The sequence below is a fragment of the Theropithecus gelada genome, chromosome 7b, assembly GCF_003255815.1.
Source record: "Theropithecus gelada isolate Dixy chromosome 7b, Tgel_1.0, whole genome shotgun sequence".
Taxonomy (NCBI): domain Eukaryota; kingdom Metazoa; phylum Chordata; class Mammalia; order Primates; family Cercopithecidae; genus Theropithecus; species Theropithecus gelada.
In genome coordinates, this window is record NC_037675.1 from 2,555,224 (window position 1) to 2,625,140 (window position 69,917).

A 69,917-nucleotide genomic window follows, 5' to 3' on the forward strand; every position below is an offset into this window, starting at 1 on the left:
CAGGCCAGGTGCTCCAGGGGTGGGAGTCTCTGTTCCCTGGGCTCTTACAGCTCCTGGGCCTTGCCCCCTTTTCTTTCTTACAAAGAAGATGGTGGCTTGACTCAGCGAAAACTAAAGAGAAAGGTAGCTGTTTCTCCAGGTCAGGGAGGATATGGGGGTCAGCACTTCCTGGCAGTTGGGTCTGGGGAAGGGGGATCTCACACGCCAGCAGCATGAGAAAGATGATACTGTACAGTGGTGAAGGACACAGGCACTGGAGCCAGACCACTTGGCCTGAATACTGGTTGTGCCACTTACTAACTTGTAACCTCTCCAAACTTCAGTTTCCCCATCTGTAAAATGGGAAGTATAACATCATCTACTTCAAGTCATTATTGTTAGGGCTAAATGATGCTTTAGCACAGCTTTTGGCAACAAATCATTATGGATGGAGCACCATGTGGGGACCTATATCCCCTATCTGAAGGGGCATGTCCTCATCAGATCTTGACTCAAAGTCTAGTGCCCAGCTGATGGTGGCCGAAGTGCCTCCTCACCCCCACCAGCACTGGGAAACTTTCAGAGGGAGAGTCAGGGTGGGGCCCTGCTCCCCAGGGCCTTTCCATCTGGGCGATTCCCTGAAAGCTCTGGGACAGGAGTCGCAGGGAGGCCACCAGCCTCTGAGGGCCCATTGTTCTTCTCCTCTGAGCTGGGAAAGATGTATTGTCCCCACCCTTCCTCTCCACACCCACATCTGCATGCTTAGGGCAGACTTTAGATGAACAAACCTTGCCGGCTAGCCTTGCCCAGCTCACAGAGAGCTCTTACTGCCTCAAAATGGCCCTGTTATGTCCAGCCCCTCAAGCTTATTGTCCCTAGTTCACAAGAAGTTGAGGCCCAGAGAGAGGAAGGGGCTGGTTTGATGTCCCATATAGATAGGAGGCACAGCCAGGGATGGGTATCCCAGTCCCGTGTTCAGCATTTTAGTGCAGACTCACTTGCACATCAAATGCACAACCATGCACTGACAGACAAACAGCTCCACAGGTGGAGTGCACAACCAGAAGGGGAAAGGAGAGAGGCTGGACAGCCTCTGTCCTCACCTCCTCAGTGGCCCCGTGGTGACGGCTGGGTTTTTTTTTTTTCCTTAGATAAGCTTCATATCTCAGGTAACTGGAGAAGCCTTCAGCTCTTCTTGTTTTCTCCACAGGTGGGGTGCCCACTGCCTCAACAGGGGCCAGAACAGTGTACCCTCCTCCATAGCTGTTAACATCTGCTTGGCTCAGCAGGAGTGAGGGTAGAAGGGAGTAGGGTTCAAGGTTCCCTCACTACCTGGTAGATGGTAGGAGAGCATGACCAAAAGCCAAAGAACCGTTTACATGACTGGGTTCTCCCTGTGGCCTTCTGAAATTACGGGAGATGGAAAGGGGGAGACCGGATCCTAGGGGAACCCAATATTCAGGTTTTCCTGGGTTCCTGGGATGCAAGGTTTCAATTTTAACACATGGGAAGTTGCAGGCAGACTGGGATGAGTTGGCCACCTGAGTCTTCCACAGCTCCCAGTCTGAGAAAATGAGACTCAACCAGTAATAAGCAGAAGATTTGGCTGGGTGAGGGGGCTCATGCCTGTAATCCCAGCACTTTGGGAGGCCAAGGCAGGCAGATCACAAGGTCAGGAGTTTGAGACCAGCCTGGCCAAGATGGTGAAACCCCATCTCTACTAAAGATAGCTGGGCATGGTTGTGGGTGCCTGTAGTCCCAGCTACTCAGGAGGCTGAGGCAGGAGAATCACTTGAACCCGGGAGGCGTAGGTTGCAGTGAGCCGAGATCATGCCACTGCACCCCAGCCTGAAGACAGAGCAATACTCCATCCAAAAAAAAAGAAAAAGAAAAAGAAAAAAAAAGCAGAAGATACTATGGAATGGGCCAGGAGAAAAAGGAAGGATCAGGGATGGGAGACACACAGTGAGCCACACAGTAGCTGGCATTCTGCATGGTGGGCCTGGGCAGCCTGGCTCTTCAATTGCATATGGGTCTTTCCCACCCCAGTGAAATCTGTTGGAGCCAATTCTGCTCCCTTCCAAGAAAGATGCCCAGACACCTGGCGGTAGTGTGTCACTTCCTGCTCCCAGCTCCTCTAACACCCCTGGAGAGTTCCATGCCCACAGGTCTTAACTTGACCCACTTTCCCAGGCTCTGAGATGAAACCTCAGGCACAGTGCAGGCAATGGGGCCATCCTCCCAAGTCCCAAAAGCCTTCTGTTTCCAGTAGAGATGGGAGAAGCCTGAACTAAGCAGGTTTCTCACTTCCTTATGGAAGAAGAAGAACTAAGAGAGGTGACTGATTTTAGTACAAAGGGCACAGGGCATAGAGTCATGCAGGAATACATTAGCTGCGTGCACTCGTGATGTATAGCCTCTGTAAACCTGTTTCCTTATCCTGAAAATGGGGACGTTGTTCCTATGTTGTGATTGTATTATGGATCAAATGAGCAGCTGCTCAACAGAGGTTGCTGGAGAGGTCCTTCTCCACACAGACTTGGGAGGAGATGCTTGTCCTAGGTCCACATCTCATCCAGGTTTCCCGATTTTTTCAGGTTTTCTGCTCAACCCAGGTACCAGTTGACACCCACCCAGTCCTTGGTGTTGCCTTCAGGAGCAGTGGCAAGATGGGAGCTGGTTGGGGAAGGGGATCCTAGAGCAGTGGAGAGGAGGAGAGAATGGAATGGCTGGACTTTGAGATGTGAAGACAGTTGGATGGGGAGGAGGTACCTTTTGCTGGAACTGAAGGGTTCTCAGTAGGGGCTAGAGGCAGGATGTATCTGTGATATCTGGACCTCTGGAGTCCCTTAAGCACAAGGAGACAAGTGTGTGGCAGTGAAGACATTCTGCCTTGGGCCCAAGCCCAAGACAGGTATCCCTGAGCCCTGGGCAGACCATCTGACCTATGGTCAGTGGAAGGACCCACCTCCTCCGTATTCCGGGCCCGTGTAAACGACAGGATACATGCAGGCCTTGACTGGGGCAGTCAGCACCATTAAGTTCTTCCTCTCTGAGGCTTTCCTGAGTTAACACTTCGAGGCTGTGAAGTTGGAGGGCAGGGAGCCTGAGCCAGGAGACCTCTTCCTGTTCAGGCTGATGTACCCCACTGGACGCTGGCGCGGGGCCCAGGTGGGCAGTACTGCGGCCATGGAGAGATCATCCACTTTGAGGGTGAGTGCCTTCAGCAGAAACACAGGCCCAGGTCTGCAGAGAGGCTGCCCAGCCAAGCCACGCCCCACCAGTGAGCTGGCTACTGGGGATAAAGACCGAAGTTCCAGGCAGGGGGTACGTGTCTCTGAAAATAGGGTTTGGGCACTCAGGGTCCCTGGGGTCTCGGGAAATGGGGGTGCGGGATCACAGGGCATAGGACCTAAGCCTGGCTCTGATCCGCACCCCTCTGGCGATCCCCGCAGGCAAGAACTCAGGAGGCTGTGGGCCGTTTCTGGTCTCCTGGTAAGGCAACGTATCCAAACAGGTGCAGCGCCCGCTGCTGTGCGTGCTGCTGCTGTGCGTGCTGCTGCGTAGAAGCAGCGGAGTTGACGGAGCGGTGCTGGAGCGCAGAGTGCGCAAAGCCATGGACGCGAACCCACCACCCTATCACGCCACATGCAGCAACTGTGTGCACTTTGCACTGCATCTGCTCGCCCCAGGTCCCAGCCTGGACCCCCGGCAAAGAGAGGGGAGCTCCAGCAGCTCGGTGAGCATGGCCCAGCTACCTACACAGGACTCATCCCACCTTCTGAGCAGACTAGCCAAAGAGGCTTACAAACGCGCAACTGCAAAATTCAGGCCCTTCCGTCCCCACTCCCTACCCACATCAGTTTTCTCCAAACTCAAGATCCACTTTTCTCTGGCAGGCACAAAGCCACCAGAACCAAGCAGACCCACCCACTTGTCTAGGTTATCCCAATAGAACCTTCCCATTACTCCAACAGAATCTTACCCCAATAGAATGACCTCCAATAGAACTTTTCTACTGAGTCAAGCTCCACGTTTTTGGGCCCCACTCCTTCCCAGGCAGGCCCGCCAATTCTGCCCATGGATACTTCGGGATGCTAGTCTACAGACCAGGATTCAGGCCTTAGGAACTCCTCCAGTCCCCATGCCTAGCTAAGAGACTCCAGCCACCTAAACTGATGCCCCAAATTCGGGCCCAACTGAATCCTCCCTCTTCCCCCAGCCCATCTGATCCAAGCCCTCCTTCCTTGGGCCTAGGGGTACCTCGGTCTAGGGAGGTACTCACTGGAGGTCTCACATGACTCAGGAGTCCTGGTGGTCACACCAGACCCTCTCTCTTCCTTTTCAAGTGTCAGTGGATGTGGACGTGTCCCCGGATTAAGCATGACCTTGGGCCCTCCTGGGTGGACGTGGAGGCTTCAGAAAGATTCATTAAACTACTTTCCGAAGCTTAATTAGATGTTCACCGTCCTCTGTATCCTGTTCCCCATCTCTCTAAGCCCGCAAGGGCTCCTCGGAGCTCCCTGACCTTAATTCCTTAAATTCCGCCACCTCCAGGAAGCCGAAGAGCTTCCTGCTGCCAAGCCAGATTTTGTAGGAAAGGTGAGGCGGGAAAGAGAGCGTCCTTAGGTATCTGAAGCCGGTCCTCGGGTGCGGTGATCCCTTCCCGCTCTAGAACTCCCAGCCTGCGGGCACAGCCTTCTCTCCAGATCTCCGCTTTCCCCCCACGGCGTGGGGGAGCATCCGCTCGCGCGTCTGGGGAGAACGGAGCCCCAGAAGCCCGTTCCGCCGAGGCCAGGTGGTCGGGGGTGGGGGCAGGTGTTCCGCATCCCCTGGAAGACGGTCCCAGCGTCCGTCCAGCTGCCTCGCCCACTTTCAGACCTGGAGATGAGCCAAGTCGCTTTAAAGGGCAGAAGACGCCCTGAAGCGAGGGCATTTCCGAGGGATGGGCGGGGCCAGGCCCTGCTGCACCGCCCCTGTCGCCTCCTCGCGGACTCGCCCTCCGCTCGGCTGGCGCTGGTGCCTTTAAGACCTCAGCGCGCGGCCCTGATTGAGAAATCCGCGCGCAGCCTCCGCCGCCGCACACTGTGGTCTCTGCTGAACCCCTGCCGCGCCGCCGGCCTCGCCAGCCCGGCCCGTACCGGCCTGCGTTCCGTTCCTCGGCTTCAACCGGCCTCCGGCCCCGCAACCTCCTCCTCGGCGAAGTCTTCTCCCTGGCCGCCCCATGTCTGCCGCCCCCGCCTACAGCGAAGACAAGGGCGGCTCCGCTGGCCCCGGGGAGCCCGAGTACGGCCACGACCCCGCGAGCGGCGGCATCTTCTCCTCCGACTACAAGCGGTGAGGGAGCCCGCGAGGAGGCTCGCGGGAGGGCTGGGGCCGGGGCCAGGGCCGGGGCCGGGGCCGGGGCCGGTGCGAGGCGCGCGGGCACCATGGACAGCGCCCGGACCCAGCGCCGCCCCGGCCGCGCCGACCGGAAGCCCGCCGAGCCCCCTCTTGCGGCCTGGAGCCCCGGCCCAGCGCGGGTATCGCTGGCACCCCGGCCCCTAGGACGCGGCGCGGGGTGGATAGGGGCTGGCGGGGGATGGGCCAGCTCGGTTTGGGGAGGAGAAACCCACCGGTTCCAGGTGTTTCTCTGGTTTGCAGCGTTGCGTTACGGGTTCCCTTCCTTTTTCGTGCTAGGCGGGTTGGCTTCCCAAAAATGTGGGGGAGGAGTCTGAGTCAGCGAACTTGAGTTTGAGCCTGGGGCCTCTCCAGGAAGGCAGGCCCTAGATGTGCTTGCACAGCCTCCCAGCCTGGCCCCTGCTGCAAATTCATTTCCCCTCCCGCTGGTCCCCATCTCCATCCGACCGTCACATTCCTGCTCCCGGCATTGCCCCTATAGTTCAACTCCACCTTCACACCCTCCCCCACCTTTGATTCTTTCGTTTGTTTCTTCATTTGTTTATTCATAAATTCTGCTACAAGCATTTATGAAAAGCCAGCTGTGTCGAGTCCTGAACCAGTCACGGAATACAACTGTGAACATGAGACCCTTCTTGTCCTCAGGTTGCTCTAGAGGGGAGCACAGATAAAAAAGCAGTCAGGGACAGTTGAGTGTAATGGGGGCTGTGGAAGCAGGGAGAGGACCTGGTCTCTGGTGCCAGAGAGAAGGGAGACAGGAGCCTGAGGTATGTTCCAGGCAGAGGAAAGGGCTTTCAGGAAGGTTGAGAGCCATCTGTGTGAGCCACTGGACTGACCAGAAAAGAGGGTGGGGAGGACTCCTGAAGGGTTTTAAGCAGGCGACATAATCAGATTTATATTTTAGAAGGAACTCAGGCTGCTGCATTGTGGAGAAGAGATTGGAGGTGGGTCAGATTGAGCAAGAGACAAGCGAGGTGGGTCTTGAAGTTCACAGGCCGGGCATGATGGTGACCTAGACCAGGGGAGAGGCAGAAAATTTGAGGCTGTGGAAGAGGAGGAAGCCTCAGACCTGATGATTAATTGGATATTGGGTGGGGGTTTGAGGGACAGGGGGAGAAGATGAGGATTTTCATGCACATCTGTGTGAAGAGACCACCAAACAGGTTTTGTGTGAGCAATAAAACTTTTTAATCACCTGGGTGCAGGCAGGCTGAGTCTGAAAAAAGAGTCAGCAAAGGGAGATAGGGGTGGGGCCGTTTTATAGGATTTGGGTAGTCAAATTATAGTCAAAGGGGGTTGTTCTCTGGCGGGCAGGGGCAGGAGACACAAGGTGCTCAGTGGGGGAGTTTTTGAGCCAGGATGAGCCAGGAGAAGAAATTTCACAAGGTAGTGTCATCAGTTAAGGCAGGAACAAGCCATTTTCACTTCTTTTGTGATTCTTCAGTTCCTTCAGGCCATCTGGATGTATATGTGTAGGTCACAAGGGATATGATGGCTTAGCTTGGGCTCAGAGGCCTGACATTCCTGTCTTTTTATTAATAAGAAAAATAACATAAAATAGTGTTGACGTGTTGGCAGCAAAAATTTTGAGGGGGGTGGTATGGAGAGATACTGCTTCTCCAGAGCCTCAAAGGGCTGCTTCGAGCGGGATTAGGGGCAGCGTGGGAACCTAGAGTGGGAGAGATTAAGCTGAAGGAAGATTTTGTGGTAAGGGGTGATATTGTGAGGTTGTTAGAAGAAACGTTTGTCTTATAGAATTATTGGTGATGGCCTGGATACAGTTTTGTATGAATTGAAAAACTAAATGGAATTTAGAGAAGGAGAAAAACAGGTATTAAAGGACTAAGAATTGGGAGGACCCAGGACATCCAATTAGAGTGCCCAAGGAGGTTCAGCATAGCCCTGCCAGCAAAGATTATTTATTTACTTTAAGAGGGAGTTAAGAGTGGCGGTTTGAGGATAACACCAGGAGACATCAGTTGTGATGGCTTGGAGAAGCAATGTAAACCGGCAGTGTAAACAAGAGCAGGGCATTTATGAGTAGTTGAGAACGGTGAATAGGAGTATGACTAGTCAGAAGATAGTAGGGATGACAAATTTTTTGGGGCACAGCCAAGTTGATCTGGTGTCTGGAATGAGACTGGGGCCTAATAAAAAGGAGTGTCCATACAGGAGCTCAAATGGGCTGTACCCTGTAGCATTCCGAGACAGCCCCGAATTCTGAGAGGGGCAAGTGGTAAAAGTATTGTCCAGTCCTTTTTAAGTTGGGGGCTGAGCTTGGTGACGTGTATTTTTAAAAGACCATTAGTCTGTTCTACCTTTTCTGAAGATTGAGGACAGTAAGTGGTATGAAGGTTTCACTGAATACCAAGAGCCTGAGAAACTGCTTGGGTGATTTGACTAGTAAAGGCTGGTGTGTTATTGGACTGTATAGAGGTGGCAAGGCCAAACTGAGGAATTATGTCTGACGGAAGGGAAGAAATGACTGCAGTATCCTTCTCAGACCCTGTGGGAAAGGCATCTACCCGTCCAGTGAAAGTGTCTGCCCAGACCAAGAGGTATTTTAGTTTCCTGACTTGGGGCATGTGAGTAAAGTCAATTTGCCTGTCCTGGGAAGGGGTAAATCTCTGAGCTTGAGGTGTAGGGAAGGGAGGGGGCTTGAACAATCCCTGAGGAGTAGTAGAATAGCAGATGGAACACTGAGAAGTGATTTCCTTCAGAATAGATTTCCACAATGGAAAGGAAATGTGAGGTTCTAAGAGGCAGGCTAGTGGCTTGCAACCTACATGGAAGAGGTTATGAAATGACAACAGAATAGAATGGGCCTGTGAGGCTAGAAGGAGATATTTTCCTTGGGCTAAGAACCATTTGCCTTGTGTGGGAAGAGACTCATAAGTGGAAGTTTCAGTGGGGCGGTAGGTGGGAGTGACTGAAGAGGAGAAAAACTGGCCATGAGGGACAGAAGTTGGAGCTACCTGCTTTTTTAGCTACGTTATCAGCATAAACATTGCCCTGACTGACGGGATCTTTTGACGGCCCTTGCAGTGAATGACTCCAGCTTCCTTTGGAAGTAAATCTGCCTTGAGGAGAGTTTTTATTAAAGAGGAATTAATGATGGAGGACCCTTGCATAGTGAGGAAACCTCTTTTCGCCCATATAACAGCATGGTGGTGCATGGTATGGAAGGCATATTTAGAGTCAGTATAAATATTGATGCATAGTCCCTTTGCAAGAGTGAGGGCCCGAGTTAAGGCAATGAGTTTGGCTTTCTGAGAGGTAGTGGAGGGGGGCAGAAAGTATATGTGTCAGGTGTGAGGAAGAAAATAGATTTTGGAAGTTATGAGAACTGTCGAGAGTGAGTTGAGCATAGTTTGTGATTTTGAGGGCCTCTAAAAGTATTAAAGCAGTGGCAGCTGCCACACGCAGACATGCGGACTAGGCTAAAACAGTAAGGTCAAGTTGTTTGGACAGAAAGGCTACAGGGTGCGGTCCTGGCTGTTGTGTAAGAATTCTGACTGCACAGCCCTGCACTTTGGCTGTGTGTGATGAAAAAGGGTTGGGATGAGTTAGGGAGAGCTAGTGTGGGAGCAGCTTCTAGGGCTGTTTTTAAGGAACGGAAAGGAGTGGTGAAAGGATTTAGGATCTGTGGAATCAGCTAGGTTTGCTTTTGTGAGTTTATATGATGGTTTAGTCAGGATGGTAAAACTAGGTATCCAAAGGCAGAAGTATCTAACTATGCCTAGGAAGGAAAGGAGCTGTTATTTCGTAGAAGGGATTGGGGTTTGGGAGATTAGCTGGACATGATCAGCAGGGAGAGCACGTGTGTTTTCATGAGAATTATGCTGAGATAGGTAGCAGATGAGGAAGAAATTTGGGCTTGACTGAAGTAATGGGGGCTGTCCGTGAAGCCTTGCGGCAGTACAGCCCAGGTAGTTTGCTGAGCCTGATGGGTGTCAGGGTCAGTCCAAGTGAAAGCGAAGAAAGGCTGGGATGAAGGGTGCAAATGAATAGTAAAGAAAGCATGTTTGAGATCCAGAACAGAATAATGGGTTGTGGAGGGAGGTTTTGAGGATAAGAGAGTATATGGGTTTGGCACCATGGGGTGGATAGGCAAAACAATTTGGTTGATAAGATGCAGATCCTGAACTAACTTGTAAGACTTGTCCGACTTTTGGACAGGTAAAATGGGGGAATTGTAAGGAGAGTTTATAGGCTTTAAAAGGCCATGCTGTAACAGGCGAGTGATACCAGGCTTTAATCCTTTTAAAGCCTGCTGTGGGATGGGATATTGGCGTTGAGCAGGGTAAGGGTGATTAGGTTTTAATGGGATGGTGAGGGGTACATGATCGGTTGCCAAGGAGGGAATAGAGGTGTCCTATGCTTGAGGATTAAGGTGGGGAGATACAAGGGGAGGATGCGAAGGAGGCTTTGAACTGGGGAAAAGGGCAGCAATGAGGTGTGGCTGTAGCCTAGGAATAGTCAGGGAAGCATATAATTTAGTTAAAATGTCTCAACCTAATAAGGGAACTGGGCAGGTGGGGATAAGTGAAAAGGAGTGCGTAAAAGAACTATTGTCCAAGTTGGCACCAGAGTTGGGGAGTTTTAAGAGGTTTAGAAGCCTGGCCATCAATACCCACAACAGTTATGGAGGCAAAGGAAATAGGCCTTTGAAAAGAAGGTAATGTGGAGTTGGTAGCCTCCATTGATTAAGAAGGGGACAGACTTACCCTCCACTGTAAGAGTTACCCAAAGCATCTGTGATGGTCCAGGAAGCTTCCGAGGTGATTGGGCACCATCAGTCTTCAGCCGCTAAGCCGAGAAGATTTGGGAAGGAATCAGTCAGAGAGCATTGGGCCAGAGGTCCAGGGGTTCTGGGAGTGGCTGCCGGGTGAGTTGGACAGTCCGATTTCCAGTGGGGTCCCGCACAGATGGGACAAGGCTTAGGAGGAATCCCAGGCTGCGGGCATTCCTTGGCCCAGTGGCCAGATTTCTGGTACTTGAAGCAAGATCCTGATGGAGAAGGTCCTATAGGAATGTTTGACTGCTGCAGCTTAGGCATTTTGAAGTTCTTGTGTGCTGGAGATGTGGCTAGGGTTTCTCTCACAGTGGAGGCAAGGAATTGCAACTCAGAAATACACTGTTACTTGGCTGCCTCTATTCTATTATTGTACACCTTGAAGGTGAGGTTAATGAAGTCCTGTTGTGGGGTTTGAGGGTCGGAATTTAAATTTTGGAGTTTTATGTAGTGTTGGGAGCAGATTGGGTAATAAAATGTATATTGAGAATAAGATAGCCTTTTGACCTTTTAGGATTTAGGGCTGTAAAGCATCTCAGGGTTGCTGCCAAACGAGCCATGAACTGGGCTGGGTTTTTATATTTGATGAAAAAGAACCTAAATGCTAACTGATTTGGGAGAGGTCGGATAAAGAAAAAGGAGCATTAACCTTGACTATGCCTTTAGCTCCAGCCACCTCTTTAAGAGGAAATTGTTGGGCAGGTCGGGGAGGGCTAGTCGTGGAACAAAACTGTAAGCTGGACTGGGTGTGGGGAGAGGAGGTGATAGAAGGATTATAGGGCGGAGGAGCAGAAGCTGAGGAAGAACTGGAGTCTGATTCAGCCTGGTGGGGAGCCACCTGAGGAGTATTCTGGGGATGAGGTGAGAGGTCAGATGGGTTGGTAGAAAAGGAAGATTGAAAAGACTCAGCAATGCTTGGGGTTGGGACTGAGGGGACAGGCAGGAGGGAAAGAAGGAGGATTTGGGACGAGTCGCACTGGGAACAGAGACTAGGGAGGGACAGATGTGTAAAAGAATGCCTGGACATCAGGCACCACAGACCGTTTGCCCATTTTACGACAAGAATTACCTAGATCTTGTAGGATGGAAAAATCGAAAGTGCCATTTTCTGGCTATTTGGAATCATTGTCGAGTTTCTATTGGGGTTAAGCGGCATTGCAGAAGAAAATAAGGCATTTAGGTTTTAGGTCAGGTGTGAATTGAAGAGGTTTTAAGTTCTTGAGAACACAGGCTAAGGGAGAAGAAGGAGGAATGGAGGGTGGAATGTTGCCCATAGTGATGGAGGCAAGCTCAGAGAAAAGAGAGGGTAGAGACATGGAGAGAAGGGGTGGGTGGTGCTTGCCCCCCAGGAAAGTGGAGAGAAAAGAGAGGGTAGAGACACAGAGAGAAGGGATCAGGGGTGCTTGCCCCCCAGGAAAGTGGAGAAGGGGTGGGGGGCGCTTGGCCCCCAAAAAGTGGTGCTTGCCACAAAGGGTGAAGGATCAAGGCAGTCATCCCCGTGGTGATCAGACACCTCCAAAACGTGGGTGAATAATCAAGCAGGCGTCCCCACAGTGATTAAACACCAAGGGAAGACTGTCTTCCTGAGTCCGTGACCGGTGATGGAGTTTTGGGTTCATGGATAAAACGCATCTCCTCTGTCTCTACCAGAAAACGAAAGGAACTGAAATTAAGAGAAGGGAGAGACTGAAAGATGGCGCCAAGATTGAAAGGAGAAAGAGGTTGAGGGATAGTGAGAGAGGCTGGAGAAGAGAGTAAAAAGAGGCCGCTTATCCTATTTAAAATTGGTGAGATACTCCTTGGGCTGGTTTGTCTGAGGACCCGAGGTTGTAGGTTGATCTTTCTTTTCAGAGCAAAGAGCAGGAGGACAGGAGATTGATCTCCCAAGGGAGGTCCCCCGATCCAAGTCATGGCACCAAATTTCATGCACGTCCATGTGAAGAGACCACCAAACAGGCTTTGTGTGAGCAATAAAGCTTTTTAATCACCTGGGTGCAGGCTGGCTGAGTCTGAAAAAAGAGTCAGCAAAGGGAGATAGGGGTGGGGCCGTTTTATAGGATTTGGGTAGTCAAATTATAGTCAAAGGGGGTTGTTCTCTGGTGGGCAGGGGCCGGAGACACAAGGTGCTCAGTGGGGGAGCTTTTGAGCCAGAATGAGCCAGGAGAAGGAATTTCACAAGGTAGTGTCATCAGTTAAGACAGGAACAAGTCATTTTCACTTCTTTTGTGACTCTTCAGTTACTTCAGGCCCTCTGGATGTATAGTGCAGGTCACAGGGGATATGATGGCTTAGCTTGTGCTCAGAGGGCTGACAAGAATGTTACTCAGGTTACTAGTTCCTGCAACTGGATGGATGATGGTGTAATTGGAAATAAAGATGTTACAAGTAAATTTGTGGAAAATTAATGTTGAGCCCAGCTTTGGACATACTGAGATTGTAAACTCTGAGGGACATATTACCCTATTAGGTAGCTGGATATTACGATTTTGGTTCCAGGAGAGAGATTAGGGAATTATTAACATATATATGTTAATTAAAGCCACAGAAGTGAAGATAACTCAGGGAGAAGGTATAAAATGAGTTCAGACACTGCATAAGTCAGAACCCTGAAGATACCAACATCAGAGGTGACCAAAGAACAGTGGAAAGTGTTTCAAGGTACCCAAGAAGTGAACTAAAGGCTGAAAGAAAACAGTGTAATTTCAAGGAGGGAGTGGTCAGTAGTTTCAATGCCCATTAAGGTCAAATCAAACAAGGAAAAAAAATTATGACCATTGGTTGACAAAGAAGAGCTCAATTCCTTTCTACTCTATTCCCCACCTTCTGCCCTGGGAGACAAATTCTGGCAAAATGTGGAGAACAGGAGCTAGATTATTTATTTCCCAACATTCTGTTGTACATGATTTAAAACATATAGAAAAATGAAATTAATAGTACAATGAACACATGTATATCATACATCTAGATTCAACTGTCATTGACATCGTGCCATATTTGCTTTATGTAACCATCTATTCGTATATTTTTTTTGGTTGAACCATTTTAAGTTGCAGAGATCATGACCCTTCAACTCCAAATTCTAAATCGGCATCTAAAGCCAGATTTAAATGAATAAAGGATCACATAGGAGGTGAATAGATAAAACAGTGGATGGGAATTTTGCTTTCAAGAAATTTGACTGTAAAAGAGAAAGCTGCTGGAGGAGAACCTCAGTTCAAGGAATTTTGTCTATTTTGTTATTTTGGGTTTTTTTTGTTTGTTTGTTTCCTAAAATGTATGACTCTACGTTTTTGTTTATTGTTAATATTAGACTGGGAGAGCCTCGAGCAAGTTTAACTGCTGATGGGAAGGAGCAATTGGTGAGAAAGAGGCTGAAGGGAAGAAAGGAAGTACAGAACGCTGAGTGATGGGAGGGGAGGCTTACTGAGCTGGGTGGGAGGTCTAGCCTGGAAGCAGGGAGGACCAGCTCTGCCTAGAGGGAAGAGGGCAGGAGGAGAGGAGAGTATAATGCAGATGGAGACTGGGTACAGTGGCTCATGCCTGTAATTCTAGCACTTTGGGAAGCCGAGGCGGGCAGAGCACTTGAGATCAAAAGTTTGAGACTAGCCTGGCCAACATGTCGAAACCCCCTCTCTACTAAAAATACAAAAATTAGCCAGTTGTGGTAACGAATGCCTGTAATCCCAGCTACTCAGGAGGCTGAAGCAGGAGAATCACTTGAACCGGGGAGGCGGAGATTACAGTGAGCTGAGATGGCACCACTGCACTCCAGCCTGGGCAACAGAGTGAGACTCCATCTCTAAATAAATAAATAAGTAAATAAATGCAGATGGATGGGAGTCTGGGGCAGGGAGATGCAGGGGATTTCATCTAAAGCCTTTCCCTTTTTTGGGAACCAGGTAGTGAAGCCATAAGGGCAAGGCTGGGAATGGGGACTTGAGGGTCAAAGGGGTTTCAAATACAGTGAATAAAGCCAGCCAGGCCAGGTGCAGTGACTCACACCTGTAATCCCAGCACTTTGGGAGGCTGAGTTGGGCAGATCACCTAAGGTTGGGAGTTTCAGACCAGCCTGACCAACATGGAGAAACCTCGTCTCTACTAAAAATACGAAAGTTAGCCAGGCGTGGTGGCGTATGCCTGTAATCCCACCTACTTGGGAGGCTGAGGCAGGAGAATCGCTTGAACCCAGGAGACGGAGGTTGCAGTGAGCCGAGATCATGCCATTGTACTCCAGCCTGGGCAACAAGAGTGAAACTTGATCTCAAAAAAAAAAAAAAAAAGCCACCCACCACTGGCAGGCCAGTGGCATTAGAGACTAGTGGGACAAGAGGGCCAAGGATGTGAGCCAGTTGGAGGGATGGACACAGGGGTTGTGGGGGAGGGTGCTAGGAGGAAGTAGAGATAAAAGAAGGTTGATGGGAAGGAATAAATCAAGTATTGGTTCTGGAAAGGCAGGTGAGGATTAAGATGCCTAGGGTCAGTGAGAAGAGGGTATATAAGATTTCTCAGGAGGCTGCAGTCTAATTGTGGTGGTGGGATTGGAGCTGAAGAGGGCATCTCTCACCTCTCTATCAACTCCACTGACCCTCTAGTCCCTTGCCCAGAGACTGGGGGTAGGCTTGGTCCCCCGTCCCTGCCCTTCTGTCCCTCCAGAGGCCTTGTCTCTGAGCAGTGAAAAGGAAACCGGAGCCTCCCTCCCTGCCAGTATCTGGTTACCAAGTTTTGGGGGCGGGCCGTCTGGCAACTATGACAGGAGCCCCAGTGCCCTGGCCAGCTCAGTCCTATCCTGGAGAAGGACCTGATGCAGCGATTCCTTCAACTCCCGGGGGCGGTGGTGAGGCCCAGGGTCAGAGGGGCCTGCGGAGCTGATCGAGAGGCTGCTAGCCCTGTGCTGGCTCCCGAAGGTGGGCCACCGCCCTGGTACCAGGCCTTAGAGCCTGAGGAGCTTCGGTGGCTGCAGGCCCAGGAGGAAGACACGACCCCAGAAGCATCTCTGGAAGGACCTTGCCCAGAGGCTGGCCAGAGCCAGAGCCAGCCACTACGGTATAGAGGAACCCACAGGAACCCCCTACTCACACAGCCAGGAAGGCTAGGGATGGGCAGCTGCACTCAGCCCAGATATCTTCAGGACCCACCTCCTCAGACAGAGGCTTAGGCTGGCATTTAGGGTCCAGGCTGGGCAGAGAAGGTGGTCAGGGGCACAGTATGGGGGCTGAGGGTATGAGTGAGGAGAGGAGGATAGTAAAATATTTGAGGGTTGAGGTCCCACCTTGACCTTTTTCTCCCCATAGGCCCCTACTGGAGTGGGCTCTGGATGAGGTTTGGGGACAGGATAAAGCACAGACAGGGTTTGGCCAGCCACTGCCTGCCAGTAGACTGGAACTTAGGTGATAAGAGGTGGCAGGGAGGTGTATATCAAGGGAGGTGAGCATGACTGACCTCCAGTGCCATGCTGGACCCCCTGGCTGGCTCCAGCCACCCCCAGAAGAGTCCCTCAGGCTAGGTCAGACTAGGGGTCAGGTCAGAGTGAGCCCAGTGTAAGGGGATCTGACTATGGGAGATAATGTTTCATGGCCTTAGGGTGTTGTTGTGCCTTAGTCCCTGTGTCTGCCTCTTGGGAATGGAAGCTGGTGGGAGTGAGGATGAGAGGCCCAGGGCGGTCTCACCGTAGGTGGTTGCTGTGGTCTGTGTCAGTGCATAGGTCTGTGTCAGTGCATATTCACAGTCAATCTTGCCTGTGCTGGCTGCTTTAGGCCCAGTGGTCCTGCCCTCTCTCATTCCCCTTCTCCTTCAGGGGCCTGGAATGTACTCACTAGGCTGGGTGGGGAGGATGCCTTGGAGTGTGTGCATTTGACAGGCACATGTGGCATTTTTGGGTGTGGTGAGGAAGGGAATACCCAGAGTTAAAGGAGATTGGGCAAACTTGGCCCTCCTTCCACGGAAGCCCAGGGAAAAGCTGTCCCAGGGTGACCCCTCAGAAGGGGATCAGGGGACTCCTGGGGCTGGATATATTTGATCTTAGAAGCCTACATTTATCATCAAAAATCTCAACTAGGAGTCCACTGGACCATTTTGGTGAATGAGACTGGAGAGACCAAGTTTGGTCCAAGTTGTCTGTGTATTAGATGTGACTGTGGCGTGTGTATTGGGGGGGAAACATGTGTGGTGTGTGTGTCTCTATGGGGGTGTAAGGAAGCAGGGAGAGGTCTCGTGGTGGTTTATGTCTGTAGGGGGCATGTGTGGGGTGTGTGTGTCTCTATGAGGGTGTGGGGCAGCAGGGAGAGATCTTGTGATATGTGTCTGTGGGGTACATGTATGGGATATGTGTGTCTCTATGAGGGTGTGGGAGAGTGGGGAGAGGTCTCGTGGTGGTATATGTCTGGGGGGTTTGTAGGTGTGTAGGTGAGTTGTGTGGGTGTCCAAGTGTGGGGGTTTGTGTATGTAGAGTTTTTCTATGGTAGGTGTCTATATGTGGGGGAGTGTGTTTCTCCGGGTGTTGTGTAGGCAGGATTTTGTGGGTTTATGTATGGATTCTACGAGTGTCTGTGGGGCCTGTAGGTATGTTTGTATGAGCTGTCCGTGAGGTGTAGGTATGTCTGTCAGGGGACATGGGAGTGTCTGTGGTATATGTGGGTGGTATCAATGTGTAGTTGTCTGTGGGGTGTGCGTACGGAGGATCCTGGGGTGCAGTGTTGTGCATTTGTATCTCAGGGAAGCTGGTGCCCAGCTCTGTCATTGTTCCTAGGCCCTCGGTGCTGCCCAGGCCTACCCAGCTCAATGGTCTGTACCTATGTCCATGCCCCAGGTGTCCTGAGCTCAGCCTCCTACCCACTAAGAAACTCACAGTCTCATCTGTGTTTGGGAGGGTAAGAGGGTGATTATCTTTGGGCCCTGGCCTGACCCTGGGAGAGTAGAAGATGTCCTCGGATTTGGGGGACATTCTCCCAGGTGGGGGAGTTTCAGATAACAAGATGGGGCTCGATATTTTCTTCTGTCCTCACATGACAGATAGTGAGGGCCTCAGATAATGCTGGAAGGCATCATCTTTCTATTTTGCTTTCCATAAAAAATCTCTTTAGGAAAGACAGTTTCTAAAATTCTTGGGATAGTGACTTCTTAGTGCTTCTCTTCTCATTTGACATTAGGTACTCACGCATTTCTGCAGCCCTGTGACTAAGGCGCGTGTTGTATCGGGTTCTCTTCCTCTCAGCATTTGTCACTCATTTCTTAGCATTAGCAGCAGTCATTTGCCTCTTTATGGCTGTTATCATGTTCTTTCCTCTCCTAACAGAAAACATTTCTGATTTTCCATCATTTCTAAATGTTGCATGTCTGTGACTAACTTTGCACACAATGATTTTTTTTTTTTTTAGACGGAGTCTCAATCTGTTGCCCAGGCAGGAGTGCAGTGGTGCGATGTTGACTCACTGCAAGCTCCGCCTCCTGGGTTCATGCCTTTCTCCTGCCTCAGCCTACCGAGTAGCTAGGACTACAGGCACCCACCACCACGCCTGGCTAATTTTTTTTGTATGTTTAGTAGAGACGGGGTTTCACCATGTTAGCGGGATGGTCTTGATCTCCTGGCCTTGTGATCCGCCCGCCTCGGCCTCCCAAAGTGCTGGGATTACAGGCGTTAGTCACTGTGCCCAGCCTGATTTTTAATTTTTATCACTGGTGATATTTCTCAAGCTGAATTCTTGTGCCTGGGTCAAAGCTGTGGGTTACCAGAGTGTCATCTGCGAAATTAGTTTGTGCGAGTCCCCACACACAGCTGCTCACCACATTTTGGAATTGTCTTGGCAACATATGAGTGCATCAGTTTCACACAACTCTATCAGCTGTATATAGACACATTCTTTTTTCATGGGTTTATTCACAATTCTCTGATCACTTCTTGATCATCCTCTGAGTATGGTTAGGCACATTGTTCACGTGCACAAGGGCATCTGGCCAAGGAATACCAGCCCATGATCCACACATGGAACAGGGAGCAACAGCTCAGGGCTGTGTCTACCTGGAGGGGCATGCAGATGGCAGATGGGCTTGTAGCAGCCCTGACAGTGAATGCTGGAGAGAGACCTTATACATGTATATCAGTTCCTTTTTTTCTTTTTTTGAGATGGAGTATCCCTCTGTCGCCCAGGCTGGAGTGTAGTGGCATGATCTCGGCTCACTGCAACCTCCGCCTCCTGGGTTCAAGTGATTCTTGTGCTTCAGCCTTCTGAGTAGCTGGGATTACAGGTGTGTACCACCATACCCGGCTAATTTTTGTATTTTTAGTAGAGATGGGGTTTCACCATCTTGGCCAGGCTAATCTCAAACTCCTGACCTTAAGTGATCTGCCCACCTTGGCCTCCAAAAATGCTGGAATTACAAGCGTGAGCCACCACGCGTGGCCTCTATTTTGAATATTAAACTTTCATTTACCATATCCCAAATATTTTTCCTTTTGTTGCTATTATGGGCTGATTTGTGTCCCTCCAAAATGCATATGTTGAAGTCCTAGCCCCCAGTACCTCAGAATGTTACCTTTGAGGTGATTAAGTTAAAACGAGGTTATTAAGGGGGGTCCTAATCCAGTATGACTGACTTCTTTATAAGAAGAGGAAATTTGGATATAGGCATGCAGAAGGAAGACCATGTGAAGACACAGAAGATGGTTGTAAGAGACAGAAAAACCCAAAGTGTGTTTCTCCTACTCTCATACACACCACTCACCAGAGAGTGCTTCACCTCTGGCCACAAAAATGGGTGGAGATTTCTCCCCACCAACAACCTATTCTCCAGCGGACACTAACTGGGTGTTCTGTAATTCAAGTCAATCTAGTTTTAGATTTTTTAGGTTAAGGGCTCAGTGCCACAAGACTGCCTTCTGCTTCAGATGCCAATTGCAAGTGGTAAGTTGTCACCTATACTTCTGACCAACTGGCTATAAATCAGGGGTTCCCATGCCCTCCTCCTTGGGTTCAACTCTGTGAGTGGCTCACAGAACTCAGGGAAACTTTATTTATATTTACCCATTTATTATAAAGGATACAGACAAAAACCAGATGAAGAGATGCATAGGGGGAGGTATGGAAGCGGGGGCGCAGAGCGCCCATGCCCTCTCCAGGCACTCCACCCTCCAGGCACCTTCACATGTTCCACAATCTGGAAGCTCTCCAAACCCTGTCCTCTTGGGTTTTCATGAAGGCTTCATGATTGATCGCATCTTTGGCCATGTGATCAATTCAACGATCAGCCCCACTCCCCATTCCCCAAAGGTCAAATAGTGGGATTGAAAGTTTCAACCCTCGGCTGGGCACAGCGGCTCATGCCTATAATCCTAGCATGTTGAGAGGCCAAGGCAGGTGGATTACTTGAGGTCAGGAGTTCAGGACCAGCCTGGCCAACATGATGAAACCCTATCTCCATTAAAAATACAAAAATTTGCCAGGAGTGGTGGTAGGTGCCTGTAGCTACCCCAGCTACTTGGGAGGCTGAGGCAGGAGAATTGCTTCAACCCAGAAGGCAGAGGTTGCAGTGAGCCGAGATTGCACCACTGCACTACTGCACCACTCCAGCCTTGGCAACAGAGCAAGACTCAGTGTCAAAAAAAAAAAGAAAAAAGAAAAAAGTTCCAACCATCTAATAACAAAAGATGCTTCTATCACCCAGGAAATTCCAAGGGATTTCCATGTCAGATGTTCCTATCACTCAGGAAGTTATAAAGGTCTTAGGATTGCTGCGTGAGGAACTGGGTGGAAGACCAAATATTAGGACAAAAGTTATCCTAGCATCGCTATCGTCAAGAGTTTTAGGAGCTCTGTCTCAGAAATGGGGTATAGAGACCAAATATATATATTTCTTTACAATATCACAAGAGCCATCTACAAGCCAAAGAGAGAGGCTGTAGAAGAAACTAATCCTGTTGACATTTTAATCTCAGCCTTCCAGCCTCCAGAACTGTGAGCAAATAAATTTATGTTGTTCAAGCCACCATCTGTAGTACTTTCTGGTTTTTTTTTTAGAGATAGGTTCTTGCTCTGTTGCTTAGGCTGGAGTGCAGTAGAACGATCATAGCTCACTGTAGCCTCCAACATCTTGGTGGAAGTGTTCCTCCCACCTCAGCCTCCTGAGTAGCTGGGACTATGGGCACGTGCCACCATGCCTGGCTAATTTTTTTTATTTTTGTAGAATTAGGATCTGACTGTGTTGCCCAGGCTGGTCCCAACTCCTGAGCTCAAGCAATCAATCCTTCTGCCTCAGTCTCCCAAAGTGCTGGGGTTACAAGTGTGAGCCCTGGCCTGTGGTTCTTTGTTATGGTGGTTCTAGGAAGCTAGTATAGTTGCCTTATTCTTCTCATAAATTTAGCTTTTAGATTCCAAAGTTTAAAAATTAAACCTAGGCCCGGCACAGTGGCTCACACTCGTAATCCCAGCACTTTGGGAGGCCGAAGCAGGCAAATCACTAGAGTCCAGGAGTTTGAGACCAGCTTGGTCAACATGGCGAAACATCATCTCTACTAAAATACAAAAAATTTGCCAGGCATGGTGGTGTACGCCTGTAATCTCAGCTATTTAGGAGGTTGTGGCATGAGAATCACTTGAACCCAGGAGGCCGAGGCTGCAGTGAGCCAAGATTGCGCCACTGCACTCCAGCCTGGGCAGCAGAGTGAGACTTTGTCTCAAAAAAAAAAAAAAAAAAAAAAGGGCTGGGCGCAGTGGCTCACGCCTGTAATCCCAGCACTTTGGGAGGCTGGGGTGGGCGGATTACCTGAGGTTGGGAGTTCGAGACCAACCTGACCAACATGGAGAAACCTCGTCTCTACTAAAAATACAAAAATTAGCTGGGAATGGTGGCACACGCCTGTAATCCCAGCTATTCGGAAGGCTGAGGCAGGAGAATCGCTTGAACCTGGGAGGCGGAGGTTGCCGTGAGCCGAGATTGCGCCATTGCACTCCAGCCTAGGCAACAAGAACGAAACTCCGTCTCAAAGAAACAAAAACAAATACAAATTAAACCTAGCCATATTGTTGCTAATAATTTTATGACCTTAATAAAATCTTCCCTTCTTTTGTATTTAAAAATAATTTAACTGTTAAGCAAATGTGGGATTTATTTTGGGGTGAAATATGTATACAAGTTAAATTATTTGCTGCTGGCCAGATGTGGTGGTTCATGCCTGTAATCTCAGGGCTTTGGGAGGCTGAAGCGGGTAGATCACTTGAGGTCAGGAGTTTGAGACCAGCCTGAACAACACATGGTGAAACCCTGTCTCTACTAAAAATACAAAAATTACCCGAGCGTAGTGGCGCATGCCTGTAATCCCAACTACTTGGGAGGCTGAGGCAGGAGAATCACTTGAACCCAGGAGGCAGAGGTTCCAGTGACCCGAGATTGAGCCATTTTACCCCAGCCTGGGCAATGAGAGCAAAATTCCATCTCAAAAAAAAAAAAAAAAGTGCTGCAAAGCAGTTGTCTCAATAGCATTTATTTAAGTGGGGGTGGGGGGGCGAGGTTCTTTCTTCCTTAGATAAGTTATTGGTTCCTAATTTATCAAGTTAGACCTTTTATGAAATTCCCTCCATGACCTTTGACCTTCTGGTTTTAACTTGGTACCAAACAGCTTTTATCATTGTCTTGTGGTTTTATATTTTGAAGTCCAATAGGGTGAGTTGTCTATCATTACTCCCTTCTTTTCTCAAAAACATTCTTTGGAGTTCTTACCTACTGATTTTTTTTTCCAGATGAATTTTGCTGTCACTTCAAAAAGTTTGACAAAATGTTCCCTTTGAAATTTCAATTTTTTGAAATGAAGTATGAGATCCAAAAAAAGAAAGAAACCTGTGTATTGGCTCAGCACTACCCTTATTCCTCTCAGCCAAGCGCAAGGGATCACTTATTCAAATCTTTATTCATCCCACTAGAGTTTAATAACTTCCTTGAATGGCTGTTCAGTGGTTCAGTGACAGGTCTGGCTTTTGTTGTGAGGCAATCTATGGAGTCTCTGGGACCCTTCCAGTCCCTGGAATCAGTTTGGTCTGAGAGGTTAGGCCTTGGAAACATACTGGAGGCAGGGCAAGGGCACCCTGCTCTTGTTTTGGCATCTACCTCTTTTCGGCTGGTCCTTCTCATCCATCCAACTGGTCCTTTTCCCTGAGCCGGGTCCATACTTTCCCACCCCAAACCCTTCCTCTTGTCTCTTTTCTCTCTGTTCCTGGCTACATTCATTTCCTACACTGCTGTATCAGGAGTACCACAATTGCGCCTCGTTCCCACAATGCAGTGCGACTGAGCGCCTCAGAGCCCGCGGGGACACTGCCGGGGGCGGGGGCGGGGGCGGGTCGTGCTGAGGCAGCGGCCCGCGGGCCCCGCGGCGTCCAGCGGTGCGGATGTTGGGCTGGGCGGATAAGCGAGAATGAGTGAGGGTGACGGGTGCATCTACGTGGTGGGCCTTCCGACCGACGTGCGCGAGAAGGACCTGGAAGACTTTTTCTACAAGTACGACCGCATCCACGAAATCGAGCTCAAGAACTGGCAGGGCCTTGTGCCCTTTGCCTTCGTGCACTTTGAGGACCCCCGAGATGCAGAGGCTGCTATTTATGGAAGAAATGGTTATGATTATGGCCAGTGTTGGCTTCGTGTGGAGTTCCCCAGGACTTATGGAGGTCGGGGTGGGTGGCCCCGTGGTGGGAGGAATTGACCTTCTACAAGAAGATCTGATTTCCGAGTTCTTGTTTCAGGACTTCCTCCATCAGGCAGCTGGCAGGACCTGAAGGATCACATGCGAGCAGTTTGGGATGTCTGTTATGCCCACGTGCAGAAGGATGGTGTGGGGATGGTTGAGTGTCTCAGAAAAGAAGACATGGAATATGCCCTGCGTAAACTGGATGACATCAAATTCTGCTCTCATGATAGTGAAACTTCCTACATCCGAGTTTATCCTGAGAGAAGGACCAGCTATGGCTACTCACGGTCTCGGTCTGGGTCAAGGGGCCGTGACTCTCCATACTAAAGCAGGGGTTTCCCCACACCACTTCTTTCAGGCCCTACTGAGACAGGTGATGGGAATTTTTTCTTTATTTTGTAGGGTAACTGAGCTGCTGTGTGCTCAGAATCTACATTCCAGATTGAGGATTCAGCGTCTTAGGAAATTGTTTTAATTTTTTTTTAAATAAGAAAAAAAACTACATAATTTCTACCAGGGCCATATTAGCAGTGAAACATTTTAAACTGCAGAAATTGTGGTTTTGGTTCAGAAACAAGTTGTATATTTTTCACTCCTGATTATGGGAAAAAAATCAGTTCTGTCTTCGTGGGTTGCTCTGCTATAGAGATCAACAGTTACTGTGACTGAGTTGGCCCATTCTGTTTAGAAATATATTTTAAATGTTTAGAAAAATGCTCATCATCACTGGCCATCAGAGAAATGCAAATCAAAACCACAATGAGATACTATCTCACACCAGTTTGAAGGGTGATCATTAAAAAGTCAGGAAACAACTGGTGCTGGAGAGGATGTGGAAAAATAGGAACACTTTTACACTGTTGGTGGGAGTGTAAACTAGTTAAAACCATTGTGGAAGACAGTGTGGCAATTCCTCAAGGATCTAGAACTAGAAATACCATTTGACCCAATGATCCCATTACTGGGTATATACCCAAAGGATTATAAATCATGCTACTATAAAGACACATGCACACGTATGTTTATTGCGGCACTATTCACAATAGCAAAGACTTGGAACAAACCCAAATGTCCATCAGTGATAGACTGGATTAAGAAAATGTGGCATGGCCGGGTGCGGTGGCTCATGCCTATAATCCCAGCACTTTGGGAGGCTGAGGCAGGTGGATCACGAGGTCAGGAGATCGAGACCATCTAGGCTAACACGGTGAAACCCTGTCTCTACTAAAAATACAAAAAATTAGCCAAGCGTGTTGGTGGCGGACTGTAGTCCCAGCTACTTGGGAGACAGGCAGGAGAATGGCGTGAACCTGGGAGGTGGAGCTTGCAGTGGGCCAAGATCGTGCCACTGCGCTCCAGCCTGGGCGACAGAATGAGACTCCGTCTCACCAAAAAAAAAAAAAAAAAAGAAAATGTGGCACATATATATCATGGAATACTATGCAGCCATAAAAAAGGATAAGTTCATGTCCTTTGTAGGGACATGTATGAAGCTGGAAACCATCATTCTGAGCAAACTACTGCAAGGACAGAAAACCAAACACCACATGTTCTCACTCATAGGTGAGAATCGAACAATGAGAACACTGGGACACAGGGTGGGGAACATCACACTCTGGGGCCTGTTGTGGGGTGTGGGGAGAAGGGAGGGATAGCATTGGGAGGAATACCTAATGTAAATGACGAGTTAATGGGTGCAGCACACCAATATGGCACATGTATACATATGTAACAAACCTGCACGTTGTGCACATGTACCCTAGAACTTAAAGTATTTAAAAAAAAAAAAAGTTTAGTAATTGAAAAAAAAAAAAAAAAAGGTACCACAATTGGGTTGCTTGGAACAACAGAAATGAATTGTCTCACAGCTCTGGAGGCCAAAAGTCCGAACTGAAGGTGTCAGCAGGACCGTGCTCCCTCTGAAACACATAGGGGAATCCTTCCTTGCCCCTTCTAGCTTCTGGTTGTTTGCTGGCAATCTCTGGCATTCCCTGGCTTGTAGACGCATCTCTCCAATCCTCTGCCTTCACCTGGTAGTCTCCCTGTGTCTGTCTCTTTAAGTGGCTGTCTTTTTTTTTTTAATTTCAATTTAATCTATTTTTTGTAGACACATTGTTTCACCATGTTGCCAGGCTGGTCTGGAACTCCTGGGCTCAAGTGATTCTCCTGCCTCAGCTTCCCAAAGTGCTGGGATTACAGGCGTGAGCCACTGCGCCCAGCCCACATGGCTGTTTTCTTATAGGAAACCAGACATATGGGATTAGAGACCCACTCTACTAAAGTAGGATTGCATTTAACTAATTACATCTGCAACAACTGTGTTCCCAAATAAGGTTACATTTTGAGGTACTAGGGGTTAAGACTTAAACATATCCTTTTTAGGAAGGACACAGTTCTTCCTAAATATTAACTGGCCACATGTTTCCCCTGGCCATGTTTCCCCTGGACCCCTAATATTAACTGGCCACATGTTTCCCCTGGCCATGTTTCCCCTGGACCCCTAATATTAACTGGCCACATGTTTCCCCTGATCTGTACTTTACTCGCTCCCCCTGGCTCTCTGGTCCCTCTTCGGGTCAGGTCCTGCCTGAGCCTCCCCTGGCCATGTTCCTTCTTTGTGCCTGGACCCTCCTGATTAATACCCCGTCCCCACCCTTGTGCCCTCAGTTGACCTCTTGTACCTCCTACCAGGCATGATGACCTGAAGGAGATGCTGGACACCAACAAGGATTCTCTAAAGCTGGAGGCCATGAAGAGGATTGTGGCGGTAAGAGGGGAAGGAAGGGGCCTCCCTTGGGGTGGGGCCTGGGTGGCCAAGAGCAGCTCTCTTTAGCTCCTTGTAGACCTTCCCTCTAATTAGTTGCTGTGCCTCCCGATCTGTCCCTCTTCCCCTACCTTGACCCCACCACCCAGATGATTGCCCGAGGAAAGAATGCTTCAGACCTGTTTCCAGCGGTAGTGAAGAATGTGGCCTGTAAGAACATAGAGGTGAGCACTACCGGGTGAAGGATCACTTGTTCCCACTTCCCCCAGGAACAAACTCAAGCTTGGGGTGAGGAAGGAAATGATTTAGCCCCTGGAGGCCCAACCTGCTCAGAAATGTCCCTGAGCCAGGAGAAGACACTCTATCCATGTCCTTGAACTGGATGTGGATCAAGGTAAAGGACCTGGATACACTCGGGTGCTCTCCCCAACTGGAAGAATTTGTCCCCATGGACCACAGCTGCCTGGGGAGATGACATCCCAGGGGTAGGGGGGCGGGCACAGGTCCCTGCTGAGAAGCCTTCTGCTGAGAAACTTGCTCTCCCCAAGGTGAAGAAGCTTGTCTACGTGTACCTGGTACGCTACGCTGAGGAGCAGCAAGACCTGGCCCTGCTGTCCATCTCCACCTTCCAACGTGGCCTAAAGGTCAGGGGTCTCAGTTTTCCTCCCAGGGCCTGGGTCTCGTTGGCGCTATCAGAGGAACAGGCCCAGGGAGAGGCCATGAGCATGGGAGCGGGCCCTTTCTACCTGCCTAAAGTTGGGAGGGTCACAGTCAGGAAAGGCCAGCCAGACCCTCAGAGAGTGGAAGCCAGGTTCAGAAGGGCATAAGAGATGAAGTGGGTACCTAGGGCCCCTGTCTGTCTTCCCAGGAGCCTGTGGTAATGGCTGCTTCTAGTATGAACCACTTGAGCCCCTGGAGAGTGGAGAGTCTCTGGCAATGGAGAACCCCTCAACCCTCTTTGTGTAAAGGTGTGAATTGTGGTCCACAGCCAGGTAGAATTCAACCTTTAGCAGTGGCCTGAATCCCCCACACCATTCTCACTGTTTGTTTCATTTTGCCCAAGGCTTCTAGTTGGATTTACATATGTTAGGTGCATGCATAAGTCTCCCCTGAGGGCTTTTCTGGTTAGTCTAAGGTATCTTGAGGGTAAAGACAGCCATTTCAAAGCCATTCTTTCTCTCCATATCAGATTTTTCACTCTGATTACAACCATTAACTCCCCTATTTTTGCATACCTTTATTTATTTATTTGTGAGACAGGTTCTCACTCTGTTGCCCAGGCTGGAGCGCAGTGGTGCAATCATGGCTCACTGGAGCCTTGACCTTCCTGAGCTCAGGTGATTCTCCCACCTCTGTCTCCCGAGTAGCGAGTAGCGTAGCGGCGACTACAGGCATGCACCACCATGCCCGCCTAATTTTTTTGTAGTTTTTGTAGAGACAGGGTTTTACCATGTTGCCCAGGCTGGTCTTGGACTCCTGGACTCAAGTGGCCTCAGCTTCCCAAAATGCTGGGATTACAGGCATGAGCCACTACTCCTGGCCTGGATACTTTTAGTTCAAATTTCTGTGAGAGAGATTGTGAGAGGTCCAGCTCATCTTTTCATATCCAGAAGTTCTGTAGGTTACTGGGTAGATAGGATTGACTGCTCAAATTCAGGGCCCACCCCTTGTCCAATCTGCTATGGCCAGCAAGAGGGGTTGACAGTCAGCTTCTTTGGGGTGACGGTAGAAAGCATGGTCACTTGCATATACAGTTCATTCATTTAGCAAATACTTGGGTGTCTCTATGCCACACATTGTGCTAGGGTTCTTTTTATAAGTCAAAACCATGGAATCCATCTTAGATTGGCAAGTAATCTTTCGGTTTGAGTTAAGGGTTAAGTATAAAAACTAATCTGAAATCGTTGCACAGATTTTCACCTGTAGTATCTACCAACTGCCCCTTTCCCCCTTTTAGAAAATCAGAGCTCATTTAGTCCAACTGAATGTGATCATTTCTTTCTGCAAAGTGCCAAATAGTATTTTAGGTTTTGTAGGTCATATAGTCTCAACTATGCAACTACTCAATTTTGCCCTTATGGTGCAAATGCAGCCATTAACAAGTGGGTGTGGCCGTGTTCCAATAAATCTATGTAAAAACAGGCAATAGACAGATTTTATCCAAGGGCTGTAGCATGCCAACCTTTGCTCTAGAACATCTCTAACAGGTATCTTTTCTGATAGGGACCTCACTCCTTCACAGGGCAACTTGCTCCATCTCAAGACAACTACTACTATTTGGGGTGTTTTTTAAACCATTATATTTTGTTGAAACCTCCACAACTATAATTTTTAAAAATTGATTTCAGGCCGGGCGCGGTGGCTCATGCCTGTAATCCCAGCACTTTGGGAGGCCAAGGTGGGCGAATCATGAGGTCAGGAGTTTGAGACCAGCCTGGCCAACATGGTGAAACCCCATCTCTACTAAAAATACAAAAAATTAGCTGGGCATGGTGGCGGGTGCTCATAATCCTAGCTACTCAGGAGGCTGAGGCAGGAGAATTGCTTGAACCTGGGAGGCAGAGGTTGCAGTGAGCTGAGATCGTGCCACTGCCATCCAGCCCAGGTGACAGTATGAGACTCCATCTCAAAAAAAAAAAAAGAAAAAAAAATTGATGTCAGGCTGTACTGCATTATGACTGCGCCTGTGAATAGTCACTGTACTCCAGCCTGGGCAACACAGGGAGACCCTGTATCTAAAAAATAAAATAAAATTTACTACAGGTTCACAAAAGGCATAAATAATAATATAATGAATATCCATATATCCAGCATAAGAAATGACACATTTCTCAAACAAAGCCTCCTATGTATCTTCTCTTGTTTATCATTCATACATATGTATTTATTCCTGAGCTAGTAATTTGCATATTGTTAAGCAATATAAAATGTTTTGTAAATGGTGTCATCATACTATATATGTATTCCTTTAAAACTTGTTTTTTTGTTGTTGTTGTCACTGGCTTTTGGTCTCTCCTGCATGTTGGAACCAATCATTTTAATCCAGCCTTCTCCCTTCTTTTTATCTGCCCAGGCTAGGGCCGTGTTCACTGTCTTAAGAGATCCCTCATGGAATCAAACCTCTGACTGGCAAGCAGATAATCTAGGTCTCCCTACATCCTGTCTTTGTGCAGTTGATCCCTTGAACCCCCTGTGAAACCCTACGCTATTTCATTTTATCGATTTAGCACAGGGTCCAAGCCAGGGTAATTCTGAATCTTAATTATGTTCCTCCTGATTTTGTGTCTTCTTTCAAGATACTGATAAGCTATTTGGACCAGGGCAAAAGACTGAGGCATAGCATGTTTCCAGGTTGACATTGATCTGTTAATAAACCTTCTCCAAGTACATTCCAAGTTGTAGACCCACCTGACTGTACAGACAGCTGGCATTTTTCTATCTTGTTAGGAAGGATCTTATTCAATAGCAATAAATAAATAAATAAATAACACCTTTCATGTGCAAAGGGTTGTGGGTGACACAGAGATAAAACAGATGTGAATTCTGCTCTTAAAAATGCTTGACTATTAGGTGAAACAAAAGGCCTACCTAAAAAATGGCAATGCAGGAAATGCTGTGAGACTTCCACAAACATATCACTGAAATCAAGATACAAAGTACTAATATCCACTGTCCTAGTTACCCCATCAAAAGGAAAACAGATTTTTTTTGATAACTTTCTGTTAATCTGTAATCATTTCCCAAATAAAATGTTCACACACAAAAAAGGAAAATGGGTTTTAGCAGTTGATGTGACTGTTTGTCTCTAAGAAAACAGAGACTCCTTCCTTTTTAATAAATGCTTTTAACCCAGCTGTTTAAAAGTCAATTCCAGAATTTTGTCAGGAATTAGCATCAATTTTGCCCGCAATGTGAGGATCTTTTCTTTCTCCATTTCAGAAAGTCACGGTAACAGCTACCCTTCTTTAGTGTTCCTATTCCCATCATTCTCTAAGATTAATAGTACAGGCACATCTCATTTTATTGCACTTTGCAGATATTGCACTTTGCAGATATTGCACGTTTTACAAATTGGAGGTTTCTGGCAACCCAACATCAATCAAGTCTATTAGTGCCATTTTTCCAACAGTATGTCCTCACATTGTGCCTCTGTCACATTCTGATAATTCTCACAATATTCCAAACTTTTAAATGATTATTATATGTTATGGTGATCAGTGATCTTTGATGTTACTATTGTAATTGTTTTGGGGTGCCACAAACCATGCCCAGAGATGAAAGTGAAATTAATAAATGTTGTGTGTGTTCTGACTGTTCCCCCATCTCCTTCACCGTGGGTCTCTTTATTCCCTGAGACACAACAATATTGAAATTAGACCAATTAATAACCCTACAATGGCCTCTAAGTGTTCAAGTGAAAGGAAGAACCACACATCTCTCACTTTAAATCAAAAGCTAGAAATGGTTAGGCTTACTGAGGAAGGCATGTTGAAAGCCGTGATAGGCTGAAAGCTATGCCTCTTGCTCCAAACATTTAGCAAGTTGTGAATGTGAAGTAAAAGTTCTTGAAGGATATTAAAATTGCTACTCCAGGCTGGGTGTGGTGGCTCACACCTGTAATCCCAGCACTTTGGGAGGCCGAGGCAGGAGGATCACTTGAGACCAGGGGTTCAAGACTATCCTGGGCAACAGAGCAAGAACATTTCTACAAAAATTTGTTAAAAATTAGCCTGGTGTGGTGGTATGCACCTGTAGTCTTAGCTTCTTGGAAGGCTGAGGTGGGAGGATCACTTGAACCCAGAAGTTTGAGGTGCTACTCCAGAAAACACATGAATGATAAAGAAAGCAAGACAGGCTTATTGCTGATATAGGAAAATTTAAGTGGCCTGGATAGAAAATCAAACCAGCTACCACATTCCCTTAAGCCAAAGCCTAATTTATATGCAGGTCTTAAATCTCTCCAATTCTATGATGGCTAAGAGAGGTGAGGAAGCTACAGAAGAAAAGACGGAAGCTAGTGGAGGTTGGTTCATGAAGTTTAAGTACAGAAGCCATCTCCATAACAAAAAAATGCAAGGTGAAGCAAAAGTGCTGATGGAGGAGCTGCAGCAAGTTGTCCAGAAGGTCTAGCTAAGATCACTGATGAAAGTGACTGTGTTCAACAAGAGATGCTCAGTGTAAATGAAATAGCCTCTTACTGGAAGAAGACACCACCTAGCACTTTCCTACGTAGAGAGGAGAAGTCAATGCCTGGCTTTAAAAAACAGGCTGACTCTTGTTAGGGACTAATGCAGCTAGTGACTTTAAGTTAAGGCCAGTGCTCACTGACCATTCTGAATATCCTGGAGTCCTTAAGAATTGTGGCAGATCTCCTCTGCCTGTGCTCCATAAATGGAACAACAATGCCATGACAACATATCTGTTTGCAGTTACGGTTTACTGAATTTTTTAAGCCCATTGTTGATACCTACCGCTTAAATATTCCTTTCATAGTATTACTGCTCTATGACAATGCATTTGTTCACTCAAGAGCTCTGATGGAGAGGTACAAGGAGATTAATGATTTCATGCCTGCTAACACAAGATCAGTTCTGCAGCCTATGGATCAATGAGTAATTTTGACTTTCAAGTCTTATTATTTAAGAAATACATCTCATAAAGCTAGAGCTGCCATAGATAGTGATTCCTCTCATGGATCTGGACAAAGTAAATTGAAAACCTCCTGGAAAGGATTCACCATTCTAGGTGCCATTAGGAACATTCATGATTCATGGGAGGAGGTCAAAATATTAACATGAACAGGAGTTGGGAAGAAGTTGATTCTAAACTCCATGGATGACTTTGAGGGGTTCACTACTTCAGTGGAGGAAGTAACTACATATGTGATGGAAACAACAAGAGAAGTAGAATTAAAAGTGGAGCCTGAAGATGTGACTGAATTGCTGCAATCTCATGATAAAACTTGAATGGATGAGGACTTGGTTCTTATGAACACAGAAAGTCCTTTCTTAAAATGGAATCTACTCCTGGTGCAGATGCTGTGAACATTGTTGAAATGACAACAAAGGATTTAGAATATTACATAAACCTAGTTGATAAAGCAGAGGCGGAGTTTAAGAGGATTGACTTCAATTTTTTTTTTTTTGTAGAGACTGGGGTCTCCCTATGTTGCCCGGGCTGGTCTTGAACTCCTAGGCTTAAGCAATCCTCCTACCTCAGCCTCCCAAAGTGTTGGGATTACAGGCACAAGCCATCACACGCAGCCTACATTGGTTTTTAAGACATAATGCTATTGCATGCTTAGTAGACTACAGTATATTGTAAATGTAACTTTTTTTTTTCTTTCTTTCTTTTTTTTGGAGATACGATCTCACTCTGTTGCTCAGTCTGGAGTGCAGTGGCGTGAACATACATAGCTCACTTCAGCTTCCAACTTCCTGGGCTCAAGTGATTCTCCCACCTCAGCTTCCCAAGCAGCTGTAACTATAAGCATAACTTGTATGTACCAGGAAACAAAAAATTTATGTAACTCATTTTAGTGTGATATTTGCTTTATTGTTGAGGTCTAGAATCAAACCCACAATATCTCCGAGGTATGCCTGTAATATATAGCTGCTGCTGCTGATAGTGGGAAGAAGTCCTAAGCCCCATGATCACAATACAGTGTAACTAACGCTTTTATACATTCTGTATAGGGTGCAATAGGAATAAAGAGGAAGGGCTTGGGGCCAGGCGTGGTGGCTCACGTCTGTAATCCCAGTACTTTGGGAGGCCGAGGTGGGCGGATCACTTGTGGCCAGGCGTTCGAAACCAGCCTGGCCAACATGGCAAAACCCCATCTCTACTAAAAATACAAAAAATTAGCTGGGTGTGGTGGTGCATGCCTGTAGTCCCAGCTACTCGGGAGGCTGAGGCAGGAGAATCGCTTGAAACCAGGAGGCGGAGGTTGTAGTGAGCCGAGATTGTGCCATTGCACTCCAGCCTGGCGACAGAGTGAGACTCCATCTCAAAAAAAAAAAAAAAAAAAAAAAAAAAGGAAGGGTGTAGGCCTGTTTTAAACACTGTGGAAGAACAGCAGCTTTTGCAATGATTTCTGGGAGAAAGGAGTGTAAGGTTGAACTCCAGAAGGGATACCAGCCTGCATGTGCTGGGCAGTCACCTCAGGCATTAAAACAGATACCCCCAAAAAAACCCTTACAAGGAACAGAAAATGTTTAAGGTGTTTCAGCAACTTTAGGCGTTCTGAACGTTTTTCAGTCTTTCTGGAAGTGAAGCTACCCATTGCAACACCTGTTCAGGTGTCAGATTTCTGCAACCAGAGCCAAAATTAAGTATCCCCCAGGTATCCAGCACTGGCACACCACTCAGGCTCCAGTCAGGGGGCAGGGAAGCAAGAACTGGTGGTCGCTGGGGACAGTGACTTCCAAAGGTGTGGTCCCCCTCCATCAGGTCACCTCGTGCTCTTTCATAGCTCTGCCTCCACCTCTGCCTTTAGGACCCCAACCAACTGATTCGTGCCAGTGCCCTCCGTGTCCTCTCTAGCATCCGTGTGCCCATCATAGTGCCCATCATGATGCTAGCTATCAAGGAAGCCGCCTCGGACATGTCACCCTATGTGCGGAAAACAGCTGCCCACGCCATCCCTAAACTTTACAGGTATGCCCCAGCCCTGTCCCACGCTCCCCAGAAGGCTGGCTCCTAAGTTCCCAACCGACCCCTGGCCTTTCCTAAGTCTTGCCCGCTGCTTCTCAGAGGGTTTGAGGAGGGCAGTTTGGGGGACTGACAGAGATGGAGGAGAACAATAAGGTTGGGGCGCCTGAGGTGAGCATGGCTTGGACAGATACTGGGAAGGCTGGGGCTGAGTGTGGCAAATTCCCCTACTGATTTCTCCCTCAGTTTGGACTCTGACCAGAAGGATCAGCTGATAGAAGTCATTGAGAAGCTTCTGGCTGACAAGACCACGGTGCGGTATAGGGGCACTCCGGGAGGGGTGGTGACTGACAGCCGGCCTTCCACCCTTCGCGTTCACCCCCTCGCCTTTGTTCTTTCCGCAGCTGGTGGCGGGCAGCGTGGTGATGGCCTTCGAGGAGGTCTGCCCGGAGCGCATCGACCTGATTCACAAAAACTACCGGAAACTCTGTAACCTGCTGATCGACGTGGAGGAGTGGGGCCAGGTGGTCATCATCAGCATGCTCACCCGCTACGCCCGCACGCAGTTCCTGAGCCCCACCCAAAACGTGAGTGGGCCCCGCCCCGGCAGAGCGGACGGAAGGGTGTCCCAGGGAGGCGCCCACAGGCCCGTCGGTCTCCCTGTCCAGGAATCCCTGCTAGAGGAGAACGCGGAGAAGGCCTTCTACGGCTCAGAGGAGGACGAGGCCAAGGGCGCGGGGTCTGAGGAGACGGCCGCCGCGGCGCTCCCCGCTCGAAAGCCCTATATCATGGACCCCGACCACCGGCTGCTGCTGCGCAACACCAAACCCCTGCTGCAGAGCCGCAGCGCCGCGGTGGTCATGGCGGTGGCGCAGCTCTACTTCCACCTGGCGCCCAAGGCGGAAGTGGGCGTCATCGCCAAGGCGCTAGTGCGCCTGCTGCGCAGCCACAGGTGCGCTGCGGCCCCGCCCCCGCCCCGTCTTCGTCTCAAGCCCTGTCCCACGCCCCGCCACACGGGCTGCCCGGCTCCGCCCCCTCATGCCCACCAACCGCTTCCCCCTCTGCCCAGCCGCTCCACACTGACCGCAGGCCTGCCCTTCGCACTGGTCCTCTCCCCGCAACGACTTGCCCCACCTTTTCCCCTCATCCGCTGCCCCTTGCCCCAGCCGAGGGGCCCGGGGTGCTCTGACCCATCCTCTCCGCAGTGAGGTGCAGTACGTTGTGCTCCAGAACGTGGCCACCATGTCCATCAAGCGCCGGGTGAGCCTGCGACCGCAGCCTGTCCTCGCTGTCCGAGGGCCGCTTCTGCGGGCACGGAGGCGCTGTCGGGGCTGGGACTGGGACCGGGGCTGGGGAAAGGGAAGATGGAGGAATACCCTGGCTGTGCAGAGGATGGGGCAGGGGAGGCTCCAAACACAGATAGGGAACAGGGCCTGAATCCTGAGGGGCCGCTGAGAGGGAATGCGCCGTGGAGAAAGAGCTGGTCAAATCTGAGATGGACGAGGGAAGACTTGAGAAGTGGAGGGCAGTGGTGAGGAGGGAAGGATCCTGGGCACTGGGTCAGGATAGGAGGGGTGCCTCTGGGCAGCGAGGCAGGCCTGGGGCTTTGGTGGAGCTCCCTGGCTGCCTCTCTCGTGCCAGGGTATGTTTGAGCCCTACCTGAAGAGCTTCTACATCAGGTCCACCGACCCCACCCAGATCAAGATCCTGAAGGTGAGTGAGGGACAGAAGTGCGTGTGGCTCCCAGCCCTCCCCACCCCATGTACCCACTCAAATAACTCACAGTGGCCCCCCTGGTGCCTGCCTATTTCTAAGGCTGAGCCCAGGAGCCCATGACTGCCCCAGCTAGAGGTGTTTGTTCAGGGAGCTGGGCTAAGGAGGGTCAGGGGAGAAGGGAACTAATTGCTTTTTGCCTAGTACCTGGTATACACCTGCTACTCTTCATGAATGAAGTAACCTGATACCACCTCTTAATAATCCCAGGATGTGTACATTATATTCCTTTTATAAAAATATAGACTCTGGCCGGGCACAGTGGCTCACGCCTAATCCCTGCACTTTGGGAGGCTGAGGCAGGCAGATTGCCTGAGGTCGGGAGTTCAAGACCAGCCTGGCCAACATGGCAAAACCTCGTCTCTACTAAAAATACAAAAATTAGCCAGGCGTGGTGGCAGACGCCTGTAATCCCAGCTACTTGGGAGGCTGAGGTTGGAGAATTGCTTGAACTTGGAAGGCAGAGGTTGCAGTGAGCTGAGATCGCGCCATTGCAGTCCAACCTGGGTGATGAGAGAAACTCCATCTCAAAAGAAAAAAAAAATAGACTCTGGGAGGTAACTGCCCCAGGTCACACAATTCTGCTGACTCCAAGGTTCATGCTTTTCTCTCCACCCACAGTGTTATAGCCCCCACACACCTGCCCCCTCACGCTTTCCTGCAAACGTTCATAGACGAGGAAAGTGGCAGGAGCCCATACCTCCATTTGATTCCTGCTCTGCTGCTTCATTATTGAGTGATTTCCTTCAGCAACAGTTAATCCTCCTAACCCTTGTGAACATCCACTATGTTCTAGGGGTACATGATGGAGCAAACTAATCAGGGACCTTGCCTTTGTGGAGCTTACAGATGCAGGGAGGAGGATACATTAAGCAGCTAATCACAAGGCAAATGTAAAAGTCCATTTACAAAATATGAAAGAAAGTGTGGAGAGCTATAAGGGCATAAAATAGGGAGAACTAATCTAGTCTGGTGCCAGGGAAGGTTTTCTGGAGGATATGAGACTTGAGCTGAAGCCGGAGAGATGAACATGAATTATATGAGGACAGAAATGGGAAGAACTGCTCCACACAGAGGAAACAGCATCTTCGAAGACCCTGGGTTAGGAAATGGAGTGGGATTGGGGCCTGGAAGACAAGGCGGAGAGTGATAGGAGATGGGAGGTAGACAGCAAGCAGATCATTCAGGGACTTACAGACCATGGTGAATACAATGGTCTCCATCCTGAAAGCAATAGGAACCTTTACGTTTTCAATGGAGTAGGGCGGTGACATGGTCATACTGTAAGCATACTCTGTAGGGAATCCATTTAAGAGGCAAACTGGTCCTCTTGATTTTTAGACAAGTTTTGTAACCTGTCAATTCCCTCATCAGTCTGAGGATGATGCCAGTCTGTCATGAGGATTGTTTTCTGGTCTGTGAAGTGTTTTTGGAAGGAAAGTACAGAAAGCCCACTGGCCACCCCTCTCTGCCTCTTCACCCCTCCCTGCAGCTGGAAGTGCTGACCAACCTGGCCAATGAGACCAACATTCCTACTGTCCTACGGGAATTCCAGGTACAGGCCAGCTCCCAGCCAGAAGGGCCCGGGAGAGGTACCCATCAGATCTTTGTGCCCTGGTGGGTCAAACCTCTTATGAGCCCAAAGCTGGAGAAGCTATTATCTTACATTCCCCTTCCAATGTGTTTGGCTAGCTTTGGGCGAAGGAATCACTGGATTGGGGGTGGAGGTGTCGCCCCCTTTCCCAAGTCTTAGTCACTGGCATGATGAGCCATAAAATGAAGGGCCACAGCCTTCTTGAAGGTCACCCTCCAGCCTGCAGAGTCACTGAGGGATTTCTTTGTCATATCTCACAGACCTATATTCGCAGCATGGACAAGGACTTTGTGGCAGCCACAATCCAGGCCATTGGACGCTGTGCAACTAACATTGGCCGAGTCCGTGACACCTGCCTCAATGGCCTGGTGCAGCTGCTGTCCAACCGTGATGGTCAGTGTTTGCCTGAATGTCTAATCGTGATGATCAGAAGATGCCTGCCTGCAGGTCTGACTCTGCTAGCCAGTGGATATCCACCAGTCTGCCTAGACATGATGTGTGTCCATTGGTCTGTCTGTCTTGATCAGGGAGGGCCCAAGTGTTCCTACACCTCTGAGGGCTGCTAGAGAAGTGAAGGGGTTGAAAGAAAGAACCAAGGGCCTGGGGCACTGCAGGTGTGTCTGTCCACCTGAGCATGGCTATCTGACTGTCTTGGGGTCCATACACTCATTTTTCTTCCGTAGAGCTTGTGGTTGCAGAGTCAGTGGTCGTCATTAAGAAATTGCTACAGATGCAGCCAGCACAACATGGAGAGATCATCAAACACTTGGCAAAGCTTACAGACAACATCCAGGTGAGGGAGTAGCCACATTTTCACTCCCCACTTCAAGGTCTTCCCCGTGATTTCAAGACTGTATAATTAAATATGCTAGCCTTATCAAAAGTAACTTCCAAACCTTAGGTCTTCAGGTGGGAGGAGGAGAGACATTGGACCATGTGACCTTGACCTTGTTACCCAAGATTTGCCTTCCCTTTGGAGACCCTCACCGAGCGCCATGGACTTTACTGCTACTCTTGCTTTCTCTCTAAAGCTCTAGCCAACCATGGTTAAGTGACAAATCTTGTATTTTTCTGTTGCACTGCTAAGCTGAAACATCTAAACAAGGCATTCCCAAAAATTCAGAAGAGTAACATGGAAATAAAGCACTGAGGGTACAATGAATCCAGAAAGTCAGTCTTTTGTATCATGATTGACTTAGGGTCTTGAAAGCTCTATGCTAATGAAGCCCTAGGGAAGAGAGGAAATGCTGTCCAGGAAATGTCTACCTTTTAACCTCTCTGTCTCTCTCCCACCACCCCCAACTCCCATTTCCAGAGAACCCATAATACAATAGGCCAGCACAGATGAGGAGTGCTGTTTCCCTGGAAGTCCACATTCCTACCCACCCACTTTCCCATATTTACCCACTCCTCTCCCACAACCACAGGTGCCCATGGCCAGAGCCAGCATCCTGTGGCTCATCGGAGAGTACTGTGAGCACGTCCCCAGGATTGCACCTGATGTCTTAAGAAAAATGGCCAAGTCATTCACAGCAGAGGAGGATATTGTCAAGCTGCAGGTCATCAACTTAGCAGCCAAGCTCTACCTGACCAACTCTAAACAGGTAAAGATTGAGAGATGACCCCCCAAATACTCTGGTTCCCAGAAACTCCCTAGACAGTATTCTTTTGGCCCTCCCTAGGCAGGGCTGAACTCTAGCTCCTATTTTGGAAAAGAAGAATCAGGGAAGGTGGCTGGTCTGCCCATGTAACCAATGCTACCCCAGTGCCCACAGCTATTCTGGGGACTCAAAGACCTTGTAGTGCTGGTAGTCACTGTTGAAGAGACTCTCCTATGAAGCTGTGACCTCCAGTTGGCTAGTAAAAGAGTCCTGTCTGCCACCTTGGAACTCTGGGGCTGCGAAGGACCACAGTTGATTGAAATAAGGGAAGGGCCCAACAGTGGCAGGTACTGATGGGAGAACATGCATCCCAGATGTGGTCTGTGCTTCCTCCCAAAGCTTGACAATGCTTGGCCAGTCTGTGCCAAAGATAAGGGAGTGAGTCTCTGCTTGGACTTGGGTGGTACTGGTGGCCACTGTCATTCCCAAGGTGAAAGGTTATAAGAGATACATAGCCAAGGATGAGGCTCAACTAAGTTGTAGTATCAGGGCATTCAGAGCCTTCTAGCTGTCTGGCATCTCTTGAGATGGTTCCAGGAGATTCTTCTAAAATAAAGCATAATGTGCTGAGCTTTTCAAGGTGTCAGGGACATCAAACACTATGACAATTTCCACACGCTCCTACTCAGTTAAGCAGGACAGGGATTGGCAAACTACTGCCCATAGGCTGAATCTGGCCTATGCCTGTTTTTGTAAATAAAGTTTTGTTGGAACACAGCCCTGCTCGTTCATTTATGAATTACCTGTGGCTGCTTTTGTGCTACAACAGCAGGGTTGACTAGTTGCAACAGACTGTATTGCCCACAAAGCCTAGAATAGTTATTCTCTGGCCCTTTTATAGAAAGACTCTGCCAATCCTTGAAGCAAAACATCTGGGTAGGTGGCTGGGGTCTACAGATTTATAGCAGGGATATCCCCTGGAGACTGTAGCCTCCCTGCCATGCCCACTCTGCATGGGAGTCTTTGGATGGTGGCACTTGTCTTTTTCAGTGGCTTCTTTGATCCATGGTGGCCAGAGTGAGCCCCAGAGGCTCAAGCTGAGGTAGGTAGGGCCACCAAGTGCTGGGACTCTAATCAGGAGTCAGAAAGGACAGCAGCTACATGTGGAGGCAACTGAGTCTGTGGGTATCAGTGTTGTGGGCACAGCAGATAGGAGAGAGAGAAGTTAGAGGGAGAGGGAGTACCATGGAGAAGCATTCAATCATTGAATGAATATTTGTGTACTTTCTTTGTTCAGGCGGGAGGAAGGAGCAAGTGGGAGGAATGTTTGAAAAGATGAAGCAGCCTGGGTGGGGAGCCACCCAGGTAGGTCAGAGTCTGACATGCTCAGCACTGAGCCAGGGTCCTGAACCCCAGGATGGTGAGGTCGGCATGTTTTCATAAGCTTGGGCCTGTCCACGTGGCATTTCTCCAAGTTGTCACTGTGAGCTACATGTGCATTTGTTCATTTATTTAACATATAGGCCTACTATTTGCCTGGTAATGTGCTACGTCCTGGGGATATGACAATGAGTGAGACACATTTACAGGTCTCTAGATACTCACAGCCAAGTAGGAGAAACAGGAGAAAAATAAACATTTTAAACACAGTAGGAAGAGCTGTAATCAGGGTTGGCACAGAGAGCTGTGGGTATATACGGCTTAACCCTCCCCCAGGAAGGACCCCTGTCAGGGCACCCAGAGTAGGCTGTTCAGGCAAATGGACACTCACCTCCAGGATGCCCTTTACCTGAAAGTGAGTTTTTGCAAACCCCTTAGAATGGTTATTTGATTCAATAAAGATTTTTGTCCTTTCTTTCTCCTTTCTTCCCAGCCTCTTCTGGGAGTGGTAAAGAAGGGGGAGTCCTTGGTGTACTAGGAGGGAGGTGGTTTGGATGTGCACATGGCCATGATTGCAAAACGTAGTGATGCTTCCCATCCTGGGACCATGGGTGGCAATCTGCCCAGCTAAAAGGTCACAGTAATCTCAGTCATTCTCTTCAATTTGGACATGGCCCCACTGCATGCCAGATCCTGGTGCAGGCTGAGGCCAAGGAAATGACCAAGATGAGGCCTCTGCCCTGCTATTGATCATCAGATAATCAGATTCTAGACCGGAGACCACAAAGGCATAATATGCAGGCTTAAGCAGGCAGCGGGGGAGGGGAGGTTGGTAGTGAAAGTGGTTATTACATCCACATGGATATAGAACCTGGGGAAACTGCCTAGCAGGTGAGTTTGCTTTTATATGTCAGGTAAGATGTGTGGCAGGAGGTTCTGCCAGGGGCACAGTGGGATCTGCAACCCTCCCATGTGACCGTCTTTACAGTGAATGGAAAATTGTGACAAATTTTGCAGAATTGCTGTTAAAAACTTAAACTTTTTAAATATTCTAAAGGTAATACATGCTCGTCGTAGAACATCTGGAAAACTCAAAAAGTTAATAGTTTATTAATAAGTCCACCACTTAGAAGACCACCATTAATTTTATATTTCCTTATTTTTTATTCCTATATATAGTCATTCAGAAGTTGTACATTTGTCTATTGTCCAATATTTTAAACTTTTCTGCTTCTTTTCAATGCTTTCATATTTAATACTTTTTTTCCCAGTCACATTTCAATTAAAATTTTCACTTTGAATTTTCGCCAGACTGGGTTCAGTGGCTCACACCTGCAATCCCACTTTGGGAGCCCAAGGTGGGTGGACCATTTGAGGTCATGAATTCAAGACCAGCCTGACCAACATGGTGAAACCCTGTCCCTACTAAAAGTACAAAAAAATTAGCTGGGTGTGGTGGTGCACTGAAATCTCAGCTACTTGGGAGGCTAAGGCAGGAGAATTGCTTGAACCTGGGAGCTGGAGGTTGCAGTGAGCTGAGATGGCACCACTGCACTTCAGCCTGGGCCACAGAGCAAGATCCATCTCAAAAATAAACAAAAATAAAAAAGAATTTTCTCCAGAATTTTTTCTACGTTCACATTTTTAAATCAATTGTATTAGTTTTCTGCTACATAATAAATTACTGTAAATTTAGGGGCTTCAAACAACACACGTTTATTTTTTCAATGTCTATGGGTCGAGAATTCAGGTATGGCTTAGTTGGATCTTATGCAAGGCTACAATTGAGGTGTCAGCCAAGGCTGAGTTTTTATCTGGAGGCTGTACTGGGGAAAGGTCCACTTCCAAGTCACATGGTGCCAGGATCCACTTCCTTGCAGTTGTAGGATTGTGGCCCTGGCATCTTGCTGGCTGTCAGCTGGGGACTGCCTTTGCCTTCTAGAGGCCGTCCTTAGCTCATTGCCATATGGGCCTCCCAACACGGATGCTTATTTCTCCAAAGCCACAAGGGAGAAAGTCTCTAGAGTCAGTCTGCTAGCAAGACAGTCTTCTTTTTATTTTTTGATTTTTATGGGTACATAGTAGGTGTATACATTTATGGTATACGTGATATATTTTGATACAGGCATACAATGCATAACAATCACATCAGGGAATGGGGTATCCATCCTCTCAAGCATTTATCTTTTGTGTTACAAACAATCAAATTACACTCTTTTAGTTATTTTTAAATGTATAATGAATTATTGTTGACTGTAGTCACCCTGTTGTGCTATCAAATACTAGATCTTAGCATTCTATATAACTACAATTTTGTACCCATTAACCATCCCTACTTCCCCCCACCCACTACCCTTCTCAGCCTCTGGTAACCATTATTCTACTCTCCAACTCCATGAGCTCAGTTCTTTTCATTTTTAGCCCCCATAAATAAGTGAGAATATGTGAAGTTTGTTTTTCTGTGCTTGGCTTATTTCACTTAAAATAATGACCTCTAGTTCTATCCATGTTGTTGCAAATGACAGAATCTCATTCTTTTTTTTTTTTTAATTCTTTTTTTATAGTCCTGCATTGTGTATATGTACCATATTTTCTTTATCCGTTTGTCTGTTGATGGACACTGAAGTTGCTTTCAAATCTTGGCTATGGTGAACAGTGCTGCAATAAACGTGGGAGTGCAGATATCACTTCAATATGTTGATTTCCTTACTTCTGGATATATGCATAGCGTTGGGATTGCTGGATCATACGGTAGCGATATTTTTAGTTTTTTTTTTTTTTTTTTTTTGAGATGGAGTCTTGCCCTGTTGCCCAGGCTGGAGTGCAATGGCGTGATCTCAGCTCACTGCAACCTCCCGGGTTCAAGTGATTCTCCTGCTTCAGCCTCCCAAGTAACTGGGATTACAGGTGCCTGCCACCAATCCTGGCTAATTTTTTGTATTTTTAGTAGAGATGGGTTTTCACCATGTTGGCCAGGATGGTCTCCATCTCTTGACCTCATGATCCGCCAGCCTCCAAAGTGCTGGAATTACAGGTGTGAGCCACCACGCCCAGCCTATTTTTAGTGTTTTAAGGAACCTCCAAACTGTTCTCCATAGACATTCCAACTAACAGTGTACAAGGGTTGCCCTTTCTCCATGTTCTTGTCAGCATTTGTTATTGCCTATCTTTTGGATATAAGCCTACTTGGGGCGAGATGATATATCATTGTTTTTTTGTTTGTTTTGTTTTGTTTTTTGAGACGGAGTCTTGCTCTGTCACTCAGGCTGGAGTGTGCAGTGGTGCGATCTCGGCTCACTGCTCAACAACCTCTGCCTCTGTCGTTCAAGTGATTCTCCTGCCTCAGCCTCATGAGTAACTGGGACTAGAGGCGTATGCCACCATGCCCAGTTAATTTCTGTACTTTTAGTATAGATGGGGTTTCGCCATGTTGGACAGGCTGGTCTCAACTCCTGACCTCAGGTGATCCGCCTGCCTCAGCCTCCCAAAGTGCTGGGATTACAGGCATGAGCCACCATGCCTGGCCTTTCATTGTAGTTTTGATTTGCATTTCTCTGATGCTCAATGATGTTGATCACCTTTTCATATACCTGTTTGCTATCTGTATGTCTTCTTTTGAGAAATGTCTATTCAGATCTTTTGCCCATTTTTAAATTGGATTATTGAATTTTTTTTTCTTATTGAGTTGTTTGATCTCCTTACATATTCTGGTTATTAATCCCTTGTCAGATGGGTAGTTTGCAATATTTTTTCTCCTGTGGCTTGTTTGTTGATTCCTTTAGTTTGCAATTTTTTTTCTCCTATTCTGTGGCTTGTCTCTTTGTTGATTTCTTTAGTGTGCAGAAGCTTTGTAACTTGATGTGATCCCATTTTTCTACTTTTGCTTTGGTTGCCTGTGCATGTGGGGTATTACACAAGAAATCTTTGCCCAGTACAATGTCCTGGAGAATTTCTCTAATGTTTTATTTTAGTAGTTTCATAGTTTGAAGTGTTAGATTTAAGTTTTTAATACATTATGATTTGATTTTTGCATATGGTGAGAGATAGGAGTCTGGTTTTATTCTTCTGCATATGGATATCCCGTTTTCCCAGCACCGTTTATTGAAGAGACTCTCCTTTTCCTAATGTATGTTCTTGATACCTTTGTCTTTTTTTTGTTGTTGTTTTTTTTTTTTTTTTTTTTTTTTTGAGACGGAGTCTCGCTCTGTGGCCCAGGCTGGGGTGCAGTGGCCGGATCTCAGCTCACTGCAAGCTCCGCCTCCTGGGTTTACGCCATTCTCCTGCCTCAGCCTCCCGAGTAGCTGGGACTACAGGCGCCCGCCACCTCGCCCGGCTAGTTTTTTGTATTTTTTTTAGTAGAGACGGGGTTTCACTGTGTTAGCCAGGATGGTCTCGATCTCCTGACCTCGTGATCCGCCCGTCTCGGCCTCCCAAAGTGCTGGGATTACAGGCTTGAGCCACCGCGCCCGGCCGATACCTTTGTCAAAAATGAATTCACGGCCAGGCGTGGTGGCTCACGCTTGTAATCCCAGCACTTTGGGAGGCCAAGGCTGGTGGATCACCTGAGGTCAGGAGTTCAAGACCAGCCTGGCTAACATGGCGAAACCCCGTCTCTACTAAAAACACAAAAATTAGCTGGTTGTGGTGGCGGGTGCCTGTAATCCCAGCTACTCGGGAGGCTGAGGCAGGAGAATTGCTTGAACCCAGGAGGCGGAGGTTGCAGTGAGCCAAGATCGCGTCATTGCACTCCAGCCTGGGGTACAAGAGCGAGACTTTGTCTTCATCGCAAAAAAAAAAGTAAATGCTACTGATTTTTTTTTTTTTTTTTTTTTTTTGGAGACAGAGTTTTGCTCTTGTTGCCCAGGCTGGAGGGCAACGGCTAATTTTTTTTTTCCTTTGAGATGGAGTTCTCGCTCTGTTGCCCAGGCTCTGGAGTGTAGTTGTGCAATCTCAGTTCACTGCAACCTCCGTCTCCTGGGTTCAAGCAATTCTCCTGCCTCCGACTCCCAAGTAGCTGGGATTACAGGTATGTGCCACCATGCCCAGCTAATTTTGTATTTTTAGTAGAGAAGGGTTTCTCTATGTTGGTCAGACTGGTCTCGAACTCCTGACCTCAGGTATTCTGCCTGCCTCAGCCTCCCAAAGTGATTACAGGTGTGAGCCACCGTGCCTGGCCAATGCTACTGATTTTTTTTTTTTTTTTTTTTGAGACGGACTCTCACTCTGTCGCCACACTGGAGTGCAGTGGCACCATCTTGGCTCACTGCAACCTTCACCTCCCGGGTTCAAGTGATTCTCCTGCCTCAGCCTCCTGAGTAGCTGGGACTACAGGTGTGCACCACCACATCCAGCTAATTTTTGTATTTTTAGTAGAGACAGGATTTCACCATGTTGGCCAGGATGGTCTCAATCTCTTGATTTTGTGATCCGCCTGCCTCGGCCTCCCAAAGTGCTGGGATTACAGGCGTCAGCCACTGCACCTGGCCAATGCTACTGATATTTATGTGGATTTTGTATCCTGCAACTTTACTGAATTTGTTTATCAGTTCTAATAGTTTTTTGGTGGAGTTCTTAGATTTTTTTAACTATAAGATCATATCATCTGCAAACAAGGATAATTTGAATTCTTTTCCAATTTGGATACCCTTTATGTCTTTCTCCTGTCTGATTGCTCTAGCTAGGACTTCCAATACAGAGTCTTCTTAATCAAACATAATCATAGGATCATATATAATCATATACCACCTTTGCCATATCCTGTTGGTTAAAAGCAAGTCTCAGGTTTTGCCCATACCCAAGGTGAGGGATTGCACAAAGGCATGAACACCAGGAGGCAGCTACTGGTGGGGAAGACCTTAAAATCTGTCTGCCACATCCATCGAGAGCTTAAACTTACTCATGTGTAATGTGTGAATTGAGGATGTATTTCAATTTTTTTTTAATAGCCAGTTTTCTAAGCATGATTAGCAGGCAGCTGCAAGGTAGCATGTACATTGGCATAGGTTATGGAAAGATAGTGTTTCCCACTTAAAATTCCTCCCTGACAACTGGAGCCTGTTGGTGAGGGGGAGCCTTGTTCTGTTCTTGGCATACTGGAGTGTATCTCATAGGCCTTCTTGAGTAGCCTGTAATTCCTGCATATCCTGGCTAGATGAGGTGGGGGTCTTGGTGGTGCACACAGGATGCCACAATCCACAGGGAGTGGCTCCTTGGGGTGGAGAAGGGTAATGAATTATTATAGGCAAATCCTGCAGTGTCGAGGTGGTGGGCCAGCCCTTCTTGTGTTGGTTGTTAACATGCAGTTAAGGCCGTGGACAGATGGATCCAAATACCAAACAGTTCTGTCTAGAACTAGGCAAGGTCTTAAAGGAGGGAGTCTGTGATCAGCCAGCTGGGAAATCTGTGGAGGAAGACATTGTTCAAACCAAAAGAGGGATCAGCAGCCTCTTGATAATGGACCATGTTGGTATAGGGCATCCACTAGCGCTGGCCATTTAGATGGTGTCTGACCAAGAGAGGGGCAGGTTGGTGATGAAATCTGTTGTGATGGCATCTTATTTTCATATTTTTAAGTCTATTCTATTAGGGGTGCATGGGGTTGGGATTGCTTATCTGTGACTAGAACAGTATCGGAGGTGCTGCTTTGCTGGAAGGGACTGAGCTGAAGAGGTCCTGTGGGCCAGATTGGAGGTATGAATGTGGAATCATAGTGGCTCTCTAGAGTGGTGTGGGGCAATTCTGCCACAGCAGCTGCTCTGACTCTGGGTCAGCATCTGAGGGGCTTTGCCCCTCATGGACATCTGCTTGATGTCCCTGCCAGATTAGCTGGGTTAACCACGTCCAAGGCTGCATGTAACAGTATGTCACCATAAACCTCAGGAAGAACAGAGTCAGTTCCAGGCTCCCTCCTGCTGGCCTCTGATGCCCCTGGGCATTCTGGTTGTTGACTACTTGGTGGTTTTGATCTTGGTCACAAGTGATGGAAACATGGAGACCTGGACCAGGGCAGGCTCCTTATGTCAGCAGGTAGGCAGTGAAGGGAAGCAGATGGGGTACAGCTCCAGCAGATGCAGGCCTAGGTGCAGTACTGATGGGCTCCTTGGCCTGGGAAAAGCTCCTTAATGATTCTGCTTCTTTTCTGTAAAATGGGGGCAATAATGCCTACCTCTCAGAAGGCTTGGGGAGATTAGATGAGCTAGTGTGGAGCACCTAGCAGTGCTTGGTGCCAGAAGGCACTTGATAAGTGATGGCTGCTACCACTGTTGCCATGTTAAGGCAGGTTAGATTAGGCCAAGATCATGGCAGAAATGGAGAGATTTCAGGTCTGCAGTTGTAGCTTCCCTGACTGCAGACTGTGAACCCTACATGACCTTGGCAAATGCATCAGCAGCTGCAGTTTGCCTTAATGTCTCATTAGAACCTTCCAGGGAAGGATCAAGACCTCTGAGACCCCTGGGCTGCTCAGAATCTACTAAGTGGGTGGATAGGACATGAGGGTGGCCCCTGCCAAAGGGACCCCTGTTTATCTGCCCTGTCTTTTTGTTGTCTAATTCCCCCCTGGGTGGTGAAGCCTGGAAACTGTGAGGTCCAGTAGAGCATTCCAGACTTCCACATACCCTGCCGCCCTGGAGTAAAGCGGGTGGAAAGGCCTGGAGAGGTAGGAACCACAAACCTGGGGGAGAATGGAGTCCAGAGCCAGGAGTGGGGAAAGTCCAAAAGGAAAACCTCTTTTGCTGGCCCAAGGCAGTTGTCAAAGTTGGGGTCATCAGGAGGCATGGTCAGAGAGATGAGAGAAAATTCTGAGCCCAGAACAAGGGCAGGTGGGGAGGGAGAGCTGGGTGGAAGCAGCTGGTCCTAAGCAGGGAGAGGAGACATTCTGCCTGCAAGTGTCGGCTTAAAGAATCTGGTTCTGAGCCTCCTGTGTCCCCACCCCCTCTGTCAGCTGACCCACCTCTTCCTGTTCCTCCAGACCAAGCTGCTGACCCAGTATGTGCTGAGTCTGGCCAAATATGACCAGAACTATGATATTCGCGACCGGGCACGCTTCACCCGGCAGCTCATCGTCCCTTCCGAGCAGGGTGGGGCCCTTAGCCGCCATGCCAAGAAGCTCTTCCTGGCACCCAAACCAGCTCCAGTCTTGGAGTCATCCTTCAAAGGTGGGAGATGAAATCAAGGGTAACATTCCTAGGGGAATGGGAAGGAACTGGCCAGAGTCTCTGCCCCAGACCTTCCTGAAGCCCCTAGCCAGGCACCATGCTTCTGTGGGCAGTCCTACTCCCTGGCTCACTCCTTTTGCCCCTGCTGTGGCACCAGGAATTACTCTTTCACCTGCCCACAACCACTGCCAGCATCATCTCACTTGAGGGTCTGCCTTACCGGCCAGGATGGGCTCCTGCCTCTTCTCCTCTCAGGCTCCCTTTTTAATCTCCCTCCCTGAGCAGACAGTAGGCTTTGGAAGACATACCAAGATCTTAAATACCAAGGATCCAGGAAGGCAGAAAGCAAAACAACACACAGAGGAGAGGGTGTGTGTGTGTGTGTGTGTGTGTGTGTGTGTATATATATATATATATTTTTTTTTTTTTTTTTTTTAAGACGGAGTCTCGCTGTGTCGCCCAGGCTGGAGTGCAGTGGCACGATCTCGGCTCACTGCAAGCTCTGCCTCCCGGGTTCATGCCATTCTCCCGCCTCAGCCTCCGAGTAGCTGGGACTACAGGCGCCTGCCACCACGCCCAGCTAGTTTTTTGTATTTTTAGTAGAGACGGGGTTTCACCATGTTAGCCAGGATGGTCTCGATCTCCTAATCTCGTGATCCACCCGCCTCGGCCTCCCAAAGTGCTGGGATTACAGGCTTGAGCCACCGCGCCCGGCCTGAGAGGTGTATATTTTTATAAAGGTCCTGAGAAAGCAGTTGCATGTACTCTGTAAGCTTAGTCACTACAGTCAGTTCAGATCCCAGGCCCCAGGGCTTCAGCCTTGCTCTGTTCTTGGGCTTGGCCCTTAAGGCCTCTTTTCCCAAGACAAGGGCCCTGAGAGGGGGCCGGGGGTGAAGGGTTCTCCTGCTGGCTCTCTGGACCCCAGGAGCAGAAGCCAGGAACCTACACACAAGAGATCCTCCTTCACAAAGCTCAGTTCTTCTGCGTATCTTTTCGTTCTTTTTCTCTTCCCTGGACCTCAGGAATGGGGAGATTCTGAGGGTGGGTGTAGCTTTGAAATTCTCCCAGGAAGAAGGCAACAGTCCCTTTCTCCCTGGCACCATCCCTACTCACAGGCCTGTGCTGCCCTCCTCCAGCGGTGCCTCACCTCTGACCTGGACTCCCGCACACTCATGCTCTGATGCTCATCTCTCCCGGCTGAGTCCAGAGCCTGACTAGACATGCTTCCCAAGCAGATGGGCTGGCAGCATCTGTGGGCCCAGAGTCTCCTCCTGCTCACCTCTGTAGGCCGCCTCTCCCTGGCCCTCAGTCCCTGCTCTGGCCTGGCCAGCCTTTTCTTCCAGCATGTGGGCCTAAAGGTGCAGTCAGGGTGGAAGAGCCATTAGGGCACACATCCATCTCCTTCTCCTACCCACCTGGGAAGCCCCGACCAGAATCATGACCCAGCCCCACCTGGGAAATAGCTCCCAGAGCTCTCCCTCACTGCTGCTACCTGCCTGACCTCTAAACCTATCCCTAGACCGGGACCACTTCCAGCTGGGCTCACTGTCCCACCTGCTCAATGCCAAGGCCACAGGCTACCAGGAGCTCCCAGATTGGCCGGAGGAAGCCCCAGACCCATCTGTGCGCAACGTGGAGGTCAGCGGGGTGGAGGGTTGAAGTGTGTGAGTGTGTGTTGGTGGGGGCAGACAGTAAGGAGCTCTGACAGTGCTGGCCCAGCCCTCCTAACACCTTCCCCACACACACAGGAAGAAGATCTTTCCCTTATTGAGACTCACGTGGGCCTGTTGGGCGAATACACTGAGGTCCCACCTCCGTGTGCCTCTCCCATGCCCTGTCTGTGCTCTCTCCCATGCCCGTGTGCTCTCTCCCATGCCCTGTCTGTGTCCCTCTGCTTCCCCTGTGTGCTGTGCTCCTGGGCCTTCCCATGTTCTGTTTCCACCTTGGTTTGGCAGTGCCCCTCTGTGAGCAGCATCCCCTCCCCTCCATGGACAGTGCCCCTTTCTTCCTCCTCTGTTCTTCCCTTTGTGGGACAGACCAGGTAGGGCCTCATGAAGAGGTGGAATAAAGGGTAAGGGCTTGTGCCTGCCTTCCTTCTCCCCAACCATTATGAAATGACCCTGCATCCTACTCCCATCTCCAGGTACCTGAATGGACCAAGTGCTCAAATCGGGAGAAGAGAAAGGAGAAGGAAAAACCCTTCTACTCGGACTCTGAGGGGGAGTCAGGCCCCACAGAGTCCGCAGACAGTGGTAAGCAGATGGCAGAGCTGGGGTCCTCTGTGCTCCCGCCCATGTGTCTGCATGACTGGCTATATGAGGGGTGTATGTATATGGTCATGTGTCTAGGGGTGTGCATCTGCTTGTGAGTTGTTTGTGCACCTGAGGGATTCATGTTCCAGGTATGTGTGCTTGTGCAGGTTTCTATCCATGGAGTCCATCTGTGTTTCTGTCAGTTCCAGCTGGCATGTAGGGCTGGGGGCAGGTCAGAGAGGGTTCAGTACTGAATCTGAAGGTGGAACCCAGGTGCCTGCTCTAGACCCAAGGAGGCCTGCATATGAGGGAGGAGGCCTCATATTATTCCTCCACAGACCCTGAGTCTGAGAGTGAATCAGACAGTAAGAGCAGCAGCGAGAGCGGCTCTGGGGAGTCCAGCAGTGAGTCTGACAATGAAGACCAGGATGAGGATGAGGAGAAAGGCAGAGGCAGTGAGAGGTGAGAAGGGAGCCAGCCAGATGGCGGGTGGGGTTCCGGGCGCTTTCCTGAAAAGAAGGGCTAGCACTGAGCTTTAGCCAGTCTCCTAAGAGCCCCTGAGTCCCTTATGAGCTGGCTGGGGTTGTCAGCTCACATGACAACTGCTTTCGCTGGCTGCAGGAGATCTCTGAAGCCTCGTGGGGAGGTGTGGAGAAGCAACCAGGGGCCTGGAGCCTGAGCTGGCACAAGCTGGCTTCAAGCTCTCATGAGGTCCCTGCTATAGGACTTCAGGTGTGAACCCTGAAGGTGTGAGCCCAGGTGTGAGCCCAGGCTCCCCACTCCACTCCAGCTTTTCAGCATTTCTTCTGCTTCTGTGAAGCAAGGAGGGGGTGTCCAGGCCAGGCCTGAGCCCACCTTTCCCACTCTCCTTCAGTGAACAGAGTGAGGAGGATGGTAAGAGGAAGACGAAGAAGAAGAAGGTGCCAGAGGGAAAAGGAGAAGCGTCATCCTCTGATGAGGACAGTGATTCCAGCAGTAGCACATCAGAGTCCGAGATGACATCAGAGTCCGAGGAGGAGCAGTTGGAACCTGCCTCCTGGAGGAGGAAAACAGTGAGAGCCTTGGGACAGTCAGGGTGTGCTCATGGGCCAGACTCAGACATCTATCTCTCTACCATCCAGAACAGACCATGACATCTTCTTCCCAACCCAGAACATGCCAAGGTGCTCCCCTTACCCACACCCATATCCCATTTTTCTCTTTCAGCCTCCCAGCAGCAAAAGGGCCCCTGCAACCAAGGAGATCTCCCTGCTTGATCTAGAGGACTGTGAGTTTGGGTGGTAAAAGTCACAGGGGAAAGGAGGCCTGGGGAGCATGAATTAGAACGGCCCACAGGGATTCTGGATCAGGTTCCTCAGGTCTTGTGGGAGCAGGGGAGCAGACAGAACATATCTTCAGGCCTGAGAGGGCGGCAGCAGGGCTGACCTCCCCAGGTCTGGGGTTGAGGTCTAGGGATGGGTATTTTGCCAGAGCCTCCAGGCAGGCATGTGCGCGCCCCCCCCCCCCCCCGCTGTCCATGGTGCTGAAACGCGTACTCCTTGATCCCTAGGCTCCCTGCTCAACCCAAGTCACCTTCACTTTGCCTCATCATAGTCTTATCTACTCCCACAGTCACCCCTCCCAGTGTCCAGCCTGTGTCTCCCCCAGCAATTGTGTCTACCAGTCTGGCTGCTGACCTGGAGGGCCTGACACTGACAGATTCCACCCTGGTACCGTCGGTGAGTGGGATGGAGGAGGTGACTGGGCTGGGGCAGGGACACATCCCTGTGCTGCATCCTATGGTATGGATGTGTGTGGGGGGTGGGTGTGATGGAGGATGTGATAGCTTTGAGTCCCAGTTGCTGGATGGCCCTAGGGGACAATGCTGGGACAGGCTCACTCTGTCTTGCTCAGTTCTGTCCTTCCTTACCCCTCCACTCTAGCTTCTGAGTCCAGTGTCGCGTGTTGGGCGGCAGGAGCTGCTGCACCGGGTAGCTGGCGAGGGGCTGGTTGTGGACTATACCTTCAGCCGCCAACCTTTCTCCGGGGACCCCCACATGGTGTCTGTGCACATCCACTTCTCCAACAGCTCTGATACCCCCATCAAGGGCCTGCATGTGGGCACTCCCAAACTGCCTGCTGGCATCAGCATCCAAGAATTTCCTGAAATTGGTGCGAAGGGCTTTGGATGGGGTGGAGGAGGAGGCTCCTGGGCAGAGTCAATCTTTCTGTGGTTGTTGATACCCTTCTTGTGCCAGGCCAGGGGCCAAGCTATAGGGACACAGAGATAGCATCTAATGTGATCAACACTCTGGTGAACAAGACAGATTATGAAATAAGCAAGATCACATCAGGGCGGGAGGTGCTTGCAGCAGCAGATTTGAGCCTTGGTTGTTTCAGGACTAACTTAAATGTGGTGAGGGTGAGTGGGGGAAAGCAACCTTAAGAGTTCAGAAGGAAACCAGGAACAGTCTCCAGGGGCCAAGAAAGCCAAGATTCTGTAGAGGGTTGGTCAGCTGTAACAGTGGAGGGGAGAGTAGGGCTAGGCTGGGTTCTAGACCTATCAGGTGATGGTGGTCCTCCCTCTCCCCTTCACTGCCTTATACCACTTCAGAGTCCCTGGCCCCTGGAGAATCTGCCACTGCTGTAATGGGCATTAATTTCTGTGACTCAACCCAGGCAGCCAACTTCCAGCTGTGGTATGTGCCCAACTCAAGGTGGGGGTGAGAGGATGGGCTGGAAAGGGTCAGGGTAACAATGAACCAGAAATGGAGGTGGTACTTAGTGGGGATACATCATGATTGGGTGGGTCTGGAAGCCATCTTAGGCCCTCATTCCTCACCTCACTCTCTCACTGCCTCCAAGCTGTGCCTCTACACAGGGTGGGAGGTGAGGGGAGAGATAACGGCCTTAATTCTTCTCCCTCTGTTTCCTCCCACCCTTCCAGCACCCAGACCCGACAGTTCTATGTCTCCATTCAGCCACCTGTTGGGGAGCTGATGGCCCCTGTGTTCATGAGTGAAAATGAGTTTAAGAAGGAACAGGGTGAGTGCTCCCTGGGAGTGGGCAGAGAGGGAAGTATAGAAGCTGACTCCAGAACATCCAGCTTGAATGGTAGGGAGAATGGTGGTGTCCTTCATCTAGACCAGGGGTCAGCAAACTTTTTCTGTAACGGGCCAAAGATAAATGTTTTAGGCTTTGAGAATCATGTGATATCTGTTGCAGTTACAACACGACTGTGGCTGTTGAAACATATAAACATCCACAGACAGTATGTAAATGAATGAGTATGGCTGTGTTCCAAGAAATTTCCATTTATATTTATAGATACTGAAGTTTAAATTTCATATAATTTTCATGTGTCATGAAATATTAATCTTCTTTTGATTGCTTCCCCAACACTTAAAAATAATTTAAAACATTGTGGGCCATACAGGTGGTGGGCTGGATTTGGCCTGGAGGCTGTAATTTGTAAAACCTCTGGCCTACAAGAAAGAAGAGTGGCTTGGGCAAGGGAGGAGGGAAGATCATGGTTAGTTTTGGATAAACTGATTTTGAAATGCATTTGGAAAATTCAGCAGGAGCTATTTAGTATGCAACTGAAAATATGGGTCTATGCCCAGGAAACACTTTGAAGCTGGAGTCATGAGCATAGAGGTTGTAATGGAAGCTGTGAATATGAATGAGATCACTCTGGGAGGTGGGAGAAAATAGGAATGCCAAGGACAGAACCTTGGGGGAAAACCTGAATTCTGCAGAAGAAAGAGGAGGAGAGGGATAAGAGAAGGAGCACAGGGAGAGGTGGGAGGAGAACCAGGAGAGACAACAAGGCAGAAGGTGTCTGCAAACCACAGTTACTGAACACCTTCAGAGTCAGCGTATAAAAGGCTACTGCCAACCTGAGGGAGAGAGGGTCATTGCTAAAGGAGGGACAGAGGCCAATTGCAGTGGGTTGAGGGAGACCAGGGCTCAAGTAAATGGGGTCCTCTTTGGAGGACTTTAGCCATGAATGAGGAGGGAGACAGGGCATTGGCACGATGAAGGATCTCGCTTCTGGAAAGGATTTTTTGGAGACGGGAACACTTGAACATGAACAGATTGAAGGAACAAATACAAGAAAATGTTATTAGGAATGAAGGGGATGGAAGAAACAGGAGAGGGATGTCAGTTTCTAAAAGGAGGTGAAGTATGGGGGAAGCAGCGGAAGGAGGAAAGAGGCTCAAGAGAAGACTGTTGGTGTGCAGGAGGGCAGATGGAGGGGCTCCCACTGGGGGCCTAGAGCATGTGAGTGGAGAGAAGTCAGCCCTGCAGAATGAGGAGTTCTGGGGATGCTGGGAAGGTTTGGGGGCTTCAGGAGCCCTGACTAGGTCTGGAGCTGCTGCTGCAGAGGTACAATTAAAATTGTACCTGTGAATGCTGCATGTGACTACTGGATTCTGGCTGAGAGATCACAGCAGCCACCTGTCATCTTTTTGTGAGGGCTTAGCCTCCAGGAGCTGAGTGGGAGTTGAATGTGGGTTGGAGGGCCACCCAGGAAAGATCAAAGGGTATGAGGTTCAGGATTGGGGAACCTTTTAAGAACTGACTGGCCACTCTCAAGGGGCTGGTAGCCCAGATGTCTGATGGAGGAAGCGCCAAATCAGTCTTTGGTAACAACATGAATAAAGGCCTGGGTGGGAGGGGTACAGAGGCTAACGAAGGCTTCCTGATGGAGGGCCCAGTCTGAGAGCGAAGTACCGTCTCCCCAAGACTGATGATTTAGATTCTGACCTGCCCTTTGCATGATACCTTCCCAGCCTGGGAGAACTTGATGCTTAGTAAGCAGACCCAGGTGCTGGCCTCTTTACCCACCACAGCCTCTGCCCTCATCACGACCTCTGCCCCCAGGAAAGCTGATGGGCATGAATGAGATCACAGAGAAGCTCATGCTGCCAGACACCTGTCGGAGTGACCACATTGTGGTGCAGAAAGTGACTGCCACTGCCAACCTGGGTCGTGTTCCTTGTGGGACATCTGATGAGTACAGGTACTAGGCCACCAGTAGAGGGGAAATGATGAGCATGGGGGCCCTGGTTTGAAAGAGGAGCCCCAAGCGCTGATCCCCTTCCAAACACAGTCACCCTTAGCAGCTCTTCCCCACCCCTTCTACTCCCACCTCAGGTTTGCAGGGAGGACACTAACCAGCGGAAGCCTCGTTCTGCTGACCCTGGATGCCCGGCCAGCTGGAGCTGCCCAGCTGACTGTCAACAGTGAGAAAATGGTGATTGGCACCATGCTGGTAAAGGATGTGATACAGGCTCTGACCCAGTGACTTCCAAGTGCTGTGACCTCTTTGGCTCCTATCTGTACCTCCCCATGACATCTGGGCTGTCAGTCCCTCTCACCTTTCTCTCATCATCATCCTCATGCCAGATAGCATTCAGGGTGTCCTCTCTCCCTCGGGAGGACCACGCCTTCCCCTAATCCCCTCCCCATGTGTTCCTTAGTGATCTGTGCAGAGGGAGATGGCAGTCACTCCCTTCAGTCCTCCCAGCTCTCTGTAGCTATTTATGTAACACTCTCAATAAAATGTCTTCTCTCTAGCTGCTGGCTTGCTTTTCCTTTTGGGGGTTTGGAGGAGAGCTGCTAAGGGTGACTGTGTTTCGCCCTTGTGACCTTGTAGGGGAGGCTATGACTGCTTCTCAGGAACAACTCTGGTTGAATCCCCAAGGTGACCATCTCTGGGTCAGGATGCCTAGGAGTCTGCAGGCATCTCTGTGGAAGAGACATCTGGACTGGGATGGGAAAGCAAAGCTGGAAGAGCACCTTGGTTCTTTTTTTTTTTTTTTGAGACAGAATCTTGCTTTGTCGCCCAGGCTGGAATGCAGTGGCCGGATCTCAGCTCACTGCAAGCTCCGCCTCTCGGGTTCACGCCATTCTCCTGCCTCAGCCTCCCGAGTAGCTGGGACTACAGGCGCCCGCCACCTCGCCCGGCTCGTTTTTTGTATTTTTTTTTAGTAGAGACGGGGTTTCACCGTGTTAGACAGGATGGTCTCGATCTCCTGACCTCGTGATCCGCCCGTCTCGGCCTCCCAAAGTGCTGGGATTACAGGCTTGAGCCACCGCGCCCGGCCCCTTGGTTCTTTTTTATAGCCTCTGCAAAAACAAGTCCTCTTCAATGGCTGGCAGACCCCCTTAGTTCTTCTTATGGTCCCTTGGGAAGAAAGGACTCATAACATGGGGATTTCCCCAAACACAGGTGCTCAGTTCAACATATGTCAACTACCTCCAGTTAGGCGGCCTGGAGGCCCCACCTGAATGGGGTAGTGACCCACTAGTCATCTTAGTGGAATAATAGAAGATGTATAACTGTACTTCTCAAGTCAGTTTGTGGCAAGTCACCTGGTAATCCTATCACACGCAGATTCTATTAGTAGGTCTAGGATGAGGCCTGAAATTGCTTTTTTTTTTTTAAGTGAAAGCAGCCGGGCATGGTGGTTCACGCCTGTAATGCCAGCACTTTGGGAGGCTGAGGCGGGCGAATCACGAGCTCAAGACCAGCCTGGCCAACATGGTGAAATCCCATCTCTACTAAAGATACAAAAAATTAGCTGGGCATGGTGGCATGTGCCTGTAATTCCAGCTACCTGGGAGACTGAGGCAGGAGAATCGCTTGAATCCAGGAGGCAGAGGCTGCAGTGAACTGAGATCGTGCCATTGCACTCCAGCCTGGGCAATAGGGTGAAACTCCATCTCAAATAATAATAATAATAATAATGTGAAAGCAAGTTTATTAAGCAAGTAAAGAAACAGAAGAATGGCGACTCCATAGGCAGAGCAGCAGATTCTGTACCTGTGACAAGACACCAGCATCTGGTCACACCTGGAACAAACCTGGTGGGTGCAGTGGGGGTCAGGGCTCTCCCTGACACCTTTTCTGGTGAAGAAAGAGGCTGAGTGAGCAGTGATTCTAAAAGGTATAAAAAGTGTTCTATTAGGATGTGTTCTGTACCTTCCCTTCCCCTGCAAAGTCTATGATCAAATAAGTTTAGGAATCTTAGATTTAAGTGAAATAAGTTCATTTCCCATAGGTCTTCTCAGAACCTTTACTATGCTAATGTACACTGTGACCACCTCTCAGCCTGCAGTGTTACTCAAACTTGGTTTTGATCTTGGAACACTTTGCTCACATCATCTTGATTGACTGGGTTACAAGGAACACACTCCAGTGATAGTTTGAGATGTTGTACCTCAGCCTCTGATCCTCTGTGACCAAGACTTCAGGCCCTTGGCCATACTGTCCCACAGCCCTGCCACTTAGACATCCCTGAGCACATCTGTTCACGGGTAAGATGGGGTGAAGCAGGTGTGGCTGTCCTCTCACGGAAGGAGAACAAAGGCAGTGCCAGGGGACAGCCCTGCCTCTGGCTCCAGGGACTTGCTGGGCACTGTGACACCAGAGAGCTGCTGGAACTGCTGCTCCCCTGAGAGCCTGGGGCCCCAAAGTCTCCCTGGGATCACTGTTTTTGTCACTGCAGATTCTGAGATGATCCTCCAGTCAAAAGTAAGATTCAGTCTTACTTTTGCCTCTGAATCAGCACTACGCAGAGCACTGAGAGAGGGTGAGGGTGATTTTCTAAGAAATTTGAACAAGAACCATCAGAGAATCCCTTACCCACCTTTATTCTATATCAAAAGCCCCAGAGTAGAGCTGGGCATGTGTCTGTAGTCCCAGCTACTCAGAAGGCTGAGACTGGAGAACTGGTTGAGGCCAGGAGTTCAGGGTTGTATTGCACTATTATTACACCTGTGACTAGCACTCCATCCTGGACAACCTAGCAAGACCCCATCCCTTAAAAAAAAAAAAAAAGTCCCCTTTTTAAAAAAATGGGATTCTGTAGGAACCAGAAGTACAAAAGGCAAGTCCTTTAACATTCCTCAAGTACAGCCCAGGTTCCCAGAACCTCTTGTAAAGGGCACTGGGATTTCCAACCCTGAGAGTCCAGATAGTTGGAACCTTCACGGCTCTGTGTTGGTGTCTCTGGAACGTGTCCCAGGCTTTGGCGTTAGCAGTAGCAACTCTTCATAAGGAAATGGTTCTGGTGCTTGATGGGAGAGGCAGGAAGCAGGAGAGCAAGGTGTGGGCAGGGGAGAGTATGACTGCAGAAGGAGCCCAGCGGGGAGCGCTGTGCTGCTGGTTGAGGCTGGGCTGGGAGATTGGTGGGGCAGCAATTTCCCATCCAGGAGGGGCACAGGGCCTGTTCTGTGCTGAGAGAATGGTCTGGAGTGAGAGAATCTTAATCACAGAGGAAGGGGGAGTGGCTGCCCCAGCTCTCATCCCAGCCCAGCCCATCTCTTCCAAGGCCATACCTCCCACAACCCTACCACATGAGCATCCCTGAGCGGGTGTGCAGGGATGAGATGGGGGCTGCCCAGCATATACAGGAGGAAGCAGGTCAGACCTGCAGGGGCTGGGGGCCCCCACATCCCCCAGGGCATTTTCCCCAACCCATATCATATTCTGTATTTTATCACTGGCCCAAGTCTTTGCCACTGTGGTGACACTTTGTCCCCAGGTTATTAGGGGCCTGGTCACAGAGTGTCTGGATCTCAGTTGGCAGGGAAAATACTTCCCATGAACAGCTTTTTTTTTTGGGAGACAGAATCTTGCTCTGTTGCCCAGGTTGGAGTGCAGTGGCACAATCTCTGCTCACTGCAACCTCCGCCTCTTGAGTTCAAGCAATTCTTGTGCCTCAGCCTCCTGAGTAGCTGGGATTACAGGCATGCGCCACCACGACCAGCTAATTTTTTTTTTTTTTTTTTTGAGATGGAGTCTCGTTCTGTTGCCTAGGCTGGAGTGCAGTGGCGTGATCTCGGCTTACTGTACCCTCCGCCTCTCAGGTTCAAGCGATTCTCCTGCCTCAGCCTACCGAGTGGCTGGGATTACAGGTGTGTGCCACCATGTCCAGCTAATTTTTGTATTTTTAGTAGAGACGGGGTTTCACCATGTTGGTCAGGCTGGCCTCGAACTCCTGACTCGTGATCTGCCTGCCTCGGCCTCCCAAAGTGCTGGGGTTACAGGTGTGAGATACCGCACCCAGCCTAATTTTTTTGTATTTTTAGAAGAGATGGGGTTTTGCCATTTTGGCCAGGCTAGTCTCAAACTCCTGAGCTCAGGCAAAAGACCTGCCTTGGCCTCCCAAAGTGCTAGGATTATAGGCATGAGCCATCGTGGCTGGCCAGTCATGAATAGTTTTGATGGGGCAACCAGGGAACTAGCCCAGGGCTGTGGGATTCAGGTGGGGCCCAGGACCACAGGACGGACTGGGAAGCACTCTTAGGACTCTGCTGGTGCAAAGGAAGGGCTGCAGAAAGGGGCCTCAAAGTGGATAGAAGCACAGGGACTGGCACAGAGGCAGAAGGTGCCCTGACAAGGATGGGGTAGTGCATCAGTGGGGATCTAGGAGGTCTGAGCCTGACCACAGGCCTTGATGGGTTAGAAGACAATGAGCTCAGGGAGGGGCTGGGAACTGGAATCTAGTCCAGGATGGCTTCAAAACAGTACCCAGGCAAATTGGCAAGAGAGACAGCTCCAGTCTCCAGCCAGGCTGCAGCACCTGGCTAGCTGCAGTGGCTGGTAACCCTGGGGAACAGATCCATTTAGAGATACCAAGGAAGCCACTACAAGGACCCCAGAGTTGCGACATTAGTTGTGCCCATGCTTGAACTCCCATCTATCTGGCAACTAAGGCAAACCCCTGCACTAGTTCAGCCTATTCTGCTGGGCATCTTGAGAGTCACCTCCCCATAGTGTCTCTTCCACATCAAAAGGATGGGTGTTGAGGGTGGAACTCAGAGTGGCAGGACTTCCCCTGTCCTGGCTTGGAAAGGAAAGGGAAAACTGGAAAATTCTGACCCACCAGAGGACCTTGGCCTGGGTCTTCTTTTTGTCACCACCTGGTCTTTTGGCTCCCAGAGTCAAGAGACGGATGGTGAATTGGTCCCTGGGAGGGTGGATCCCAGGTTGGGATATGGAGAATAAGGATTAAAAGTGGAGTATCCTCAAGGAAAAGCAGCAGCGTGTACCTTTTTGGGTCTTCTACTTGATGGTTCTGGTTTGACCCCAGTGTCTCTCCCTGCATCCCCAATCCCACGGTCTGTCTAGTAGAAGAAAGCACTTAGGGCTGAACATTTTTATCCTGACCTTTGGGAACCCCCATTATTTTCCCTTTACCAATTGCCCCCTTACTGCAGAAGATGCTGTGGTGTCACTGAGGCTTCACTTCCCTATGGCATCTGAAGAACAGAAAGAATGGTTCTCTCTGTCTAGGCCCCAAATATATTATGCCCCTGGGTTTGGGAATTTTTTTTTTTAAATCTTAAGTTTCAGTATTTAAATTTATGAATCTGTAAACTTATATAAATTATAAATTTATGAATATTTAAATATAATATTCCTACATAAAATTGTACAGATTACAAGTGTTCAACTTGATGTGTTTTCACAGACTGAATAACCCATGTAAACAGCATCCAGCAAGAAAAAGCGTGGCAGCTCATCTTCCTCATGCCTACTTCCAGTTTGGGGCAGTGTTTCATTTTGCTGAGAGATTACAAAGTCCTGAAACAGTCTGACACCAGGCTCCAAGTGGCAGTGGGATTCCAGAAGGCCAACATGAACTTGTGTCCAGCAATGCCAACACAGTGGCAGATGCTTCTCTTTGGGGCTACTAGGGATGTGTTAATAACAGCCTCTGTGGGAGGGGCAGGGTATGTGGAAATAGGAGGGTTGTCTTGTTTTGGCTGCAAAGAATGTAAGGAAACAACTATGGGGGTAAAGACACTCTTTTTTTTTTTTTTTTTTTGAGACGGAGTCTCGCTCTGTAGCCCAGGCTGGAGTGCAGTGGCCGGATCTCAGCTCACTGCAAGCTCCGCCTCCCGGGTTCACGCCATTCTCCGGCCTCAGCCTCCCGAGTAGCTGGGACTACAGGCGCCTGCCACCTCGCCCGGCTAGTTTTTTTTGTATTTTTAGTAGAGATGGGGTTTCACCGTGTTAGCCAGGATGGTCTCGATCTCCTGACCTCGTGATCCGCCCATCTCGGCCTCCCAAAGTGCTGGGATTACAGGCTTGAGCCACCGCGCCCGGCCAAGAAACTCTTAAGAGCTTGGGTAAGATGACCTTGATCTAATCTTGGATGTGCTAAGACCCCAGCATCTGCACCTTCAGAGGGAAGTCAGGGAGGGAGAGGTGGGGTTGGTGTTTCTCATGGGTACCAAGGCAAGACCAAGACCCTGGACTCCTGACCCACACCAAGAAAAAAAGTCACATACTCTCAAGTAAATCTCTAAATGTCTCAATTTCCCCAGCTGCAAAACAAAGGGGATGGCCTCTCCGTGTCTCTCGGCATCCACGAACCCATTACAAGCATCTCAGGACAACCAGCACTCACCTTCAAACTCCAAGATGCTCCCCAATGATCTTTGCTACCTGGTATCTGTATCCTTGTGTCATTCCCTTCCACATATTATCAGTGTTGGTGTATGTGAATAACAGGATACAAATGATGGTATGTCATTTCTGAGATTAGGTCATAAAATTCTTTGCACCTCCATCTTGATTGATCTCTTCCTCTCAAGCCAGCTACCATGTCTTGAGCAGCACTATGGAGAGGTCCACGTGACAAGGAATGGAGGCTTTTGCCGGCACCCACTTGAGTGAGCTTGGAAGCTGATCTTCCAGCCCAAGGCAAAGCTTCAAGTGACTGAAGTTCTGGCTGATATCATGACTGCAACCTCATGAGAGACTCTGAGCCAGAACCAGCCACATAAGACATTCTCTGATTCCTGACTCCCAGAAATTGTGCAAGATTATAATAAATATTTGCTGTTTTAAGCTGCTTAGCTTTAGGGGTAACTTAGTAACAATAAATAAATAATACAATCCAGCCTTCCACCCATCTCCTAGGTTCCTAGGTTGTTGGGAAAGCCCTCAGGGAGCCTGTATCCCTGATTCTGGCCTTCAGAGCACTCTGCTCCCACATTCAGTGTCTGAGTGGTATGCCTGAGTTGGCTTCTACTGGCTCATAAGGGCTGACTGTTATTACATTCAGGAATTTGGTGAGCCAGATGATGTTGCACTGGCAATTTGAAACCAGCCACGGTGGGAGTTTTTGTGCCATGGAAAGAGGCAAATGCTACAAATCACTTCCCTCCCCCAGCCAATTGTCAAACATTTACCAGCACATCACTGCCCTTAATTATCCCCATCTCTGTCTCTTTAAAATATTATGTATTTCAAGTTTAAAGACTAACATAACTACCTGTATACTAATCACCCAACTTAAGAACTGAAGCACTCATCAGTTCAGCACTCATCAATTTAATGTTCCCAATACCCCTCATTTCATGACTGCTTCCTTTCCCACCTGAAGCAAATCATCATTCTGAATTTTCTGTTTGTCAATGCCATCCCTTTTTTTTTGTACTTTTACTATATATAGATGTGTTCCTAAACAATATATTGTACCATACTTTGTGATGGTGGTGGGTACTACACGTTTTCAAATTTTATATAAACAGCATCTTAAAGTATGTTTTCCCCTACATCCTGCTTTTTCACTCAATATTGTGAGTCATGTTGATGTGATCTGCTGTATTTCATTTACTTTTACTCATATATAGAATTCCACTGTATGACTATACCATAATTTATTGATCCACTCTCCTGTTGGTGGGCATTTAAGGTTATTTTGTTTTGTTTTTGCAACTATTAACAAACAGCTAGACATTTTTACTCATGCCTCTTAACATGTATGAAAGTTGCTCTAATATATTTTCCTAGGAATGGAATTGCTGGGTCATAGAGTATACACTTTTTCAAGTTAACTAGAGAATCCAAATCGCTCACCAGAGTTGCTATACTTCACATCAAGAATATTTCTAGCAGCTTTATTCATAATAGTCCCCAAACTGGAAAGAATTCAAATTCCAATCAATAGAAGAATGCAGAAATAAATTATGGTGTATCTATACAATGGAATACTACTTAGCAATACAAAGGAACAAACTACTTCTACATGCAGCAACATGGATGGATCTAACATGTATGTTGAATGAAAGAAACCAAAAATTATATGAAATCTACAACAGGTTAAACAAACCTGTAATGAAAAGCAGTAAAGATAATGGTACCTTGAGGAGGGAGGCATAAAGTGGGAAGGGGCAGGAAGGAACCCAGTGGGGGTTCTGGAGAGATTCTATGTCTCGATATGGGTGGTGGTTACCCCGGTATACACTTAAGATTTGTGCACTCTGGCCAGGCACAGTGGCTCACGCCTGTAATCCCAGCACTTTGGGAGGCCGAGGCAGGCGGATCACGAGGTCAGGAGATCAAGACCATCCTGGCTAACATGGCAAAACCCCGTCTCTACTAAAAATACAAAAAAATAGCTGGGCGTGGTGGTGGGTGCCTGTAGTCCCAGCTACTCGGGAGGCTAAGGCAGGAGAATGACATGAACCCGGGAGGTGGAGCTTGCAGTGAGCCTAGGCAACAAAGCAAGACTCCATCTCAAAAAAAAAAAAAAAAAAAAAAAGATTTGTGCACACTATGCATTGTCTTCTCTCCATTAAAAGTATTGTCTTCTCTCCATTAAAAGATGTGAAACATAAAAGCACACACCAAAGTAGCTGAACCAGTTTACGCCCTCACTGGCAGTGATCCTGCTACTGGGACAGTGAGACTTGATCATTTTTTCCATTTGAAAAGTGTGGCATGGCATCTGATAGCGGTTTCATGTGCATTTCCTTGGTTATTGATGAGGTGGGCATCCACTGATGTTTATTGGCCATTTGGATTTTCACTTGTGTCAACTGCCTATTCCCATCTTTCGCCCATTTTTCTATGGAGTTGTGTTTTTTCCTCATTGATTATAGAAGTTCTTATATAGTCTGGAAACTAGTTCTTTGTAAATACATGGATTGGAGATATCTTCTTCCAGTCTATGGCTCATCTTTTCAAGCTTTAAACAGTATCTTTGGCCGGGTGGTTGCTCACGCCTAATCCCAGCACTTTGGGAGGCCGAGGCGGGTGGATCACAAGGTCAGGAGTTCGAGACCAGCCTGGGCAACATGGTGAAACCTTGTCTCTACTAAAAATACAAAAATTAGCTGGGTGCAGTCGCAGGCGCCTGTAATCCCAGCTACTCTGGAGACCGAGGCAGAAGAATTGCTTGAGTCCAGGAGGCAGAGATTGCAGTGAGCCAAGATTGCGCCACTGCACTCCAGCCTGGGTGACAGAGAAAGACTTTGTCTCAAAACAAACAAACTCTTGGCCGGGCGCGGTGGCTCAAGCCTGTAATCCCAGCACTTTGGGAGGCCGAGACGGGCGGATCACGAGGTCAGGAGATCGAGACCATCCTGGTTAATATGGTGAAACCCCGTCTCTACTAAAAAAGTACAAAAAACTAGCCGGGCGAGGTGGCAGGCGCCTGTAGTCCCAGCTACTCGGGAGGCTGAGGCAGGAGAATGGCGTGAACCCGGGAGGCGGAGCTTGTAGTGAGCTGAGATCCGGCCACTGCACTCCAGCCTGGGCGACAGAGCGAAACTCCGTCTCAAAAAAAAAAAAAAAAAAAAAAAACAAACAAACTCTTTTAGTAAACCAAAGTTTTAAATTCCAGTGTGGTCAAATGTAGTGTCTTCCTTTACATCCTGTGCTTATTGTTCCAAGTTTACGAGGTAAAAAAAAAAATTCTCCTATATTTTCTTCTAAAAAAAATTCTAAGTAAAGCTTTTCAGAAGTGTATTTTTGACTTACTTTTGTGTAAGATGAAAGGTGGGGCCAATCCACTCTTTTTTTTTTTTTTTTGAGATGGAGTCTTGCTCTGTCACCCAGGATGGAGTGCAGTGGCGAGATCTCAGCTCACTGCAAGCTCCGCCTCCCTGGTTCATGCCATTCTCCTGCCTCAACCTCCCGAGTAGCTGGGACTACAGGCGCCCACCACCATGCCTGGCTAATTTTTTGTATTTTTAGTAGAGATGGGGTTTCACCGTGTTAGCCAGGATGGCCTCAATCTCCTGACCTGGTGGTCCGCCCGCCTCAGCCTCCCAAGTGCTGGGATTACAGGCATGAGCCACAGTGCCCTGCCCCAATCCACTCTTTTATCCCACTTAAAAGGAACTTGAGAAAACAAAAGAACATGGTTTCTTCTGTACAGAGCTTGGCAAAACTTGAGCAGAGACTGTGTGTGTCTACCTTGTGGTCTTCAGTTCCTAAGTGAATTCCTTTTTTTTTTTGAGACGGAGTCTGGCTCTGTTGCCCAGGCTAGAGTGCAGTGGCCGGATCTCAGCTCACTGCAAGCTCCACCTCCCGGGTTCATGCCATTCTCCTGCCTCAGCCTCCCGAGTAGCTGGGAGTACAGGCGCCCGCCACCTCGCCCGGCTAATTTTTTTTGTATTTTAGTAGAGACGGGGTTTCACCGTGTTAGCCAGGATGGTCTCGATCTCCTGAACTCGTGATCCGCCCGTCTCGGCCTCCCAAAGTGCTGGGATTACAGGCTTGAGCCACCGCGCCCGGCCGTGAATTCCTTTTCTTATCTTTTGCAACCAGGAAATTATTTCCTCCCATCAAACTTCTCTCTTCTTTTAGCTCTCTGCCTCCTGCAGAAGCACTGAACACCTGGGTATATAAAAGACTATAAAGTCTCTCCTGTCTCCCTAGTACATATATTTAACATGTAGTCCAGCTAATTATAGTTGGACTTAAAATCAGTATTGTAAGTCTAGGGCTTGACTCCAGAGACAGTGCCAGGCATAGCTGGGCTCAAAGGCTGTTTGTTGACTGGGAGAATAGATAATGCTGCCTATTTGTTTCTGCTACTTCTGCCAGTGACCAGCTGTGGGGACTTGACCAAGTCATTTAATATATTCACCTCTGTCACTTTCCACACCCTGCCTTGTGGATTATGGTCACCTTCAGAGGGACTATTCTTCCTGTATGACCTGCAGGCCTAGCCAAGTCCGGGCAGGGAGCAAGGACTCGCCCACACTTGAGGTCATGACTGCATTTGGTCAAAATTACCTCTTCTCTCAACATCTGCAGTCAGCTCTGGGGTCATTCACAGATAAGCAAACACATAAGCATGCTGGAAGTTTTATTCTCACCTGGTTAAGACTTCAAGCTCTGAAACCAGAAGATTGCCTTGGTTTGAGTCCTTGCTCTGACACTTTTCGCTGGGAGTCTTTTGGCAAGTTACTTAACTTCTTTGAGCTTCAGTCTCATCTGCAAAATGAGGTAACATAGGAAAAGCACGTAGAACTTTCCCACGCACGTAGTAAGTGGTCAGTGAAGACAAGCTATTATTACCTGCAACAGAAAGTTTAGGAAGAGAGACTTTAGGCAGCAGCAATTTCTGTTCCAAGTCTCTTGATGCCTTCATTTTCTTATGGTTGAGAGTTTTGAAATATGAAAGGGCTTCCAGACACCCATTCCTCTGGGCACTATTCTGGGTTTCAGATTCTTATCTCGCTCAGCTTTTGGGTCAGAGAGGAGGAAAGGATGTCAGGGATCACAAACTGGCAGCCAGTGAGCTGCATGGGACCCCTGGACATGCTGGGCTTGGCTCTTTTTCATTTGAATTAATAACCAATATTAAAATTTACATTCAAGATTTCACTTAAAAAGTACTTCCAGCTTTTCTTGAAAGATTTAACTGGGCTGGGACCTCATCTCTACATGGTGCCCACCAGCTAACAGCCCTTTTGGGTGTGCCTTGGGCCTTCATTGCTGTCGCCCACCCTCACTTGGCTCCTGTGCTGTAGGCATCTGAGTGTGGCACCCTCTCAGAAGCAGCTGTCCAAGCTGCTTATGGGCCAGGACAAGACTCAGGGGTAGGCTGCTCCTGGAGAAAGTATGGCTCAAGAGAGAGGGGTCCCAGCAAAGTTGCTCCTGCCTTGTTCCTGCAGTCATCACCTTTTCTGCCCATGACCTTAGCAACCCAAAGAAGCTCCTGTAAGTAGACCAGGTGGATGGAGACTGGCCAACTCCCACTGTCACTCACCCCTCTTGGACTTCTACTCTTACACTCACCACCCTTCCCCGCTTAATCCTTCTGAAACACTAGACTATACCATCAGCTTCCTCTTTCTCCATCACCTCAGGCAGAAACTGACAGTTACCTGCCCCTCTCCCCTTAGCCATTAGATCAAGCCCAGGAAGACGGCAGCACCATCTTCCCTAAGTGCCAGGAAGGGACCGGAGCATAGTTAGTGCTTATTAAATAGTATCATGATAACATGACACATGTAAAACACTTAGCAATGTTCAATAAACTCTGGTCCCCTTCCTCCCCAATCCAGTCCCTTGTTTTCCCCCTTTTCTGTCCAACCTCTTCTAAGTCTCCAGTAACACCTTAAACCAGACCTGACAACTGCCAATCCCTTTTACAATTCTCTAATAGTTTCCTCCTGTCTGCAGAATAAAAGCCCCTTACAAACCGGGCCCAAGCTTCCCTCCGGCGGTATCAGGTCGCATCATCCTCAGTCCTGGTCAGAGGGAGCCGCTCCATGCCGTCCTCCCTCTCTGCCTTTGCTTGGTCTCCCGCCTGGAATGCCATCTCCTCTTCTGCGCTTGCCTGAGGTTTCCGGTCCGCCCCTGCTCCAGGTGCCCCAGGACGACTGCCCTGGAGCCCTCGCCCTGTCCATTGCCCTATTTCTGTGAAACTTTCTATCGCAGTCTGTCGGGAGCGCCGGAAGCGGTTTCCCCGGAGCTCTCCGGTCCAAAGAGGACCAGTGATGTCTTTGGAACTTTCTGGAATGTCCTGACTCTCGCGGCCCCCTCTGCAGCGCACGGAGCAGTGGGTCTAAAGTGAGCGCGCCTCCTGGAGCCCGGGGGCTACGGTTCCGACCGAGGATGCAGGGCTGGCTCTCGCCCAGTAGAGATCCCTGGAATAGAAGGAGCGCGGACAGCAGGCTGTGCTGCCTAAGCGATCGCCGCCGCTCGCAAGGGCTTGTAAATCGTGCCCTCTTTTGTCAGAGGGAAACTGAGGCCCAGGGCAGACAGTGCCTCCGCTAGGGGTTACTTAGGTGAGTGGCGCGCTCAGGCTTCGGCCTCTGGCCCCCCAGGGGATGGCTGTGGCCAGTAGCGGCGGCGGTCCCCGCCGGGTTCCGGGTGGGCGGCGGAGCCCTCCTTGGCCCGGCCTGCTGGGAGGGGCGGGGCGCGAGGGGGCGGAGGCGAGGGCTCGGGCGGGGCAGACACAGGTGCTCCGCATCCGGCCGGGGGGCGGCTCCGAGGAGCGGCTCGGAGGAGCTTCATAAGCTGCCGGGGTGTTGGGCTGCGCGCGGCTCGCTGCAAAAATAGTGCCCACGTGCGTGCGCGTCTCTCGCCCGCCGGCTGGCCGGCCAGCCCGTCAGCCCCGCAGGGCCACACCGGCCCCATGGCGTTCCCACTGGTAAGAGCCGCCCGCCGCTTGCCTGGGCGGGGCCGCGTCCTGGCCGCACTAGCTAACGGTCCGCGCGCAGCCGGGTCCGGCGCCGCGGAACACCCATCCCCCGCCCCGTGCGCGCGAGTCCCGGGCGGGGCGCGGTCACGTGCCCGCGGGCGTGGGGCCTCGTGGAGGGGTGGAGGGCGAGGGGGGCAGGGCGCCTCCTCGTGACTCAGGGCCTTTGGGCTTAAAGGCGCCGCAGCCCTGTGGGGGCGGCCGGTGGGGCCTCCGAGCCGCACTGCGGCCTCTGGGCGGTCTCGAGCGTTACGTCCAGATGGGAGCTGACTGGACATAAAGGAGCACCGGCGCCCGGAACGTTTCTTTCTCACACTGCCGTCGCACTGGAGACCCGAAGCTGGGGACGCTGGAAGCTCACCCCCTCTGCGGGTCTCTTTCGCACCCGGCGCGCGGTGGGGGGGCCCGGGCGGGACGGGGCGGGGCTACTGACTACGTAGACTCGGTGTTCCGTGGATAGCCCCACGACGGCGGCGGTCTGGGCCCCTTTAAGGTGTAGGGATCAAGCCCCTCGTGCGGCTTCCCAATCCCGGGCAGGTCACGTGGCTTCACACCTTCGCTTGGCGCCGGAGAGGGAGTCCTGAGGGCGGGGTTGACCAGGTAGTGTGGCGCGAGGGCGGAAGACTGGCGGGGCTTCGAGCCCGGGAGACCCGCGGGGCTGGCGGCTTTGAGGTGGGTCCTGGGGCAGGGGCGGGAGAGGGGTAGGGTTGCAGGCTGCGGAGGTGGCACAGGCGGGGAGCGACCAGAGCCCGCTCTGGGCTGTGCTGTCCGGACCCTCAGCCTGGCGAGCGGGTGCATGTGGCCTCGCGTTCTGGTCATTCTCCTCAGTACAGGACGAGGTCAGGTGCCCAGACTCAGGGGCGGCCTCAGGTTTGGCGGAGCAGCGACTGGGGCCCTGGACGGGTCGCTTCCCGGATGACGAGCTGGTTGGGCAGACCAGTGCCCTCCTGGAGTCACCCGGGAGTGGGGGGGACTCACCCACAAAAGGGCCCTCACCTTGGGGTGTCCCCCCGGCGTCATTCCCCGGAGCTTTTTCATCTCTCGTGGGTTCTTCATAGCTTGAGACGACCGAGGCTTTGCTGCCTCATTCCTAGGGGACCCAGCGAGGCCAGAAGGCCCTGTGAGCGGCGCCGCGCTGACCCCGTGACCGAGAAAAGCCAGGCGGACCCCTGGGCTCTTGGGTGCCTTCGTGGGCGGGTGCTTATTTTTCGGGGGGCATTTTGCTTCCTGCAGCCCTGGTCCCTTGCACCGTGCTGTTAGCTGGGGTTCCTTCCATGGGGAAGAGAGTCGGGAGCCGAATTCGCTCTTAGAAGCCGGGGTGCCTCCCGCCAGGCCCTCCTGGGAGGAGGCCGCGTCCCTCCTCCCCCGCCCCGCGCCTGCAGCCGGGGCCCTGACTGATGCCGCATTTCTCTGGCAACCGCTTCCCTTGGTCTCCCTGGCTACCGCCCTGCCTC

The 69,917-nt window shown here is 49.5% G+C and overlaps 2 protein-coding genes and 1 pseudogene across 8 annotated transcripts in view; all 3 read left to right on the top strand.

Moving 5' to 3' along the window:
• Positions 1–4,998: 4,998 nt before the first annotated feature.
• Positions 4,999–55,575, top strand: AP3B2 (adaptor related protein complex 3 subunit beta 2). Of its 4 annotated transcripts, XM_025391657.1 has the most exons (27): positions 4,999–5,316; positions 25,536–25,611; positions 25,758–25,832; positions 26,157–26,252; positions 33,104–33,264; positions 33,505–33,571; positions 33,663–33,845; positions 33,927–34,210; positions 34,464–34,518; positions 34,900–34,971; positions 36,524–36,586; positions 36,886–37,018; positions 37,309–37,418; positions 38,053–38,229; positions 47,576–47,762; positions 49,282–49,400; positions 49,511–49,567; positions 49,906–50,014; positions 50,353–50,476; positions 50,889–51,066; positions 51,221–51,281; positions 51,626–51,732; positions 51,937–52,165; positions 52,608–52,692; positions 52,941–53,038; positions 54,881–55,019; positions 55,154–55,575. In XM_025391657.1, the coding sequence occupies exons 1-27, from the start codon at positions 5,204–5,206 to the stop codon at positions 55,302–55,304; spliced, it is 3,309 nt and encodes a 1,102-aa protein (XP_025247442.1). In that variant the 5' UTR covers positions 4,999–5,203; the 3' UTR covers positions 55,305–55,575. The 4 variants fall into 4 exon arrangements, with proteins under 4 accessions (XP_025247442.1, XP_025247443.1, XP_025247444.1 ...); XM_025391658.1 differs by lacking the exon at positions 49,511–49,567; XM_025391659.1 differs by lacking the exons at positions 26,157–26,252; positions 49,511–49,567.
• LOC112628634 lies at positions 22,450–23,553 on the top strand (annotated as a pseudogene). The gene has a single exon (XR_003120455.1). The product of XR_003120455.1 is annotated as a serine/arginine-rich splicing factor 9 pseudogene (transcript).
• A 12,685-nt stretch (positions 55,576–68,260) lies between the features above and the next one.
• LOC112628619 (40S ribosomal protein S17) overlaps positions 68,261–69,917 on the top strand; it is a 108,062-nt gene continuing 106,405 nt past the window's right edge. For 2 of the 3 annotated variants that reach the window (XM_025391618.1, XM_025391621.1), the window contains exon 1: positions 68,261–68,415. In XM_025391618.1, coding sequence (XP_025247403.1) covers positions 68,401–68,415 — 15 coding nt within the window. In that variant the 5' untranslated portion in view covers positions 68,261–68,400. Of the gene's footprint in view, positions 68,416–68,665; positions 69,136–69,917 lie in introns of those variants that run through there. The other variant, XM_025391623.1, reaches the window with a different exon arrangement.

Coding starts and splice junctions, on each gene's coding strand:
- AP3B2 (XM_025391657.1), top strand. CDS start 5,204: ATGTCTGCCGCCCCCGCCTACAGCGAAGACAAGGGCGGCTCCGCTGGC. Junction 33,572..33,662: donor TTCTGGCTGACAAGACCACG/GTGCGGTATAGG, acceptor TTCTTTCCGCAG/CTGGTGGCGGGCAGCGTGGT. Junction 55,020..55,153: donor GGGACATCTGATGAGTACAG/GTACTAGGCCAC, acceptor CTCCCACCTCAG/GTTTGCAGGGAGGACACTAA.